We start from the raw sequence: 60,948 nt of genomic DNA, 5'->3' as shown, positions 1-60,948 counted from the left end.
AAGGGTGGCCAGTCACAGAGAGCCCACAGACCTGGCCCACATGGTTCCCACTGGTGACAGTACAGTGAGAGCGGTCGAACCCTCCTGGTGCCTACAACGCGGTTGGGGGTGAAGCAATGCCCCGCGGTGGCAGTGGCGCTGCTGATGGTCAGGCCAGCACTGTGTGAGCAGACCACCCTGCCTGCCGCCCAAGCCCCTGAACTCTCAGAGGTGGGAGCCCTTGCTCAGGCTTCAAGAGTTATATCTGGGCTGTGCTGTGTGGCCGCCAGCCGTTGAGACAGCACCTCGCCTGAGCAGATGGTGTGAAGCTAGTGGCATGATTTGATATGAAGCCCTGGTTTCAAGAACACCCGAGAGGAGGCTATAAACATCTCTATGCCAAAGAAGCCTGGTGGTGCATGGGGTCAACTTCTGTGGTTGGCTTAACCCTTCCTATGATGCCTGCCAATATTTCTGATTTGTAAAGTGCTCTCTGAGCACAACAGTTTGAAAACCGCTGGCTTGTCTTCTGGGCTAAAAGGTACCTGCTGTGGCCCAGTATGTTCACTTAATCCACCTGTGTGGGAGGCTGCTCAGCCCTGTCACACCCCGGGGGTGGTGCTGAGGGGCTCCACCAAGGGGGACAGACCGAGTAGCACCACACTATGGGAACAGTCAGACTGGGCTGGAGGCTTGGCAGTGGCCAGGATCCTTCCCAGCTGGCGTGTTGCCTCCTATAAGAGGGTGGGTCAGGGGTGGGGCGGAGATGGAGGGGGTCAGAAGACACACATGGCACATGACCAGAAGCAGTATCTCTAGTCCCTTAGAGGGGGAGTCCTGTCTGGGGCACAGGGAAGTCCTCCAGCCATGCAGTGAAGCTCCAGACAACTGCCATCTATGTGTGCTATAACTCCAGAGCTGAGAGTCCTCCACAAATTAACCTCACAGCTGGGAGACCACTGTCATCTCTTCTGGTGGGGAGGCAGAGCGGATCATAGTTTCCTCTAAGAAAACCTGCTCTTAAAAAAAAAAAAAAAGAGAGAGAGAAAAGAAAGAAAGAAAAAAAGAAAACCTGCTCCTGGAACCCAGTTTGGCTCTGTTAGGCTGAGAGCCGATTGCTCAGTTTGCTGAAGAACTCGTAGTTCCCCCAGCTTTGCCTTGGAGTCATGACTCTAAGGATCCCATGAGTTGAAGGCAATGTAAAATGAGGGGCTCATGTCCCCCGAGAAATTCCAGTCCCCACTGGCAACAGTTGTCTGTTCAGAGCACACAGGACACAGTCCTTGCAAAGGGCTCAGGCCCCAGGAAGAGATGCCCGTGTGGGTGGCACCACGAAGGAGAACATTGGGCCAGTGACAAATTCAGCTCCTGAGCCCTGGGAATCTGCCTGCCAGAGAGTTGAGGTGCGTGCTGGTGGACCCGGTTCTCGGGGATGGGCCCCAGCAGGTGCTGCTGCCGACAGAGGTGGTGTCTTCTCGCTCCTGTCGGAGTGGTGCTGGGCAGCAGAGCTCTCCTCCTCCCACATCCCTGTGAACTATCCTCCAAGGTGGGTGTTAGCTTCCTTTTTATTTTTTTTAAGATTTTATTTATTTATTCATGAGAAAGAGAGAGAGAGAGGGAGAGGCAGAGACACAGGCAGAGGGAGAAGCAGGCTCCATGCAGGGAGCCCGACATGGGACTCGATCCCGGGACTCCAGGACCACGCCCTGGGCTGAAGGCGACGCTAAACCGCTGAGCCACCGGGGTTGCCCTGGGTGTTAGCTTGTTGTGTGGCTGGCTGACAGAACCGGCAGCTGAGAGAAATGCCCTGGAAAACGCTTCCATCAGGAAACATTCAGACACTGTAAGTACACAGCTCGTATCGAGTTAAATGACTACTTTGCTGTCATTGAGAACTATGATTTTTTTTACCTTCCTGTAAACAGGGATCTGGGCTTTTAATTTTTACTTCGCAGAATAAAAGATTGCTCAGTGAACCCTTCTCCAGGGGCTGCCAGTACAACATCTCTGGCGGGCGTCAGGGGAGGGGGCAATGCCTACCCTTGCGGGAGGTCTCTGCCTTCACTCCCAGTACCTACCCCCACATCCAGCAGGGACGAGAAACCTACCTGAGGAGCCACTAGAATCAGAAGTGAGTGTGAGAGTCTGCTCCAGCATCTCCCACTCAGGCCCGAGTGTCCTGGGAATGCCACTGTCACGTAGACCTGTGAATGTGACCAGGCCCGTCTGCAGGGCCTGAGGGCTCCAAGGGCTCCGAGGGAGCAGCACCAAACCCTCCAGCAATCCTGCGTGGAAATCATGCAGTGCTGAGAACAGCTGCGACCCTTGCAGCCCTGGGCCAGCTCTTCTGTCCGTGCCGCCTAGTGGGATCTGGGGGCGCCTCGTTGGGGGAGCTCCTGGCCCATCAGAGCTCCTGGTCCCTCTGGCCACGCGCTTGGTCTGCAGTGAGACCATCTTCCAGGCTGACATTAACACACATCTGGGGGCAGAGGTCACCAACTCCAAGAGTGACACAAGCCCAGGGCTGCCTCGCTGCTGTCTGTGTGGAGCTTCCTGAGTGAGGCAGATGCACAGAGTGGGCCCAGGGTCACAGTTCGGATCTCTAGGAAGTTTTCAATGACCCAAGCCAATAAAATTATTATGCTTTAACTTCTATTTTGTCTAGTGTAGTTTGGCTTTGATCTTTGTTACTTGGAACCAGGAGAATCTTTAGTTCTAAAACATGTAAGAGAGATGTTATTCCAGTTTGCCTCAGAGAAATTTGAGGCTTAGGCAGTGCATTGGACTGAATGCTCCTGTGTGCCCCAAATTCATGTGGTAACTCTTAACACCCATGCACTGGTGTTCAGAGGGGGTTAGCGTCCTTACAGAAGGGACTCAGAGAGCTCCCCACACTTCCACGAGTGAGGAGTATGGTGAGAAGCTGGCCCTCACTCGACCATGCTGGTTCCTTGATCCTGGGCCTCCAGAACTTTGGGAAATAGATGTTGTCTATGAGCCACCCGGGCTGTGGTATTTTTATTAGAGCAGCTAGCATGGACTAGGACAAATGGGCAGGGAACTTGCCTGAGTCACCCAGCCGGAACAGGTGCAGCCTCCCTGACCTCTAGTGACCTTGGTCACTACTCAGAAGCTGTGGCTCTCAAGCTTGAATGCACTTGGGATTCACTGAAGGGGCTTGTTCGATGGGCTCTCTCTGTGGGTTCGGGCAGGTCCTAGGAGTCTACATCTCCCTTGAGCATCCCGTCTCAGCAAGGATAAAATCTTCTGTGTGACGTTGGCTGCTCTGGTCCCTGTGTGTGATCTCTATGCCTTCTCATCTGATGAAGGACGAGGGAGAAGGAGGGGAGCTTGCTGCCCCATCGGCCTCCCCACCAGCCCTGAGGCAGCTCTGTGCAGGCAGTGTGCGCACGCTGCCAGCACCTCTGGGGCCGCACTTGGGAAACCCAGGTGACGGATCTGAGGCCGAGCACCACACCAGCAGCGTCCTGGCGCCGTGACAGGACTCAACCCCCACAGGCAGGCCTGCTCTGGCAGCCGGGTGGGAATCCAGGAGAAACACGTCATTCTGTAGATATTTCCTCTTCCTTTGATCCCCTCAAGTCTGTGCTTCATCACGCACGTTGTGTGCGTTTCTGAGAGGCGCCTCCAATGGGTCCAGTTTGAGATAAGAATGGGTGTCAGAAGCAGGCCACCGCATAATGAAGGAAGTCTGTTGAGACCTGAATATTTGCTGAAAGTGAACAGCATTGATGACCAAAACTTTGTCATTAGAATTCATATTTCATAGGCCTTTCCTGAATAAAAGGGCAATAAATAGTTTAGTTTTAACTGTTCCCTAACAGCTGAGTAACACAACATAACTATGTTAGCAGGAGTGGGAGTAAGAGGGTGAGAAGCACCTTGTGTCGGGCATGCATGCCAAAAGCACAGTTGGATAAGGGATTTCAGAGTATTTCTTTAAACGTATTTTAATTTTTTAAATGTTTATTGTTTGAGAGAGAGAGAGAGAGGAAGGAAAGGCAGAGGGAGAAAAAGCATCTTAAGCAGACTGCACACCCACTGCAGAGCCCAATGTAGGGCTTGATCTCATGACCCTGAGATCACCATCTGAGCTGAAACCAAGAGTCAAACGCTCAGCGCACTGAGCCACCCAGGCGTCTCTAAACAATTTTTTAAAAAGTCATTGACCAGGCTGGTGGCTGGACTCCGAAGGAGTAAAAGGCTACTCAGGTCGAGCGCGATGCCTCATACAGACCCACGCATCAGGCTCGCCCATGACCATGAGGTCCCTCTCCGCCACCCTCCCTACCATGGATCTCATTCCTTTCTGAAACCCCCCACATTGGTTCCTCCCTTCTCCACATCCCTGGTGTGGTTTGCTCTAATCTGGCTTCACTGGCTCCCTTACCCAGAGCCCTGGGCATCAGAGCCCCGGGCCCTAGCCCTGCACCGCCTTCCCCCTGCAGCACTGCTACCTGCACTCACATGCCCCTGAGGAGCCTCCTCATGGGCTCAGATCCACACACCCCCTGCCAGTGCTGTGTCCTGTTGGTTACAGGCATGCTGACGGCCTTCTCCCACATGTTACCCCAGCCTGGCCTGCCACAGTCCTCCTCTGCAGTAAGTGGCAGCTGTTCTGAGAGGCACCATCCCCTCTTGGTCCACTCACACCTATCCTGCCAGTGGATCCTGTGCTCTGTTCACAGGATCCCTCTACTTCTGACCCCCTCTCCTTGGCCTGACCTTTCCACTGGTAAGAATTGTTGTCATCTGCACAGCATGGCTGTGGCTGCCTCCTACCTTCCTCTTTCTGCTGCTCTGACCCAGCACCTGCTAATCGGTTGCTTGCCTCCCTCAGGGGCCTTCTACTTCATCAGAGGAAAAGCCAAAAGCAAAACAAAACAGAGAGGGAGAGAGAAGAGGAAACACTGAGAGGCCTGTGACACGGGGGTGTCCACCCAGTCCATGTCCAGAAGACCCCCTCACCTGTAGCACTGACCCCACGGGCTTGCCTACACCCACCAGATCTCCAACAGCAGCTGGGCATCTAGTAACTAAGTTCAGTGCTGACACTGTCTTCCAGAGTCGATGCACACTCACAGGTGAGGGGCTTGACCCCACAGGGCTGCCCTCACTTCCGGCCTTTGTCATAAGCCATGACACCTGTGCTTCTGTCTGACCACTATACAACCCACGACCCCCTCCTTGGGTTTAGTAATTTGCTAGAGTGGCTCACAGAGCTCAGGGAAACACGTATGAGCATTTACTGGTTTATTATGTGATAAAGGGTATGAATGAACCAGATGAAGGGGCACACGGGATGAAGTCCGTTACAGTCCCGATCATAGGACCTTCTATCTTCGTGGCATTGGGGTGCTCTCCCTCCCTGCAGGTGGATATGTTCACCAACCTGGAAGTGCTCCAAACCCTGTTCTATCATGGTTCTTATGGAGGCTCATCACGCAGGAATGATCGATTATTCACTCCATTTTCAGCCCCTCTGCCCTCTCTGGAGAGTGGGGCATGGGGCTTCAAGTCCCAAGCTTCTGATTAAGGTTTGGTCTTTCTGATGACTATCCAGGACCCACCAAAAGCCACCTCATTGGAACAAAAGATGTTCCAATAACCCAGGAAATTCCAAGGAGCTCTGTGCTGGGAGCTAGGGTCAAAGTTCAAATATTAGAACAAAAGATGCTGGCACCATCACCACTTAGGAAAGTACGAAGGTTTTAGGAGCTCTGGCTAGGACCTGGGCATGAAGACCAAAACAGATATTTTTTATTATATCCCAACATCACAAGCAATATCGATACCCTCTTCTCCCACCTGAATTACTGATGCATTTCCCAGAATCCCTTGCAGTCAGTGCAGGTGGGCATCTAGGTTGTGGAGGAATGGTGTCTGAGAGTTTCTGGAGGCCTCCTTGAAGCCAAAGAGTGACCAGATATGAAGGCTGGAGCCACTATGGAAGGGAGAACAGAAGCCGCACACAGTGGGATGTAGGAATTCCTGCTCGCTAGTGACCCCACAGCAAATTTCATACAAGCAGGGAATGTTAACTTCCATGCTTCCTTCACCAGAAAGAGAATGCATTTCTGGCTTATTGCAGCCAGTGTTATTTTGGCTTCCTGTTGATGCAGCTGAACCAAATGATAGGGAATAACAAGTGCCAGTGACCACCTTCGCGATTATCCCAAGGCCCATCTCCCCTACAGTACAACATTGCTCAGCATCCTCTAACACATCTCGATTTTTGTGGTGACTGTGAGTCTCCAGGCTGCTGTCTAGGAACAACAGCTGATCGCTCTGACCATGCTGCTTTGATATTCAGGACACATCTCTCCTGTGTTCCAGGAAATCCACAGCACCTGTCTTTGGTTCTGACTCAACATCCCCTGACTTGGTCCACCCTTCATTCACGAGTCCCCCTCCCCCACCTGATTAATGTAAAGTCCCACCTCTCTGGTCTCCTCAGTTGGTTCCACATCTGGCTGCTCACCTCTTGGAGTCAGGTGAGCCCTGGGCTCACCAGGTAAGATCTCCTGGACCCAGGTTTTCTGCCATGCAGACCCTGCCCTCCTATCACAGGCCTTCTGTGCTGCTTATAATGCTGAGGTTTAAACAGAAACAGAACTAGGGGTTCCAGTAGCCAGAGGAGCCTGGAAGAGGAATGTGTGTCACTGCCACCTGCCTACTGGCTGGGTTTATGCACATTCTCACACTAGGCATCTCACTATGTTGTACTACCTGATGGCCCTCTGAAGTGGGCGTGATCACCCCTGCCTAAGGTCATGCAGCAGGTTCATGGCAGATCTGTCCTGTTCCAAGCCCGTTCTCTCAATCACTGCTCTGTGTGCCCAGGCTTCGGATCCATGGGAGAGTCTGTGCCCAAGAGGTGCTGTACACTCACAGGCACCTGTAACCTTTGTGTCCTCTGACAGAGTGTGTCACCTGCCCGTGGGGCCCTGAACTCCATGTGAACTGAGCCCTGGCCAGCCTGGTCACCTGCACTTGGCTCCAAGTGCACAACCATGCTGCTGCCCAAGAAAAACATGTCCCACATAGAAGGCAGGTTCTGGAAGTCTCTAGGGCACTGGCTGTAGGACATGAAGGAAAAAGAACCGGAAGGCTACTGAGAAAACCCATGTTCTCGGCTAACCTCTTTTGGAAAAAGGCCAGGCAATCTTTCTCGACCTTCTGTGTCACAACAATTAAGCAGCTGGTTTATGAACCATTAAGCTGACGGTGCTCATTGATGATATTTTAGGTTCTGTTGAAATTCATAAGCTAGTTCATCTTTCATAATAATCCAACAATGGGTCATCCATCACGTTTACAGCTTCAGAAAGAGGGCAGCAAGTGTCACATCCTGTAATGTCTCCAGTAATGTTTATTTTTTCCTTAATTACAGCCTGAAAGCAAGGCTGCCCATGTGGACGGCAGAGAATTGGTGGGGAAAACTCCTGCAGCTGCTGATAGGACTTGAAAGGGGTCATATGGGCTGCCTACTTACTCCAAGGAAAAGTGATCAGAAGCCCTTGTTCCTTCCTTCCCTCCAGGCTCCACGGTGCACAGCTGTGCAGTCTCCTGGGCCAGTCCCAAGAAGAGGCTGGCTGTGGCCAGGTGGCCTGTGAGGACTGTCACGAGCTGCACAGACTTCCCACGACCAGCCCCACTTGACATCTTTGGGCATCATGAGTTGCACCCATGTCACAAACACAATCCCTGTGTATTTCTTGGGGGGCTCCATTCAGAAGCAGCATGGACAAATACTCCTGTCCCACGAAGCCCTCAAATCTTTTATCTCTACTCTGGGGGTGAGAAGAGCCCAGCCTGGTCTCCACATTTGTAGAGGTAAACCTCACCACCTACACTCTGTCCTGAGCAGGGACTGGCTGCATGCCCCCAGGACCAGCCTTCTCCCACCTTAGGAATCCCAAGAACCAGTGTTTTCCCAGATGTCTCCAGAAAGACCAGACCACTGGGGTGCAAGCAGTAGGCCTGGTTGGCACTTCTCAGCTCCTGCCACAGGAACCTCCCAGCTCCCTTGTGAATGCAGATGTGGAGCATAGCAGGTCCCAGACCAGCAGAGCAGGGCTGTGGGAGGGAAGGGATGGCTCAAGGTTGGTGGCAGCCACAGTCCAGGGTCCTGAAGATTCTGAACGGTGAGGGAAAGCATGGGGTCACTGGAGAGGTCCAGTCTCCTAGAGAATGCTGAAAAGGAGACTGTGATGTGTCCGCCTTATTTAATCTCTTGTCCCAAAAAGAACAGCAATTATAATTTTGAGAGATAAAGTTATTAGTGTAAATGTAAAGAAATTTAGATGTGGTGTGATTTTAAAGAAAAAAAATGACTCCTACAGAAAAGGTATTTGGCCTTAGTGCTGGCAATGTTTCCTTCCCACTGACTCAGGCTCCTGCTCCTGGGCCTGCAGGGGGATGGGGTGGGGGCCTGCTCTCCTGGTCCCTAAACACATTGCCTCACAGACCCCCCAAGACTAAGAGAGACTTCATTATGGGTACTCAGCTTCGCAATAGAAAAATAGCCACCTGAAAGGAGCTGGAGAGGCAGAGGGCCAGGCAGGGCACCAGGCTCTTTATGTTGTCAGGGACAGACAGGACAGATGAACTGCTCCTAGATGTGTGGGGATCAGCTAGCACAGCCCATCTTCTCCTGGGAGGCACCGATGCTGTCCCGCTGCAGATATGTGTTCACTCCTGTCTTGTTTTCAGATGCTCTCTCTTGGCCCCATGGGCCACCCCTCTTGTTTGTTAGCTCCCTTATTTGCCAAGGCCCACTTGTAATGTGCACTCAATAAGCGCTTTTCTCTATTATAATCCATTGATCCCAAAGTGCTTAGGTAGTGTTATAAATATTGGTTTAAAAAATTAGCCAGAGACCTCACCTCAAAAAGTTAGCCAGAGGATTACTGATTAAACAGAAACTATTTCCCCCAAGAAATTTCATCTAAAAATATAGCAGTTTCCACTCTCACCTATTGTAGGAGAGCACATTGGAGGAAACACTGAGACCTGCATCCAGGTGACCGTCATTTCTTTTTTTTTAGATTTTATCTATTTATTCATGAGAGACAGACAGAAGGAGAGAGAGCGGAGACATAGGAAGAGGGAGAAGCAGGCTCCATGCAGGGAGCCCAATGTGGGACTCGATCCCGGGTCTCCAGGATCAGGCCCTGGGCTGAAAGCAGCGCTAAACCACTGAGCCACCCAGGCTGGCCTTCTAATGCCTCTTCTGGTTATTGCCAGGAATTACTAAAAAACAGATGATAGAAAAAAATCTGTGATAATAGAGGGATTGTCTAAAAAGAAATGTGCATATAAACAGGTCTTCCCAACTAGGCAAAACCAATTGTCTGCACAAATAATTCAGATAAACAGGATAAAACGTCTATTGATAATGAGGGAACTCAGGAACAAGCCATCTGGGCTGGACGTTGTTGCTGATGGATCTTGAAAAGATCCTGCTAAAGGATCCTGTGAGCTGTCTCATCTATGTCTGTCATTATTCCCTTGATCTTTGAAGTGCTTTCAACTCCCCAGGATTGAGTCTGGGGCTTCTGGTAGGGTTGTGGAGGCAGTTCAGTGACTAGGTCACCCACCCAGGGCTACACTATGTGACCCCATTAGAGTGGCTGATAAGGAACAGATTCTGTTGGCGCCACATGCACTTGATCTCACTCTCCACTGGCAACAGTGGAAATTGCATAATGGCATTGTTAAGTATCCCAGAATTATAATTAATTCTAATTAGCCAATAAAATATTGATGAACCGGAACTGAGATAGCTAGAATTGCCATGTTGTATTCCATTTTTAAGAAAAAGAGATCAAGCAGAAATATAATCTAAAACCAAATTATAATAGAAATTCCAGGCAAAAACTGTGGAAGGAGCCTCGGTGCCCATCGAAAGATGAATGGATAAAGAAGATGTGGTTTATGTATACAATGGAATATTACTCAGCCATTAGAAACGACAAATACCCACCATTTGCTTCAACGTGGATGGAACTGGAGGGTATTATGCTGAGTGAAGTAAGTCAATCGGAGAAGGACAAACAGTGTATGTTCTCATTCATTTGGGGAATATGAATAATAGTGAAGGGGAATATAAGGGAAGGGAGAAGAAATGTGTGGGAGATATCAGAAAGGGACACAGAACATAAAGACTTCTAACTCTGGGAAATGAACTAGGGGTGGTGGAAGGGGAGGAGGGCGGAGGGTGGGGGTGAATGGGTGACGGGCACGGAGGGGGACACTTGACGGGATGAGCACTGGGTGTTATTCTGTATGTTGGTAAATTGAACACCAATAAAAATTAATTTATAAAAAAAATAAAATAAAGGAAAAGCAATTTTCATAAAAAAAAAAAAGAAATTCCAGGCAACATTCTGGGATTGATACATATCTATCTTGGTCTAACACTGCTCTCGCCCATAATGCAGGACACATTCAAATTTGCTTATGGGGACTTTGCTTTGGTGGCCTGGCCCCCTTCAATCTGCCAGGTCCAAGTCTCCCTCACCCCTCCCCACCCTGGAGGTGCCAGGTCCCCTGCCTTCCTCCTGGAGGTCCTCCCTCCCAACCTACATTTAGCTTGAGCATAGACTTCTTGTTCTCATTCCAAACACTGGGTTGCAGGCCTGGCTGTGATTCTCTGACCTTTGTTTTCATTGTCCTGTATGAATGCATCACTCCTGCATATACAGTGATTAGGACATGACATACTCCCATCCCCTTCCCCGTCCCAACACCCAGGTATCCCATAGTCACAGGCCCCCAATCTCAAGAAACAAGTGGTGAGATGCATGGGCACCTCAGGGGGTTTGGGGGTGTGAGGGAGCTCTGGGCACCTTTGAGTGCAAACTCTGACAGAAGTCTTTGCAGTCCCACCCAGCCCATCTCCCACCCAAAGGGAAAAGAAGGCATCATTCTGACCCCTCAGGTCCTGACTGCACAGTCTGTATGGCCATGGCATGTACCTTCTCTCCCCATTATTGTACAGGTTACCTTAGCATCCCAGGGATTGACACTGGCCCCTCTGTCCCGCACACTGGGCCATGCTCTCGGGTTTTTCTGAACCAGCCTCTCCCACCCACTTCCTTGACTGTGCATGCATCCTTCGTGGCCTCAAAGAAAGGCTGCCCTTTGGAGGGCAAGGTCTCAGAGCTGGGTTTGGAGCAAAGGTGGTGCTTACTCTGGCCAAGCAAGCATCCCTGCAACACCTCTAGCTGGCGTCCCAGGGCCAGTTTCCCCATCTAAAAGTGGAAATATTCCACATAGTGCTGAGCTTGTCAGTGAACTGGCCCTAGGGAGACCCCGCACTCTCTGCAAAGTCCAGGAGGGTCTCTTGGCGGGGGAGGGGGGTCCCCTACAGAGAAGCCACCTCCCCTGCAAACAATACAAAGACAACAAGGCAACAAGGACCTCTGTTGGCCTCGGGCTTTTAGAACCAAAATGAGCCAAGATGATCAGTGGTACCCAGGCCACAGGACAACATTCGAGTGTGACGTTCCTAAGTATGTTCAAGGAAGAGCATTGGTGTGGGGCACCTGGGTGGTGCCGTTGGTGAAGCATCTTATTCAGCTCAGGTCAGGACCTCATGGGTCACGACCTCATGCGTTGTGAGATGGAATTGGGCTCTTTCCCTCTGTTCCTCCTTCAACTCATGCTCTCTAAAATAAACCTTTTTTAAAAATCATGTTTATTTAGGAAAACATAATTCTAGTGACGTCCTTGTTGGAGATACTTTACGCTAAAAATGAAAACCTTGCCAGCGCCGTGCAGGCCCACCCTCGCTTAGAGGCGCAAAACCAGGAAGGACCCTCCGGCCCGCGCACGCGCAGAGCGCTCTGCCGCAGCGCCCGGACACCACCGCGCAAACCGCCGGGATCCGGTGCGGTTCGGCGCACGCGCAGAGGGCGGTGCCGGCGCCGCACTCCGCCGGGGGGGTTGAAGGGGTGAGGGGCCCGCGCACGCGCAGGGCTGCACAACATGGCGGCTACAAGATATCAGGGAAGGGAGAGAGGAGAGGTAGGTCCTGCGCGCCCAATCGGAGACATTGGGGGCAGCGGGGCAAGATGGTCGCTAGGCGGGATGAGGAGGGCCCCTTTGCAGGCGGAAAGCACAGGTACAGCGTGTGACGCCGAACTGGACGGGCCAAGAAGGCCTCGACTTGAATTGCCTGGTCCCCGCGGCGGTTTAGCAAAGACTCCAATGTGCCCGAGGAGAAAAGGCGATGAAGACGGCGCAGGCGCGGACTGAAGGACGGAGGCTGGCCCCCTGCCCCCCAGCGCGTGTCGCCTGTCTTGTCCGCGGAGTCCCGTTCCGCAGGTGTTTTACTGGTGCGTCCTGCCGCGGCGGCCCCTGGGCAGGAGCCTGCGTGCACAGCCGGCCCCACCTTTGAGTATCAGGACCCGTGCAGGCCTGTGACGCCATCGGGAGGCGACAGGGCTGCGCCGCCGGCCCTGTCACCTCGCGAGAAGGTGACTCCCGCCCCCCCCCCCCCGTGAACGTGGCAGCTCTGCTCGCCAGCCGCGGCTTCCTCGTTGCGCGGCTGTCCCGCGGCGGCCGCCTGGAGCCTGCCCCTCCCCGGCTGCCGGCGAACTCTCTCCGGCGCGTGAGCGCCTGCTCAGGGCTCCGAGAGGAGACGGGCGTCCCACTTCTTCTCTGGGGTGTGGGCGTGGCCCCGGAAGTGCGTCATGTGCGCGTCACGGAATCCAATTGGTTGAGAAAGTCTTCGTGGAAAAGGGGAACACTGCTTTCTGTTATCTTCTGATCGCGAGTGTAGAGGAGGGTTTTATTTTTTTAAAGATTTTATTTATTTATTCATGAGACAGAGAGAGAGAGAGAGAAAGGCAGAGACACAGGCAGAGGGAGAAGCAGGCTCCACGCAGGGAGCCCCATGCGGGACTCGATCCCGGGATCACGCCCTAGGCCGAAGGCAGGCGCTAAGCCGCTGAGCCCCCCGGGGATCCCCTAGAGGAGGGTTTTAATAGCAATTTCTGCGGCTTTTTGTAATTAGCCATGCATTAAGCCACGTGACCCCGGCGAGTCTGGTCCACTCACACGCCCCCAGCGGAGTCCAGAGTCGGCCTCGCGGTCCTGGTCTGTTCCTGCCCCTGCGGAGGGGTGACTGGGGTGGTCAGGTGGTGGCCCGCTATGTGAAGTAATAAAGTTGTGCTTTTACATTCCCGGGTGACAGAAACAAGTGGTGTGGGAGGCGGCGTCCCCTCCCCGCTCCGTCTCTACCCTATTTCCAGCCCCCGGCATCTCCGGGCTCCCCTAATCCCCCCCCCCCCCCCCCCCCCGCTCTGATGTCCTTCCTGTGCTCCCTCCCTCCGCACCTGCCTCAGACAGCCTCTCTGCACCCTCTCCTCGCTCTGGAGAAGGCCTGGATCCCTTTTTCATGGTCATGCTGTGCTCCGGAACTTGGACAACCAGTTAGTGATGCCATTCTGTACTTATTTCACCTTGTATCTCCCTATCTCCTCTTCTTTTTTTTAATTTATTGATTTAACTTCACTTAGCCTACATAGAGCCCATTAGTTTCAGAAGTACAGTTCAATAATTCATCAGTTTTGTACAACACCCGGTGGTCATTACACTACTGACCTCCTGAATGCCCATCACCCAGTTACCCCACCCTCCACCACCCCCCGCCCCCCTCCCCAGCGACCCTCAGTTTGTTTTCCAGAGTTAAGGGTCTCTTATGGTTTGTCTCCCACTCTGATTTCTTCCCATTCAGTTTTCCTTTCCTTCCCCTATGGTCCTCTGCCCTGTTTCTTATATTCTTCATATCAGTGAAACTGTATAATAATTGTCTTTCTCTGATTGACTTATTTCACTCAGCATAATACCCTCCTGTTCCAGCCATGTCGATGTAAATGGTAGGTATTCATCCTTTCTGATGGCTGAGTAATATTCTATTGTATATATAGGCCACATCTTTATCTGTTCTTCGGTTGAAAGGCATCTCCGCTCCTTCCACAGTTTGGCTATTGTAGACATCGCTGCTGTGAACCTTGGGTGCAGGTGTCCTGTCGTTTCACTGCATCTGTATCTTTGGGGTAAATACCCAGCAGTGCAATTGCTGGGTCATAGGGTAGCTCTATTTTTAACTTCTTGAGAACCTCCATACTGTTTTCCAGAGTGACTGCACCAGCCTGTATTCCCACCAACAGTCCAAGAGGGTTCCCCTTTCTCCACATCCTCGCCAACATTTGTTGTTTCGTGAGTTATTTTCAGCCATTCTCACGGGTATAAAGTAGTATCTCATCCTGATTTTGATTTGTATATCCCTGATGGCAAGTGCTGTGGAAGCATTTTTTCATGTGCTTGTTGGCATATGTAGGTTGTTTTTTGGAGAAATGTCTGTTCATGTCTTCTGCCCATTTCTTGACTGGATTATTTGTTCTTTGGATCTTGCGTTTGATAAGTTCTTTATAAATCGTGGGTAGTAGCCCTTTATCTGATTTGTCATTTGCAAATATCTTCTCCCATTCTGTAGATTGTCTTTTGGTTTTGTTAACTCTTTCCTTTGCTGTGCAGAAGCTTTTTATCTTGATGAAGACCCAATAGTTCATTTTTGCTTTTGTGCCCCTTGCCTTCAGAGATGTGTCTTGCAAGAAGTTGCTGTAGCTGAAGTTGAAGAGGTTGCTGCCTGTGTGCCTCTAGGATTTTGATGGATTCGTGTCTCACATTTAGGTCTTTCATCCATTTTGAGTTTATCTTTGTGTATGGTGTATTGCCCTATATCTTCTAAGATATACGGTGGACATTGTGTCTTATTGATACTGAAAGCTTCACTTAATACAGTGCCTGGAGCTAACAGACACAATAAACACTGGTCACTGGTTGCCTGACCAGCTGAATGAATGAATGACCGAATGTATTGTTTTCTGAAGTTTCTATCTTGTCCAGTATAGGAAAGAGCAGCAAAGCAGGTAACTACAGAGAATGAAGAGGATGTTGATGTTGTCAAGACAGTGCTCTGAGACTGTAGACACAAGGCAAAGCTGTGACTCAGTTGGTGGTGCTGCCGCAGAAGAGGGGAATTACCTAAGGAAGATGTATTGAGCCAGAAACAGTATTTATGTCTTTTTAAAGATGAGCTCTATTGAGGTATAAGTTACACAAAATAAAACGCAGCCACTTTAGGTGTGCACTCTGATGAACTTGGGCAAATGTGAGCACCCATGTAACCAGGTCCCAGTGAAGATCTGGAACATCTCCCTCACCAGAAATGTTGCCCTTTGCTCCTTCCCAACCAACCCCTCATACCCCAGTCCCAGGCACTTCCCATCCTCTTTCTGTCCCTGTGGAGATTTGTCCTTTTGTTCATGCACCTGATATACAGTGAGCCAATGATTGGAACACCCAATTTTGAAGCACAACAAGCTTTATTATTGGAAGGGCAGCCCAGTGAAGAGGCCAGACATCATTGCCAAAGTTGCCTTGCCTTCTTGAATCTAGGGGCAGTTTATATATGATTGTTTAGGAATATGAGTATGTGAAAGGAAGGTTATGGGCTTCTTGAAACTTGAGGGGGTAGTCTTGAAACTACTGAAGGTTCACAGTCTTCTGGACAGTGAGGCACCATCTGGGACCTGGTACATAAGATAGTTTTAAGAAAAATATCACCTGTTTTTCATCAGATTCTTACAATCAGTGTGCAGACAAGGGGTAGGGTGACAAGGGCAAAGTTAGTGATGAGTCATGCACTGGGCTTAAGGAAACACAGGAAAAGAACAGAACATGGTGTTAGATTAATAATACAACTATAGTACAGCTTATGTTTTCAGAACAGGTCCCAAAACTAAGTGGAATCATGCAGCGTGCCCTGGTTAGTGGTGTATTCACTCAGCATGTCTTTGCTATTAACGAGTCCCCCTGTATTGCTGAGTGCCATCAGGCAAGTTTTCTAGCCATTCTTCTGCTGATGAGCATGTGGGAGTTTCAGGTTTGGGCTGTTGTGAACGCTTCTGTTCAGGCTTTTGTGTGGACATATGTGTTCTTTTCCCTTGGGTAAATCATCTGCAGGGGAAGCAGCTGCATGGAAGTCTTTGTGTAGCATCTTAAGGTTCCAACTTGTTTGTCTTATTGATAAATTGGACTTCACTACAATGTAAATGAGGTTCACTATAATAAGATGCTACCAGACACTACACACAGATAGGGGTGTGGAGTGTAAGATGGGACAGCCACTCTGGGGAAAGTTCTGGCAATTTCTTACAGAATTAAGTGCATACCTGCTTTGTGAGCCAGTAATCCTACTCTTTCATTTCATTTCAGAAATGAAAACCCATGTCTGAAAAAGGCTCGTACAAAAATGTTTACAACAACTTTGTTCATAATAACCAGACTTGAAAACAGCCCCCGTACCCGTGTAGAGAATGGCTAAACTGTGTTCTGTCCACACAACGGGCTGTTATTTGGTGGAAGGAAATGAGCTACTGATGCGCACAATGCAGTCTTAAGGGAGGATGTCCCATGTGATTCCAGTTACATAAGTCTGATCAAAAAACTCTGGTGGGGAAAATTCAGGATGACAAAAAGGTTGACAATGGGATACTTCAAGTATTTTTCCCAATATTTTTAAAAGGCTTTGGAAATTCTAGCATTTATCCATCGTTGGCCACACCTGCTGATGTGTGTATTTTGATTTTGTTTCAGCTTGTTGGAGTCACCATAATGATCTTGTGCACCAAACGTGTTCAGATTGTGTGTGGGCAGGTTACCCTTGATAATGAAAACTGGGGCGAGTCATATGTTTGGTAGACTCCACATCTTAAAATGTGTGTGGGGTTCATGGGTGAGAGATGATGAAGGGGGGTGGTCATGTGGAGGAGATGTGACAGTGATGGGGATTTGCTTACACTGGGAGTGGTGCCTGGGGCTGGGGAGACCATAAGGGCCACCTGTAGCTCATACAGACCCTTCATGCAGTTGGAAGAAGCCCTCCCCTGGGGAGATGGCTAGACGATACCTGTGCACTCCAGGCAGGTGTGCCCCAGGGTAAGACAGGCTTGGTCCTCACCCTCTAGCAGTTTGTATTTAGGGGTGGGAGCCCCTAAATACAACCAATGGGTAAGCAAAGGTTGGGAATGGTTTCAGTTAGCTCAGGGAGAGACCTGAGGAGGGGACCTGGTGACATAATGGCTGGTGTGGCATGATGGTTGTAAATGGGGAGCTTAAAAGGCACAAACCAATTTTGTGTAGTACACAGTTGTTAATGTCTTCATTTTTTTCCCATTTTGGTTTTAGTTCATCCTGAGTCTCTTGCTTTTCTGTGGTTGTTTGACAGGATCATTTTGAACTGTGTCAGCCTGGCCAATGTCTAGTCCCACTCAAGTCATGCTTGTTTGGGGGGAGGGGGTAGGAGCACAAGAGTCTGCTCTTCTGCTGCAGACTGAGGTGCTGGACCCCCTTTGACTCAGTTACAGCCTTGTGTTCTTTTTTGTTTGTTTAAGATTTTATGTATTTATTTGAGAGAGAACACAAGTTGGGGGGGCGCAGAGGGAGAAGCAGACTCCCCACAGAGCAGGGAGCCCAACTTGGGCTGAATCCCAGGATCCTGAGATCGTGACCTGAGGTAAAGGCAGACACTTAACCAACTGAGCTACCCAAGTGCCCCACAACCCTGCATTCTTGATGAAAGGGAATACCAGCTTCTGCCCTCATTGCCCTGGACCTGCAGGCTGGCTCAGGCAGTAGATACCAGTGGACTGCAGCATCTCAGGCAGCCCTAGGTCCCTCCATAAGCTTAGGAAATTTTTGTTTTTGAGACTGAGGGTGGGGGATGGCAAGGCAGAGGGAGGGGGAGAGGGGGAATCCTAAGCGGGCTCCATGCCTAACACGGAGCCCAAAGCGGGGCTTAGTCTCACAACTCTGAGATCAGGACCTGAACCGAAATCAAGAGTTGAACGCTTAACCAACTGAGCCACCCAGGTGCCCCGGGAAAAAAGTTTCTAAGAAGAGCTCACCACAAAGCAACGGAAATGGGATGTAGTAAGGATACTTTGACTTTAAAGTACATGGAGACATGCCCTTGTGTGCACTTGGGATGTTTTAGAAAGAAATCAGGTGATCTCTTGTAGCCTAGATCGGGGCATCTCAGTGAAGAATCATCACAGGACCTTTTGACACTCAGGGTTGTGTAAATTATATGTCAAACTGCATGTTGGTTCATGACACACTCTGGGGTAGACGGCAGATCCCCTCTCCCTGCTCTTCCCCTGCCGTGTTGTTTGAGGATTTCTCTTGCAGAGGCTGGGGACCCTGCAGCGTCTGGGAAAATAAACTGGACCATGAATAGGATGTAGGCCACTGGAATGCTAGCAGCCTGTGGTCGTGCCCAGTATGGATGCTCCCCTGGGCACAGGACTGCCCTCAGTGGCATGAGGCCACCAAACTGAAAATGAATTTCTGCAATTTCTTTCAGGCTAAAAGGCCTCCCACTGTGTGAGGATTCAGAAACCATGCATGGGTGTGGCCATCTGGCCTTCTCAGGGGTGGTGATGGCTGAGAGGGTCCACAGAGGCACAGGTGCATTGCCGCACAGACATCCCCAGGCCTTGCCGCCCACATTCCTGCACACGCTGTGCTCACATTGCATGCCCTTGGCTTTCCTTCCACACCCTGAGGATCAACCCAAGTTCTTTAAATTTTTTTTTTATTTATTTATGATAGTCAGAGAGAGAGAGAGAGAGAGAGAGAGAGAGAGAGAGAGAGGCAGAGACATAGGCAGAGGGAGAAGCAGACTCCATGCACCGGGAGCCCGATGTGGGATTCGATCGTGGGTCTCCAGGATCGCGCCCTGGGCCAAAGGCAGGCGCTAAACCGCTGCACCACCCAGGGATCTCCTCAACCCAAGTTCTTATCCCATGTCTAGACTCGGGAATGCTAAGACAGAACCACAGCCCTGTACACGTTCCTCCTCCCTCTGGAGGAGCCGACTTCTTTGGTACCCAGTGCTGCCCACAGCAGTTAGGCCTGTCTGGACATGGCCAGAGTCAGACCACAAGCCCCTGCACCTCAGCCACGCAGACTCACAGGGCATGTGCATATTCTAAGTCTTCATTCCAAATCGGAAGATTATCTTTAATAGGAGGTGATCACCAGTAATTTGAAAACTAGACAGAGGCCCCTCTGAAAAGGCTGTAATTCTGGCAATGCCAACACTGAGAAGGGACCTGGTCAGATGGAGTAGCTGCAGTCCTTCCGCGTCCACTGTGTGTGACCTCCTCTCTTGGAAGCAGTGTGTTCCTGCAGATGCTGTGTTGGGAGTCAGGGCAGCCCCTGCTGTGGGATGTCTGCAGACAAGAGGCCCCAGCTGCACAGTGCAAGGAGAACCCCAAGGAAGGGAGGGAGTTACCCCCAAGAAGAGATGCCTCTCACAGCTGCTCTCTCCTGGGATGGTCCTTGGGCATGGGGTCCCTGTGTGGCAGTATGTGGGGACTTGTGCTGAATCACCTCCATAAGGTATTAGCTTGAGAAAAGGCTCGGGAGGGCATCTGGGTGCCTGTGTTTTACCACCACCCCACCCTCACAAGCGGCAGGAACTTGCTGGTGCCCTCTGACGTGAATCTCCAAAGGGGGTCCCTCTTGTGGCACCATTGATTGGGCCTGTCTCCAGACATCTCCCCACACTGACCTCCTTGATCTCCCTGGTCCCTGACCCTGGGATTCTAGAAGTGCACGGATTACCACAGTGTGAGCCCAGCCCAGAGTAGCTGCAGAGGGATGGGACTGCGGGCCTCAGCCCAGCCTGGCATCAGCAGGTGGCCAAGAGCAGGCACTGCTATGCTGGGTCTATGCGGAGTCTGTGGTTGGGGAGGGGTCTACACCAGCACAGGTCTGTGGTTGGGGAGGGGTCTACACCCCACAGGGCATGGGCCTGCACCCAGCACCTTTCTCCCATCAATCAGGGAAGCATCTTTTCACTGCATTCCCTCTAGGCCACATCCTGTGTCCTGGGGTAAGGCCAGAGTCAGCCCCGCAGGCAAGGCTGGGCTGTTTCCCCTGGGCAGCCTACTTGAGGGGTCATCTTGCCTCAACTCCTGAAAAGAGTGAGCCTGTCCCATCAGACCTCACATAACTTCCAGTAGTATCTAAACTCCAGAGTGGGCAGAGTCTCAGTGGCTAGAAGCCCCCTTTCTAGGAGATGGAGGATGGTAAGTAATCCTTTGGGAGAGCATTGCCTTCAACTGCCCAGAGCACCAGCCTGGACTCCATCCTCTGCTCCCTGTAAGTGTGGTGCTCCCTGTTAGTCTGGGCCACTGAAGGCCCAAATGCAGTGCAGTGTCCCTGCCAGAGATGTGCCAGGGTCTCAGACCCAGGAGGATCACCTCAGCCTCCACAGAGTTGCAACCATCTGCCCTGTCACCCTGTGTATCACACTTGGGCTTTTGGACAAGGCACTGACTGTCTCAAGTGCACAAGACTCCCCCCCCCCCCCCAGAAGTCAACACCATGCACGTGAACTTGAAAGCATCCCAGGGAACCCCAGGGAAAGCAAAGCAGTGTCTCTGGCCAAGTTAAGCCTGCCCTAGGTCCTTCCCTTCAGTCTTCAATAAGAGAAAGCTGTAATCATTGTCAAGCCTGGTATTGGGTATCTGCAGCCCCCCAGGGGCCTGGGGCCTTATTTCTGAGGGAGAGATGAGAAGGGAAGTCTGAGGCAGATGCAGAGGGGAAGAAGGGGATCTCATGGCACACATTTGCTTCTGAGGTATCCCTGCAGACCGGCTGCAGTTAGAGGCCACATGTGTGATTGGAGCAGGTACAAGGGTGAAAATGTCTCTGCAGATAAGCAGTGTTTAATAGCATTTTCACATTTGTATTCATAACATCACCACTGCTGACAGTGGCAACTCCCTGCCCAGCAAGGAGGCCCATGTCCTGGCCCTGGGTGTCCTGCTAGAGAGCTTGGGCCAGGCAGGCTCCCCTCCTGGGCACCGATCACCATTGTGAAAGGAGGGTGATGGTAGGTTTCTTCCCTCTGCATCCTCTGCCATGTTAGAATTCTAAAAGATGGGATGTTTTCTATATTTTAGGCAGCTCTCCAGGACACATATATGCCCTCAACTTCAGATTTCTAATTGGAAAAGTTCTTATTCTAATGTGGATAGTCTTTTCCTTTCATGGAGGATCCTGCCCCCACCCCCGATGGTGATGAAAATGATTACATTTTACTTTATTTAGCATGCATTTATTTCTGGGGCACCTGGGTAGCTCAGTTGGCTCAGTGTCCAACTCGGTTTCGGCACAGGTCATGATCTCAGGGTCATGGGGTTGGGCCCCACATTGGGCTCCGTGCTCAGGGGGAGTCTGCTTGAGATTCTCTCTCCCTCTCCCTCTGCCCCTCCCCCTGCTCTTGCATGCTGTCTCTCTCTGTCTCTAAAATAAGTAAATCTTTGAAATACATTTTTCCTTTATTGTGAAAGTAACAGAAGAAACACTTTTCTGAAGCCAGCATGATCTGTCAGTTAATCTTAAAAACTGGTAAAAGCAGGTAATAAGAAAATAAGGAAGCAAACATACCTTACATATATTTTTAACTTAAAATTTGTGGCCATGCTTTAACTTTTAACAGTAAGTTTAATGAGGTAATATTTTTCATACAGTGAAACCTTCAGGTTCTAACACCATCTGTTGATAAGTTTTGACAAATGTAGAACGTCCGTTAGGGTGCATAACAGTTTCATTGATCCAGAAAGTCTTCTTGTACCTCACTGTACCCTGCCCAGAGGCCACCACACTGCTGGCTGCCATCCCCAGGTGGCCACTTCTAGCTCCAGTCACCACTCTGGATGTTTCAATATGGGGCCAAAGGCTCCCAAGTGAACACCGTCTAAGGATTGGATTTTTATTTAGTCTTCATTTTTAGTATAAACCACATCCTTAATTTGTTTTCCTAAGATGTGCAGTTTCAATATTTTTCTGATGTGAACAGAGAAATCGAGTGTTTGCAAAGCAATCTAAGACCAGAATTCTTCCAAATATCCAAGAATTATTTTCTATTTAAGAGTTATTTTGCCTGTACCTAATTCAAAAAATCAATTTTTAAGGCAAGTTCAGTTTGCCTTTATCTTGATTTTCCAAATCACTTTATCTTGGTCTTCATAGAAACAGCTTTCTTTTCATTTTACACTGACAGGTGATTGGTTTACATAATCTCAAGCTATGCAATAGAGAGAATGTCAATAAGCAGCACACATAGGTTTAGGTGCAAACTAAAGTTTCCAGCTGCACTTATGGTAGAAAGTGGTCTACTGCATTTTGCTGAGTGATAGAGCAGAAGTGGGACTTATAGACGTCCCTGTACTGTATCCCAGGGGTATCTATTTTCAGGATGTTTCCGGATGGTTCTTCAGCCTCACAGACATTGTCGTGTATGTGGGGTTAACATTATTTCAGGGTTGGAGGGAGCAGCGCATGTGCACACCTGCACGTGAAGGTTCCCTAGGAGGCCACTCAGAGCTCACGGAGAACTGATATACTCATGGCTGTGGTTTAGTACAGCAAAGGGGTACAGGTTAAAATAACCCATGGAGAAGGCACCCAGGGAAGAACCCAGACTCCAAGCTCCAAGCTCCCAGCCCTCTGCGGACGGCACTCCTCCTGGCAGCCACATGTCCTCACCGGAGCTCAGCTGCCAGTCTTTCCTGGGGCTCCGTCACCTGCTGCTCCTGTACCTGATGTTTCTCCAGCCCCTCTGGAAGGTGCACTGATGCTGAGTGACTCAAAAGCCCCACCCCAAGTCACAGACTTTCTCATGGGGCTCGGGCCTCCAACGTTTAGCCATCCCCCCTCGGAAGCTGAGGGCAAGGCCAAGCCTCTCTCTGGGCAAGGTTAAGTTGTTTACCACACAGTCCTATACAATGCTTTCTCCCCCCCTGGAATTGGAGTCACATTCTATACTTTGTTTTGCAACCTACTTTTTCTTCGTTCTAACTGGATCCCTTTCCTTGGTCCATAGGACATTTCTTGGCATCATCTTTTTATGGACTCATGGTATGACAGCTTTGTTCACTTAGATTGTCTCAAATTTTCCATCACCATTCTCTACCTTCTCTGATCACCTCACAGGCAACTTTTTGGGAAGAGAATTCAGTTACTGACAAGTGAATGTGGGTGGGTGTCTCCTGTCTTGGGTTTCAGAAGCAGACTCTGATATTTTGGAAGTGATGGCATGGCAGGGGGAAGCAGATGGGGTGGGAGGAGAGACTCTGGCTGGAGACTACAGGTCACAGCTCACAGGTGTCCTTGTCTAGAGGCAAAGGCTTTGGATTCAAACCCTTCCTGTCAATGACCAGTTAAGTGTTGTAATCCCCAGACAATTCCATTTCTCCAGGAGCTCAAGGGAAGGGGGTTCTTGTGGCCAGAGGGCAGCCCTCTGTGAAATTCTCAGAAGCTGGATGTTGGGAGCAAAAGACCTGGAGCTTAGGTGCATAGAAATAGTAGATGGACAGTAGGAAATGGAGGTAGAACAAGGACAACATCTACTGCAACCAGATCTAAAGAGAACATGGCATTCAGAGGGCCACAAGTGTTTGTCTCTTGGAGTAAGTGCAGGCCCTTAGTGGAGTCCCCTGACCTCAAGTCCTAGTGGGGTGAGCACCTAGACCAGAAGCAGAAGCTCAGCAACCATCCACTATCACCTCTACTGCCCCTGAGCCATGTTTGCTTTGGAGTTGGCCTCTAGCATCCTGGACAGGGATGGTGGGGGAGTGTCTTCTCTCCTTTAGATGCCACACAAGCTCAGACTTTCCCCAGATACTGTTAATAGACAAGTAGAACATGATGACAAAGATGAAATGACTTCTGCCTGCAGGAATGCCCCCTCCATCAGCCCCACCCAGTGCATACTCTCCGCCCTCCCCACCCACCCCCCCATCTTCCCTACCTGCCCCATTCACCCCATTCTCTCCATACCATGTACCACACCTGCTCCATCTGCCCACTTTGGCATAAGGTTATTTGAGTGAAAAACAACAGGTTCAGGAAGAGCATCCTTATCTCTCCCTTTCTTCCTGAGAACAAGAGACAGACCCCATGACAGGTACCATTCTTGCCCCAGGAGGAAGGAAATGGCCTTGCTGAGGGGATGGGAGTCCAGGCCAAGAGAGTTCTGAGACCTTTTTAAAATAACTCCCTCTCTAGGTATTTCAGATACTTTCCCACAGTTTCCCCTCTTTGTTCACACTAGCATGGAATATTTCAGTTTCGCCATTTTTCTGGGTCTTCATTTTCCTTACAAGGGCTCCCATGTTATAGAAAACTTAAGTTAAATAAACTTGTGCCCTTTTCTCTTGCTAATTCTCAGGCCTTGCCAGAGACCCCAAGAGGGTTGAAATGCGGTTCCTCCCTATACCAGACTGGATTCCACCAGAGCAGGTCCTGGCTGTCTTGCTACCTTCCTGCTGCATCTTCAGCCCCAAACAGCATTATTCTTGCCCCAGCCCCTGCCCTGGGGAGCCTGCAAGTCTTCCCTTCTGCTGTTGCTTATTTGTGTCCTTCAGGCCACAGGTCAGGTTCTCAAAATACCCATGTTCAGATGTCCCTGAACATGGCCTTCTACTTCAGAACCGGACCCCATGGGGAAAACATGAAGAGTTCGTATATCTAGCCTCCCAGTTACAAGAGCAGAGCAATGGTGTGATGGGACCATAGATTCAATATTACATAAGACATTTAGGACCTTTACTGAGTAAAGAGCTTTGAGAGAAAACTGATGGACAATGACATAGAGACTTGGATGGTGCCTCACACATGAGAGATGGTTTCCCTGCACAAGCCATTGAATCAATGCAAATTGAAACAAGATTCCTTTTCTCCTATCAGAGGGATAGAGATGAAAACATTATAATATCCCTTGTTGACAGGGAGGGATGCAAATGGGCATCCTATCTGCACCAAAGACCTCAAAATGAGATGGCCCTCATCTGTGTGGTTCTGGGACCCCTTGTCATGTAGAGAAACATCAACCCTCATCCAAAAATAAGAGAAAAGCATCTGTAGTCCTTGATATGGCCTTTCAAGAAAATACCAAAGGGGGGTTATATTCATGGAACTTCTCAAATTATAGCTTCTCTCCTTTGCCCTCTGGTGTGTGGATCCTGGGGAGGCTATCTCTTGTGCCCCTCTTCTCCTGGCTCCTCTGGGGCAGCTGGGTGGGCATGGGCACCAGGCTCAGTCTTTAATCTCTGTTCTCTAGCCCACCATGACCTCACTCCTCATGAGAAAGGGGCCAGAGCCCAGAGCCCCTCTTGGGGGCCTGGGGTCAGTGGTGGGTAAGATGCTGAGATGTGTGGCTGCAGGTGCTAGCCCGTGTTTACATGTTTCGTTCGGTCTCATTGCTTGTGGTGTGTTGTACATTAGAATCACCCTGAAGTTAGCAGGTAAACCAAACTCTCATTAAAAAAAATGAGGTGAAGGAAAAGAGTGCAACGAGAGTGCTTTTGTGAAGCTCTGATCTAAAAATATGTGCAGAGCAACCATGTCTCAAAACCCCCACCCAGAGCAATGGTCCATACCTTGGGGGAGATGCTTCCCGGTGCTGCCAATGCTGTTTCTCCTCAGATTTTTGCCTAGTGGCTAGAAACTATTGTTACGATGTTGTGTGCCTAATGGTGATATTTTACTTCCTTCATCCCTTCTACATTTATTAACAAGAGCTTTCCTGTAGGAAAACACTGTTCCTTCTCCCACATTTATATATTTATTTGGATGTTTATATCAGTATGATATAAACATCGCATGATCTTTGTGGAAGAAGGGGAAACTTTTGTGCTAGGCCTTCACTTATGTTTTTTTTTGCTCCTTTAGTGAGTGTGGGGAAGACCTCTGTTGTTTCTAGCTCCCCCATCATAGATGGCAGGCTAGGATGGTCATGGGCTGGTGGTGTCAGTGCTGTTCCCTGCTCTTCCTTCTCACTTGGTCTATGGATGATTATCTAACACTGTCATTATTAATGACATATTCAAAAACCATTAGTTTTTCCTCAAATTATTCTAGCTGTGGTCACTGGGAGCAGTTTCAGATATTTGCTTTGTGAAATCCTCAAAGCTACTCTTCTTCCCAGACCTCCTGTGGGCAAGGGGAAGGATGTGGAGTCGATTCCCTCAAGGAAGAGGGAGTTTCCAGACTGCTGGTCCCTGCAGAGCTGATTTAGTGCATAAATACCAGAATCTAAAGATAAACACTGATGGTACAATCACAAGCAGTTCCCATTACTGAGTGTATCAGATAGTGTGCCAAGCATTTTGGGTACTTTTTCTTATGAAATCTTCAGTATAAGCCTAACGTCTCAGTTTCACTATCCTGGTTTTACACATGAGGAAACCAAGTCTGGGAGCTACAGGACCTTAACTGGGTTCATCCCAGAGCAGGTGTCCTTCATTGTTACTGGTGAGTTCTGTTAAGTAGACCAGTAACTCATTGTTACTGGTGAGTTACTATTACTTAGACCAGCATTGACAGGGGTGAGAATAAGGCTTTGCTTACATGCGTCCTTTCCGAAGGCACTTGTCTTTGCATGGGTTGAGCAGCTCATAAGGACCTCTCTGTGTCTACACTGGCACTTGCTACCATCCCATTCCCAGTGGAGCTCCAGGAGCTAAAAATAACCATGTGTTTTCTGTTTTATACAGAAAAGAGGAAACATGCAGTTTATTTTGTAACATTTACTATTTCTGAAAACCTGAATTTTCTCCACATGTATTTTTAAAATGTCTTTGGATATGCCCTTGGAAAAAAGACACAATGCAGATTTCACCAAGGAACCCTCCATTCTGTAATCCAGATCTTCAGGAAACAATTGCTGGAGTTCAGATCCCCTTGATCAAGAGGTGGATTTTCAGGAAGCCACCCAGGTACAGATCTCACTGGGGGTCATCGAGGAAAGACAGCTCCCAAAGGGCCTTGGGACCTTGGCGCCAAGGCCTCTGCTCCCCCATGCAGGGAGGGGCATGTGATCCCACAGCCACAGGCTGACCATAGGAGCCCAGGCTTCGGTGGTCCTGAGGGATGAGTGAGAGATGATAGTCATTGAGTATTGCTCTGACTGCCGCTGAGCATGATCTTTGTGGAAGGAGGGGAGGCATTTGTGCTAGGCCTTCATTTATGTTTCTTTGCTCCTTTAGTGAGTGTGGGGAGGATCTCCATTGTTTCTAGCTCCCCCATCATAGATTGCAGGCTAGGATGGTCATGGGCTGGTGGTGTCAGTGCTGTTCCCTTCCCTTCCTTCTCACTGGGACACTGGAATTTTAAGAAATATATAAAGAACAAATGAAGTAAAAAGACACAAACTGTCCACAGCACAGGAAGCTGGAACGTGGGTGAGTAGTCACAGACCACAGGGGTGTTTCTGGTGAGCAAAGAGCAGAGGGACTATAGCTAGTTGTGGGGTGGGGATGGCAGAAGAGGATCCCCACCTTCTCTGGAGAGGCCACCATGGTGGGCCCTTCCCTGCCAGGTGCTCCTCAGGATTGTCCATGTGGCTGGCACCTGCAAACCTGAGCAAAGGTTTCTGGGGCATAGAGCCAGGGATGGGCAAGAGGCAGGAAGTAAGGGGGAAATATGTGATGAGAACATTGTCAACAAGATGTGTAAAATGAACTTTTTACATATCTGTAGGAACGACTTTCCTGTAGAAAGTCAGCAATAATTTGGAAAATGTAATAGGAACAAACTGAGACCTAATCTCAGTAGTAACAACTCAGCAATTGTTTGGAAAGACAGAGGGTTAATATGGAAAATGCTCACAATCTCACTGAGGTTGTTAGAAAAGTCTGAGTGAAAGAGAGACACACATTACCTGAAGGCAAAGACTAGTAGATGGATTCATTCTTCTGGGTTTTAAAAATTTCATACAAGTTGAAACAAAATTATACCTGGATCTTCTAAATCTGCAATGTACAGCATTCCTGTCAGGGATGCATCTAATCCCAAAGAGACATCAGAAAAACCCAAATGGACAGATGCTCCAGAAAATAGCTGACCTGTAATCAAATGCACCAAGATCATGAGAGTCAAGATGAGACGAAATACTCCTCCTAAGGAGAGAGAGGGTAAAGAAGCTGGCAGGGGCTCTAAACTGGACCCTTTGGTGGGGCAGAGGGTAGGTTAATGCAGTATAAGAGGATTAGCAAAGCATCAGTGTCCATTTCCTGGTTTGATTTTGATGGTTGTGCTGTCCTGATGCAGCACAGTGTCCTGGTTTGTGGGAAAATTTGGGAGTGATGGAACCTCCTAGTCAGCAATTTATTTTTAGAGCAGTCAGAAAAAAATCCTTGTACTGCCCTTGCAACTTCTTCTCAGGGTTGAGATTGTCGCACACATGCACACACGCACACACACACACACACATGCATGCCACTTTGAAGTAAACAGACATGCTCTGGCCTAGCAGTTCTGCTTCAGGAATCTACCCTAGGACAATAACTAGAGTCCCCGCCCACACTGTACAGTAAGAAGTTTAATTCATTATAGTGAAACATTGGAGACCAGGTGAGTACCTACCAGCAAGGAGATGCATCCTGACACAATCGTGGTGAATATCATTTTGTCCCTAAGAATCATGTTTGTTAAGAATATTTGACGACAGTGGAACATGTCCATGGTATGATGTTTGTGGAAACAAGTAGCAAAAATATTCTAGTTGAAACAAATGCCCAGAGAAACCTGGAAGTCAGAAAGGTTCAGGAAAGCAGGCAGACTTTGTAGGAGATAAGGCATGCAAAGAGGAAAATAGAGGAGGAAGAGGAGGGGCAGACGGAGGAGGAGGAGGAAAGGTTATGGTACATTTAGGAAGGAGACCTTACTGCCTTATGGCTGGGCCTTCCCTTAGGAGACCAGCCCCAGGATTAGCTCAAACTCAAAGCCCAGTGACTTTTGGACTGTCCTAAGCCAGCCCAAGCTGGGCAGACTCCCAGGGCCACCCAAGGGTGTAGCTCCTGTGTTGCCCTGTGGCCCTTGGGCTGCAGCTAGGGCTCTCAGGGAGGGCTCCCCACCCTCCATGCTATTCCTTTTCCATGCAGCCACCCTCTGGAGGGATGACACTCTTCCCCAGACTCCCTCTGTTGCTCTCCTATCTTCAGAGTGGAACCCTGTCCCTCTGGAAGGGACCAGCCTCAGTGTGGGCCCAGGCTCTGGGAGGATGTTCCAGGCGCAGCCAGCGGCCAACGCAGGGCCGTGCTGACAGGTGCCATGGACAGGTCGCTGTCGCTAGGTGTGTCCACCCTGGTTAGTGTCTCTGTCACCAGCCCAGCACATCTTGGGCCCTGCCTGTACCAGCCTGTCATTTCCCAGGAATTGGAGACATGGAGATTCTATAATGGGAAGGTAGTTGTCAAGCTCCATTACACTCCAACCCCTGAATCTCCTGACAAGGATTACAATCAAAAACCCGGTACCAACCCATTCTCTGGCAGCTATGCTGCATCTTCTTGGGGTCTCTGGGTTCAGTGTGTGTGTGGAGGACGGGAAGGAGGCTTCAGGTGCAAGAGAAGCAGCCTCACAGGTGTCCAGGCATCCACAGCCTTGATTGTTGGGGCCTCAGCAGGGCAGCACCCATGGCTGCAGGAGTTCAGAACCCAGTAGTCACTGACTCTCTGTGCCTCAGTGTCCCCATCTCTGCAATAGGTGTCATAACAGCACTACTACTTCATAGGCCTTTGCAGCAACAACTACAACATGTAGGTACCCCAGGGCAGAGGCTGGCGTGGAGAGAACTGACTCCAAAATGCCAGCGGACTGTAAGACCAACCTTTTGTTCTCACAGCAGAGCAGGCACCAGACATGTGGGGCCCCTTGTTGGCCTGAGGCTGCACAGTGCAGGGCAGGTGAGGGGCTTGGGCCTGGAGGTGAGGCACTGCCTTTCAGTGACATGATCACCCTTTGGTCACTTCTGAAGGAACAGTGAATGGGGTCCCCCTGACCAGTTGGTAGGACCCGCTCTGCTGCACCAGGTGCTCTTATAATTAGATCTAATCAGCTCGGACCCTGAGAGGCGAGGGCGCTGACATGTTAGCAGAGTTTCACAGGCCCTTGGCGGCTCTCCTTAGTGGTGTTTTCTGACCCATCCGGGCACAAGGGTGGACTGGACCCTAGTTCTCACAAAAGTATTGTTTCCCCTTCCTTGGACTCACAGGGCAAGCAGTGGAGTTGGGGGTCTCCAGGCTCCCAGGAGAGTCTCTTCCTGGCAGGAGTCACACTGAATGGACACCTGCATCTCTCACAGTGGAATAGGGGCCCAGGGGTGTGCACTTCCTTGTCAGATCCAAGGCCCAGGCTCGCTGACCAGGGCTCTTCCACCCGCCTTCTGCAGCTCTCCCAGGCAGAGCTCAGCCGGCAGAGATGCAGGTGAGGCTGGAACTAGAGGCAGAGTTGTAGCCCAGTGCACACATGAGAACATAGGAAAACCTAACACTGGTAAGCTCAGCATCTGTTGTGCATCAAGGAAAGGAAAATAAAATTATCTTGACCTTTGAACAACACAGGTTCAAACTGCACAGATCCACTTACACAAGGATTTTTTTTCACTAAATACAGTATAATACTTTAAATGTATTTCCTCTTCCTTATGATTTCTTAGTAATGTATTTTCCCTAGCTTTATTATAAGAATACAATATATAATACATATACAGAGTATGTGTTAATCATTTATCAGTAAGATTTCTGGTTAATTGTAAACTAGTAGTTAAGTATTTGGGGAGTCAGAGTTACACGAGGATTTCCGATTGTGTGGTGGGTTGGTTCCCCCCCACCCCCGTGTCATTCGAGGTCAACTGTATAACGTAAGGCCAATACACAATGAAGCAAATGCCTAAAATTACTGACAATACTGAAAATGAGCACCTGGGATTCTCCAGTCTTGTCAGTGAGAGTGATATTTTTAAGTTTGTGGGATCTTTTTATTTCTTGATCTGAGTGTGAAGTACACAAGTGTTTTCAGTTTATGAAGCTTTTATCTATGTAAGCTGCACTTCGGAAAAAAATGAAAAGGCACTCATAGTCCCTGCCTGTGCGAAGCACCTGTGTGACCCTGGCCAGCGCCTTCCTCGCTCTGGGACTCGGTTTTCACAATGGCAAACTGGAGAAGGCCACAGAGACCCTGCTGCTATTCTGACCAAATGAGGTGGCATCCCGCTTACCACGGTACCTCTGAAGTGGGAGCACACACTGTCCCAGGAACCTGGAGAGAGCAGGGTCACCCTAGACAACAGCCCACCCGGGTAGAGGGGCACCAGCACACAGGAGAGGTGGAGTGGCAAATGTCAAGGGGCCTTCAGGCTCTGGCGCACCTGTGTTGATACAGAAGCCAGTTCTGCATAAATGCCAAGCATCAGGCCTGGAAAATGAGACTGGTTTTCTCTTACACCGTGATTATACAAGAATGTTCCCTTCACCATTGGCTCCGCAGAAGTCTCTTCTCAGTATTATCTGCTCCTTTGGTTTTCCTCATTTTATGCCCTCTTGTCAGGGCTCCCTCAGGGTGCCTGGATCATCTCAGGCTCGTGTGCATGGACGCAGCAGCATTTCCACCCTGTATCCATTTGCATCTAGCCAGCAAGCAGCATCGAGGCCTGAGCCCCTGTTCACAGGCATCTTCACAATGACCTTGACCTCAGGGCTGCGTGGCCCTCAGCTGCCTGGCTCAGTCGCCCGTGACTCATGGAGCACACAGACTCCCACTTGCTTTGGCTTGCCTGGAGTCAGCCCATCTGTCAGGCTGATCTCATTGTCCGCTTGGGAGCGTAGAAGAGAGGGGCCTCCAAGTGAACCCTCCACTGCCGGGAGGGTGGTAGGAGGGCCAGTCTGGGGCATGGCCATAACCCTCACCCAGAGCACCAGAGACATCTGTGCCCATGGTACCCATTTCCAGTCAGACCCCTCCCTGTAGCTGAGAAGGAGCCTCTGACCTTTGCTGAAACCCCTATTGGTTCAGGAGATTTCTTCATGATAGAAAAACACTCCGCATGTGTCAGGCTGCACAACATACTCACCATCCCAGCATCCCCATGCCGGGGTGGCCAGGGCTGCAGGTGACAGTAGCACGCTCTCAGGAGAGCAGAGATGGCTCTCCAGCTGAGGTAAGCTGCTCAGCCTCTCAGCGGTGGCCCTGGTGCTGGCCACAGTCCCCAGCATCCCACACCTGGCAGTGATCACTGATACCAGAATTTCCAGGTCATTTCCTTCACTCAAACAGCTTTCTTGAGTTGTAATTCACATAGCACCTAGTGCTGGTTCCGTGGTTGTTGTGTGTTCATAGATGCGTGCAACGACCAGCGTGGTCAATTTTGGAACATCCACCGGAGAGGCAACCATATGCTTTAGCTAGCACCCCATAATGACTATAGCAGCTCAGTTGGCCGGGCTAGCTCTTGCTGGTACTCCAGCTCCGCTGGCCAGCCCTGCCTAGCTCTGGTTACAGAATGGCCACTTAGGGGCAGGAGTGTGGGACTGGGGCTCCTTGATGTGGCCACATGAATGTAAAATAGTAATCAGACAGGCCACAGCCTACCCACCGGAGTGTCACCCGCCCTGCGTTCTCCAAGGTCGTAGTCACTTTGCCTTAAAACTTCCCATGGTGGGTACAGGTGCTTGACCCAGCATGGGAACCCAGGGACCTGACTCCCAGTTAAAATAGTCCATATGGCCCAAGGTGAATCAAAACAGGCCTTCAAGGATCGAGACTTCAGGCAAGTGGAGACACAACTAGTCTATTTGATAGTGGTTGTGGCCCGTGTAGCTGCCAGAGCACCGGCACCCAGTGGTGGCTCCCTACGACCTCAGTGCCGTATCTCAGTGCCGTGGGCCCATGAGAAAGCCCCACCCCCGGTGTTACTGAAGTGACTGACTCCGTCTGACAGCAGCGGTATCGATTTTGCTGTTACCGATTTGGCTGACTGGTTCTGTGCAGTGCCCATTTCAGCCACAGTGTGTGTGTCTCCACCCTGGCAGACATCTCGGCCTGTGCTCACCCCGGGCTGCTCCTCTGTGCCTGGAAGCCAGGGCTGCAGGGCCCGTGCATGCACCCCGCTGCTCTCTCCTTCCTAGAGACATGTCCTGAACATACAGTGGGGCCTCAGAATCATCCCTGCTCTGTCATCCAGAAGCTGTGGCTCTAGAGAGTGAAGCACTCAGAGATTTCTCCTGGCCTCACCCCCAAGCAGACGGGGGCCTCATGTAGGGTGGACAGAGAAAGCACTTCCTGGGTCTTCATGAGGCACCAGCAATCTCCGCTCCCTTCTGGCTATAGAGTGGTGCCCAAGGCAGGCACGGCCCCACCGTCCCTCGCCCCCCTGTGCAGTCAGGCAAGCCTTGGTTGCTCTGGGAACGAGTCCACCTGGGGTGGAGTTCACGCTCTGTGTCACTCACCAGCCTTGGGGTCATCGGTATCCCTGGATGCTTGCCCTCATCCAACGCAGACAAAACCAGCTGGTCTTGCGTTACCGTAGAAACAGATTCAGGACAGGCTGAGCTCTTCCTCCCTGGTAACTTTGGAGATCCTGAAGACAGTGGGTGTCCCCCCAGGCCCCTGTGTGCCGATGCATCCGACGGCAAAGGGCATAGCCCATGAGGACAACACTACCTACCACTTATCACTGGGGGGCAGGATCCTGTGCTCACAGGACCATCAAACACATTCTAGACACTCTACTGCTGCTAATGAGGGGGGTGCTGAAGGGGTGCATCAGACACTGAGCCAGTAATCGTTTTGGGTATAAAATTACTGCACACAGGTAAGTTCTAGAAACAGCTGCCTAGAATATTCTTTATATTGAAAAGTATGCTTTGAGGCCATTACTCAGGATTTTATGGGCCATTTCTTGGCTGAGCCCCAGGATGACTTATGGTTCTGCAAAAAGGCGACATCACCTTTTATGAATGACAGATGGCTTTTATCACACCTCTGCATTATTGCTTATGGTAATAGGGCCGTGGCGATGCCCTGTGGCCTTGGGCACCTGAGCGGGTGCAGCAGGCACAGCCTGCAGGCCTGGCCTTGACTGGAGGTCCCTGGACCACACTGACTGAGGTTCATTTCCCACTCTGTTTTCCTGCCAGTCAAGTCACAGCAGCAAAGGCAGCTGCTGGTGCCCCTATATCTGGGCACAGCCGTAGCACAGGCCAGTCTCCACAGGGATTGGTTGCTCCCCAATCCCCCAACCTGGACCGAAGACCCTGCACCTGTCCTTTTTCTGCTGTCCTCTGTCCTGTAGCCATCTGTGTGGACCCCCCTGACCAACCCATTCTCCTTATCAATTCTTATCTTTCTCTTTTTCTCTGCCCACAGTCCAGGCCTGGCAAGTAGGGGTAGTGGGTGGCTGTGTGCACTGCCCTCTAGCCCAGCAGTGCCAGGGGACTCTGCCACAGCTGCACCCAGGGGAGTCACACTAACTGTGGCTCAGATCTACCTCAGCCTTGCTTTCATTGCAACAGAATTATTTTTAATTTTTTTGAGTTTTTTTTCAGAATTATTTTTAATAAATTTATTTCTCAGTCTGAGAGAAGTCACTGCATTTGGCCCAAACAGACATAACTTATGTTTTTAAAATAAGCTCTGCTCAAAAAAATATTTAAATAAAAGATGGGTGCACACAATCTGGGCCATTTTGATGACTTGGGAGAGCATCAGGAAGAAGCCCAGGGGCCAGGGGCTAATCCAGGGCTGGGACTGCTGTTTTTCCAGCAGGTCACAGGGCAATGAATCAAGAAACAGAGGTAGGATGAGTCAAGACCACAGCTCAGAAACTGCAGTGATCCATTAGCTGCTCTGGTGACCCCAGGGTCCTGGGGCCTGGGTGGGCAGGAGGAGGGAGGAAGGTGGCAGAGACAGAGGGCAAGGCGCAGGAGGGAAGGGCACAACAGGGTCCTGTGTCTATCTGGAGAATGTCAGGCATGCCCAGGTGCCACTCCTTCCCTGAGACTCAACAGCCACAGATGTGGGCTGGGTAAAACAAAGATGTCCATTCAAAGATGAATACATGCCGCATTCATTCTGGAAGGTGGGTGGGCCCACTCATCCTCACAAAGCCCAGCATTTCCCATGCCATTGAGCTATGGCCCATCAGCTTTGAACAAGAGCAAAGTCAAATGTTAGGAATGAGAGAGCTCTTGGGTCCCCTGGCTGCTCCTGAGAAGACAGGAGTATAGAGGTGGGAGCCGAGGCGCAGCTAACAACTTTCCAGGAGCGTCTGTGCTGCACCAGTCTGGCTGTTCCTCGCTCGAGGCATGTGACCAGCTGCACTGTTGAGCAGCCTCAGCCGGAGTGTCCCGTCTATAATGGGGTGGCAAGCACCCCCACGAAGCTCATGCCCCAGGGCTGTGGTGTGGCCACTTGGCTCTCAGTCCAGGCTTGTCCTCCCACATCCTCCCACTGTGTCACCCAGGCTGCTGAGGGGGACTGTCAGACAACCCCATGGGGTCTGTGGGGCCCAGTACTGTCAAGCCTCCATCAGAGACAAGGAAACTGACCTCAAGGTCAGGGATGGTGGAGCAGGGTCTGCTCCCAGGCCTCCTGTGGGCTCTACTCTGTTCATTTCAGGATGGACTCTGATGGCCAGGAGCGCCAGGAGCTCAGACCATCCCTTCCCCCAGAGGCTCCCTGGCCCAGCCACTGGATCCTCCTCCAGGGAAGGCTAATAAGAAAGGCTCCGAGAGGCCACACCTGCTTTCACCTCTGCAAGCCTGTAAGGCCCAGGGGGACCCTGAGCATCCAGCTCATCAACCCCAGTCTGCACTTACACCTGGCCATGTGGGCAGAGCCCGGGTAGCCCCAGGCCAAGGCCAGGCCACATTGAGGGCCATGTGGGGAGAGCCAAGCCGGGGGGGCGCCTCTCATTCTCACTGACCACTGCAGAGCTGTGGAGCCGCCCTGTGGCCCTCACTGTGCTGGCTGGAACCGGGAAGCCCGCTGCACCAGTGGCCACCTGGGTCTGAGACTTCCAGAGTCAACTGGGACAGCAGCAGTTCTAAGGAGAGCAGAAGGACCTAACTCCAACTGGGGGGTCCAGGCGGGCTTTTTGGGGCAAGGAACTCTGAAATAGTCCTGATGGATGAGGCATGCTGGGGCCCGGAGGCAGAGCAGGGAAAGCTCTGTGGGGGCACTGACTGGGAGTGGGTGGGGTGTTGTCTAGAGGAGCCTCCGGGTGTGGCGGGGAAGGGGCAGCAGGGAGCTGAGCAGGGGCCGGGCCAGGGAGCAGCCAGGAGTGGAGGGGAGAGTGAATCAGGGAGTTCCTGGTGGAGACTCTTCGGGTGGGGGTGCAGGGCAGGATGTTGAAGGGAGATGGGCCCTTGGCAAGAGCTGGCGCTGCAGTGGAGACCTGTGGTGCGAGATCGAAGGGGCCTGTGCCTGGCCTCTCTCTTCCCACTCGTGCGCGGTCGGTGGCTTTCATGGGGCTGCAGTGTCCCCGACGAGACACTGTGTGTTTCTCACCCACGCAGGGAAACCATCGTGACCTCCGGAGCAGATGACACGTACGCTTTCCCCCAGCGTGACTCAAAGGATGTGAGGTTCCTGCAGAAGGCGGCCTAAAAGTGGATGGGTAATTGCTGCCTGTGCTTCCTGTAATGATTTTGTAAGATCACGCCACACTCCGTTCTTCACAGAAAAACAACTAGGAAATCTGTAGAGAGGGCAAACAGGAGCCTTTTGAGGGCTGGGGAGAGAGCAGCAGCAGCAGTTCCGGGGGGAGTTGTTCAAGGATTCTCCTTTCGTCCTGGAGTCAGATCCGGGAGGCAAATGGGTCTACCTTTTGCCAACCTTAGGGTGGCAGGAGCTTGGCCACTGCAGGTCGTGGGGATTGTAGGAGAGCAGGAAATGTTCAGGGAACCTGCATGCCAGCCTGCCCACCTTTCTACTGACTAACCACATGCACAGAGCATTCTGGAAAGCAACCAGCCAAGGACAAGACCTGAGCTGAGGCTGGAGCTGCCGCCCGGGGGCAGCTGAATTAGGTCAGCTCTTACCACCAGCTGAACCAAACAAGACACGTCACTGGTGAAAAATAACAGAATCCAGAATCTCCTCCAGACCACATTCATAAGGTGGACACAGCCCAAAAGTACTACCCAACATGCAAAAGACCTACTAAATGGGACACATTCCTCGGAGAAAGGAACGTGAATGGAGAGAGAACCCAGGATGCCCCAGGTGCTGAGACAGCAGATGGGGCTTGTGCTTTGTGTACCTTGGAGCCTGGTGACTAGGTGCAGAGGCATGTAGCATTATGTCCTCTGGATAACCGACCCCTTAGGAGCTGCACATTGACCTTCTTTATCCCAGGCTGGACTCATTGCTCTGAAATCTACTTTATCTCATAAGAATACAATGACGCCGGCTCTTTTGGCTGGTGTTACTGGTAGATTTTTTTTGATCTCTTTATTTTTATATGTATCTTTATTTTTAAAGTGGATATGGGACACCTGGGTGGCTCAGTGGTTGAGCATCTGCCTTCAGCTCAGGGAGTGGTCCCGGAGTTCCAGGATCGAGTTCCACATCTGGCTCCCCTCAAGGAGCCTGCTTCTTCCTCTGTCTATGTCTCTGCCTTTCTCTCTCTGTCTCTCATGAATAAATAAATAAAATCCTAAAAAAAAAAAAAGTCAAGTGGATGTGGGGCAGGTAGCACACAGTTGAGTTTTGCTTTCTTATCGAATCTGAAAAGTGATGACTCTTGGTTGGGGTTTGGACAGTATTTTCATCAAATGCTACTGTTAATGAGCATCAGCCTTAACTGTGATCTTGCTATTTGTTTTTTATTGTCCATCTGGTTTTCATTTCCCTTTTCCTCTGAATTTGCCTTCTTTTGGATAATTTGAGTATTTTTATGATACCATTTAATCCCGTTTTTGTTGGTTCCCTATAACTGTGTGCATGTGTGTACTCACATGCATGCTTTAGGGTTTGTAGTACACAGCTTTACCTTCATCCTTCTTCAAATAACAACACACTCCTTCATGGCAACTTAGTAACCTCACAGTGGGTGGAAGGGCTCCATTACCCATTGGGGTCTTCCTGGTGGTGTCGTTGGGCACTTTGTCCACCCCCTTCTTCATATCAGGTCTCCGTGTGGTGTCATCTTTCTGCCTGAAGGACATTCTGAACATTTTTTAGTGCTGATCTGCTGGCGATGATGAATTATTGCAGCTTCTGTAGGTCTGAGAAAGTTGATGTTTTACCTTCTTTACGCCATTTGTTGCTGACTGTAGAGCCCTGAATTGGCAGCTTTTTCTCCTGGGCTTGAAGGGCCTTATTCCACTCTCCCCATTTCCACTTTGCCAATAAGGAACCTGCTCTCGTCCTTCCCTCTGTTCCTCTGTATGTAGCATGTCTCCTTATCTGAATTTAAGATTCTCTTGTTATCACTCTCTTTAGGCAATTTAATTAAGATATGCCTTCTTCAGGCTTCTTGGGCTTGGGAGTTTTTAAGTAACTTGGATATGCTGGTCACAGTTTTTTAAAAAAAATTCAAATATGGAATATATTCAGTTATTTTTTCTTCAAATATTTAGTCTTGTTTCCTTCTTTTCCTTCTCTTTCTGGGTTGCTGATGACATGTATTTTAGGCCATTTGAAGTCATCCCCCAGTTAACTTTCTGCTCATTTTCTGTTTTCTCTCCCTATTTCATTTTAGATGGTTTCTATTAAGTGTCTTCAAGTTCATTAATATTTTCTTTCTCAGTGCCTGATCTGATCTTAATCTCATTGGTGAATCTTCATCACAGACATTGTAGGATTCATCCCCAAAAATCTGATTGGGGTCTTTTTTATTTCTTCTCTCTGTACTCAACATCACCAGCATCCTCACTAGCTTCTTGAGCACACAGAATACAGTGACAGTAACAACATTCCATCTTTGTTTGTGAATTACTTCATCTGTGCCATTTGTCAGTTTCAACCAACTGATATTTCTCCTCTTCATATGATGTGTTTTCTTGCCTTTTTATATACCAGGTGATTTCCCTTTGGCTGCTAGACACTGCATATTTTTCCTTGTTGGCTCCTGGATAGTTTTGTATTCCTAAAACTATTCTTGAGCTTTATTTCTGGGATAGAGTTGTGTGACTTTGAAACAACTTGACATATTTATGTTTGATTTTAAACATTCTGAGTTGGGATCTGCGTCACCTCGCAGGCCGCTCATGCTCTTTTCCTGAGGTAAAGCATTCTGAATACTCCATACAGTCTCCTCTGTGTTATGAGGCTTTCCTGAGCCACATATGACCTGGTTGGAACACAAACCATTCCTGGTTCTTCATGAGCCCCAAGGTTTATTCCCTCTAATTCTTGTTTGGTGTTTTATTCTGTGCCCTTGGATAGTTCCTTTATATCTGCACATGGGTCAGTGTTCAGCTGAAGACTCGATGGGACCCATCAAGCATTGAAGTTCTTTCCCTCTGGTCACAGTTCTCTCTTTGCTGGTGGTCTTCCAGGTATACATGAGTCTCCTCAGCCTTCCAGCACTCCCAGGACCATCTCTTTGCCCAGGGAAACCACCAGCTTCTCCCCTCTGTGATGAAGCCCAAAACCTCTCTCTGCAGGCATCAGGGCCAACAGAAGTCTCACCTTGTCAGGTCCTTGCATGCCCTAAGGACCACTGTCCTATGCAGCCTGAGAGCCACTGTCTGAAAACTAGTGCTCTATGTATCACTACCACCACCCTGAGTTTTAGTTTTGTAGGCAGAAGGCTGAATTTGTTCCCTTTTAACTTCATTTTAGCAGAAAGCAGAAGTATTAAAGATTTTAAAGCAGTTGTCATAAATATCCTCAATGGAGACAAATAACCACGCTTGCAAAAAATGAAAAAGTAGGAAATCTTGGCAGAAAAATCTGAACAATTGAAAAAAATTTAGGATTCAACGATACAATATCAGAAATAACAAAGTCAATACATGATCTTGACAGCTACACAGAGATGACAAAGGAGATAATGAACTTGAACAGAGCAGCAGAAATGGTTTAATGTGAAAACAGAAGGGGAAAAGTTGGGTACATAACAGTCTCAGGCACTCTTAAGAAGATCAAACTCTAATATATATGCAGTTGGCTTCAAAAGAGGAAAGGACAGGGAAGATGGTAAACAAGAATATTTGAATAAATAGTGGCTGGAATCACCCAGGTGATGGAAGACAGATATTTGCAAATATAAGGTAACTAGTATCAAGCAGAATAAAGACAGTCCTACATAGAGGTGCATCAGAATCAAACAGATGCTTACCAATGCAAAAAAGCAAATATCGAAAGGAACAAGAGGAAATGTGGCACTGTACATAGAGGGGCTAATGATTCGATCAACAGCCAACTTCTTATCAGACTCTATGGAGATCAGAGGACAATGAGATACTAGAGTTAAAGTGTAGAAAATAAAAAACAACAATAACAAAAACCTTTAAATGTAGAACCCTGTATCTCCTATGTCCTTATGTCCCCCACATCTCCTTATATCCCCTATGTCCCCCTATATCCCCTATGTCCCATATCTTCTGTCTCCTATATCTTCTATGTCCCTTATACCCCCTATATCACCTATGTCCCCTATATCTCCTATGTACTCCTATGTTCCCTATATCCCCCTATATCCCTTATAGCTCCTATGTCCTTTATGTCCTCCTATGCCCCCTATGTCCCCTGTATCCGCCATGTTCCTCTATGACCGCCATATCCTTTATGTCCCTTATGTTTCCCTATATCCCTTATATTCCCATATATCTCCTTTATATCCAGCAAACTTACCATTTAAGAATGTTGAAATACAGCTGTTCTAGATTTTAGAAAGCTTAGAGAAATGATTACAGAAAAACTCTATAACAGACAATGCTAAAGGAAGCTCTTTGAGATAAAGGACGTTATACCAGAAAAAGGAAATGTAGATCCTCAGAATGGAATAAGTAGCCTCAAAAATGGTAAGTATATAGGTATATATAAAAGGCTACTCGTTCTATTTTTCTTGCTCCTCCTAACTTCTGTGTAATACGCATGACTTAAAGTCAAAGCTATAATACCATTGGGGGTGCGGAGGGATGAACAGGTGAAGAACAGGATCTTTAGGGCACTAGAACTACTCTGTGTGGCACTACAATCATGGGTACATGTTGTACATGTGTCCAAATTCACAGAATGCAACACCAAGAGTGAAACCATTGTAAACTATGAACTTTGGGTGATAATGATGGACCAGTGTAGGTTCCTCAATTTTAACAAGTGCACCTCTCCAGTGGGGGGTGCTAATAAGAGAGGAGGCTGTGCATGTGGGAGGGTAGGGGGCATATGAGAAATTTCAGTACCTTACTCTCCATTTTGCTGTGATCCCAAAACTGCTCTAGAAAAATTAAATCTTTAAATAAAAGTGTACTGTTTTTTTCTGAGCTTTATAAGATGTGTAGATGTAGCACATGCATACACCTACTATACTACAGCATGAAGGATGGCAGGTGCAGTCCAATACAGCTGTATTATTTCAACATTGTACTTGAAGTAGTGAAATGTTAAATGTAAGTGGAATATGAAAAGTTAAAGATGGATAAGAAAATGGTATGACATATAGAAAACACATCTGAAGAAATTCTACATCCATTCATAATTTTTAAAAAGTCCAGCAAAGTAGAACTTCTTTAAAATGATATAGGCATCTACAAAAACCTAGTTTTAACATCAATAGCAAAAGGCTGGGCAGCCCGTCTGGCTCAGCAGTTTAGCGCCGCCTTCAGCCCAGGGCATGATCCTGGAGACCTGGGATCGAGTCCCACGTCGGGTTCCCTGCATGGAGCCTGCTTCTCCCTCTGCCTGTGTCTCTGCCTCTCTCTCTCTCTCATAAATAAATAAAATCTTTAAAAAAAATAGCAAAAGGCTGAATGCCTTCCTTGTGAATCAGGACCAAGGCAAAGATGTACATTCTTTGGTTTCCTATTCAATATCATGCTAGAATTCTTAGCTAGTGTGAAATAGCAAAAGAAATAAATAAAAGGCATACAGATTGGAAAGGAAGGAAGAAACAAAACTGTCTTCTTTCACAGATGGCATGATGTCTATGTAGAAAATACTGGAAAAAAATCTCAAAAGGCTAGTAGAATTAATAAATGAGTGTAACAAGGTCATAGGATATAAAATCAACATACAGAAATCATTTGTATTTCTATATACTAGCAATTAATGATTGAAATTTCTAAACTGCCACAAAAGAGCAGCAAAGATCATAACATGTTAGGAATAAATTTTATATGTACAGAATATGTATGCTGAAAACTACAAAAACTAATGGAAGAAATGAAAGAAAAATCAAGGAATTTGTCAGTCCATTTGGGCTGCTGTAACAAAAGGACTGGATGACTTCTAAAGAAAAATTTATTTCCCACAGTTACTGGAGGCTGGACATCCAAGATCAAGGCACCAGCATGGTTGTGTTCTGGTAAAGGACTCTTCCTGGTTCATGGCCAGCACCTTCTCTGTGTCCTCCCATGGTGGAGGGGACCAGGGATCTCTCTGGAGCCTCTTCTATAAAGACACTGGTTGCATTCATGAGGACTCCACCCTCATGACCTCACCACCTCCCAAAAGTGTTTGTTTGATTCCATTGTTGACTTCTTGAGGAGCTTCCATACTGTTCTTCACAATGATTGCACCCATTTGCATTCCCACCAACAGTGGACCAGAGTTCCCCTTTCTCCACATGCTCGCCAACACTTGTAATCTTTAGTTTTTTTTTAAATTTAAATTCAGTTTGCCAACATATTTAGTATAACACCAAGTGCTCATCTCATCATGTGCTCTCCTTAATGCCCTTCACCCAGTTACCCCATCCCCCCCACCCACCTCCTCTTCTGCAACCCTTTGTTTACCTCCCAGACTTGGGAGTCTTTCATGGTTTGTCTTCCTCTCTAATTTTTCCCCACTCAGTTTCATCCCCTTTTCCCTTATGGTCAATCAGAGAAAGACGATTACCATATTGTTTCACTCATATGTGGAATATAAGAAATAGTTTTTTGAACAATAACCATTCTAATGTATATGAGGTAATATATTATTGTTGTTTTGATTTGTATTTCTCTGATGATTAGTTATTGAGGATCCTTTCATCTGTCTGTTGACCATTTGTATGTCTCCTTTTGAGAATGTCTCTGAATCCTTTGCTTATTTTTAGTTGAGTTGTTTCTTGCTATTGAGTTGTATACAAGTTCCTTATATTTTCAGTATTAATCTCTTATCAGATGTACGGTCTGCAGATATTCCCTTCCAGTCTGTAGGCTTTCTCTGTACTTGTTGATGTTTTCCTGTGCTATGCAGAAGGCTTTCATTTTGAATGAATTCCACTTGTCTACGTTTTTGCCTGTGCTTTTGGAGTCTTATCTAAGAGAAGCATTATTTAGACTAATCTCAAGAAGCTTTTCCTCTGTATTTTCTCCTAATAATTTTATGGTTTCAGGTCTTGCATTTAAGTTTTTAATCCATTTTGAGTTTATTTTTACATAGGGAGTGAGTTAACGGTCCAATTTCATTCTTTTGTGTGTGGAGAACCAGTTTTCCCAACACTACTTGTTGAAGAGATTTTTCTTTCCCTATTCTGTGTTCTTGGCACCTTTGTCAAAGGACAATTTACCATAAGTGTGAGGAGGTATTTCTGAGCTCTCTACTCTGCCCATTAGTCTATATGTCTGTTTTTATGCCAGTGCCATGCTGTTTTGATTACTGTAGCTTTATAGTACATTTAAAATTGGGTAGTATGAACCTCCCATGTTAATTCTTTTTGCTCAAGATTGCTAAACAACCTGTGCTGGTAGCTCCTATCCTGCCATCTTGATTATTATTTATTTTAAGTATTAGTGGACCAAGGTGCTCGATTAAAAGGCAGAGATTGTTAGGATGGATACAAAAAACAGGATGTAGGATGAAAACATGACAGAGAGTGGTTTTCCTCATTAGAATGTTAAAACTCTCTCAGTAATAGACCATTTTGTAGCAGCCTGTGTTTTCCCACTCTCCTAATAATATTACTGAATCTGAATAATTGTAAGGGGGAAATTCTTTGTCTCATAAAAATGCCGAGCAGAGGACCCATTTTAAAAGATATTATCAAGGTAACTCCAGGGCTTATTGTGAATGAGGACCCAGTGTCCATGCCCCAGATACTAGCTGAGGTTTTCCTGCCAGGAACATGGCCCTTGAGGGAGGGGCGGCAGCCACCACACAGAATCTGAGGTCGGCCAATTGCAGGCAGCTGCCTGGAGATACAGGGACAAGCAAAAACTGTTCACCTAGACTGGGCCAAACCTGGGGCAAGGCCTGGGAGCTGGGGTATGCCAGCGGTACACTGTAGACCAACACACCTCACTATGAGTTCTGGTGGGAAATCACGAGGGTAAAAGGAGGTACTGAGCAGGGGAAAGCATAACCCACAGAGCTGCTGCTCCTGCCCTGGCCACAGGTTTGGGAATAAGTTTCCAACAAGCCATTCTGTTCTTGGCTGGGTTTCCTCACCTCTAGAGAAATGAGCTGGATGCATGCACATCAATGTAGGAACTGCCTACGTGAGAGAGGTACACATTTTTCTTTCTCTTCCGCAGAACATCTGCAAGACCCCAGTGCCACAGGTCACCTCTGCCCAACTTCCCTTTAGGAAGAGCTTCAGGTGCACACCCAGTATCTTAGGGTCCTTCACTGATACAATTTTAATGGGCTCCTAGCATTTGCTGAGGGAAAATGGGAGAGAGGGTAGTTGGTTACAGTGGCAGATGGCGCCATACCAGGGAAGGCTGGGCACATTCGCTTTCATTTAGCTCCTCCACATTCATTAGTGGGGCAGTGAATGTGATTTGTTCTTCCCAACCATGGTGCAAAATGTATAATTTCTCCCAAAGAAATCTGATTTTAATGAGAGGCTAGATCACAGGAGAGAGTCATTATTTAGATAGTATGCACGTGTCAGGTTAATTTTAAACCAAGTTTTAGGTCAATCTGTCTTAATTATTTCATTAACTGCTTTTGACTGGTAATTTCAATAATTGTATTAGCATAATACTTGGCAGTGTAATTACTTTTTGGATTCTGTTCCTTGTGATGCTGGAGTCAGCTCCTGGGCGCTCTCTCTGTGCTGTATTAAGTGTATATATGTTAAGTGTGTGTGTGTGTCTGTGTGCATGCAGGCACATTGAGGATGAGTTTTCCTGATTATTAATGAATTCATTTTCATGAGGCTTATTGATATCAGAGAGCCCTGCATTTATTTTAAAAATGTTTTAAAGAGAATTCTAATTTTTTAGTATCTTTAGATTTAGAGAAAATGATGACAATCACTTCTCATGTACTTCACATCCAGGCTCCTCTATTATTAATATCTTACTTTAGAATGGCCCGTTTTTCATAATTAGTTAACCAGTATTGATATACTATTATTAACTGAAGTCCACACTTCATTCAGATTTCCTTGCTTTTTCCTTAATGTCCTTTTTCTATCCCAAGATCTATCCAAACTACGACCTTCCAGTTAGTCATCATATCTCCTTAGAGGTCTCTTGGCTGTGACAGATTCTCAGACTTCCCACTTTTTGGTGATCTTCACAGTTTAAAGGAAGATGGTGAGGTATTTTGACTGTACCTCAGTCAGAATTTGTCTGATGTTCTTCTTAGGATTATGCTGGGTGTGGATTTTTGGGAGGCAGACCACAGAAGTGAAGCAGCATTCTCACTGCGCCCTATCAGGCAGGGTCTTTGCTATCAACATGACTCATCACTCTGGACATGACCTTGGCCACTTGACTGAGGTCATGTCTGTCTGAGTTCTCCACTGTGAAGCTATTCATTCCCCCCTTTTATACTGTACTTTTTGGGAGGCAGTCATGTGCCTTTATTTTTACACAGCTTTATTGAGACAGACCACGCAATTCATCCATTTCCCATTTAAAGTGCACAATTTAGTGCACTCACAGATATGTGCAACAATCACCACAGTTTTATTTTTTTTTCAGTTTTTAAAATTTAGTAGCTTTTCTTTTCTTTTCTTTTTTTAATAATTTTTTTATTGGTGTTCAATTTACCAACATACAGAATAACACCCAGTGCGCATCCCGTCAAGTGTCCCCCTCAGTGCCCGTCACCCACTCATCCCCACCCCCCACCCTCCTCCCCTTCCACCACCCCTAGTTCGTTTCCCAAGTTAGGAGTCTTTATGTTCTGTGTCCCTTTCTGATATTTCCCACACATTTCTTCTCCCTTCCCTTATATTCCCTTTCACTATTATTCATATTCCCCAAATGAATGAGAACATACACTGTTTGTCCTTCTCCGATTGACTTACTTCACTCAGCATAATACCCTCCAGTTCCATCCACGTTGAAGCAAATTCACCACAGTTTTAGAACATTTCTTCACCTCAATTTCTTCACCTTCAAACCTTTTAGCTACTCCCTGCCCCCAGCAAGCCCCTCCTCCAAACCCTAGGCAACCACTAATCTACATTTTGTGTCTATGGATTTGCCTGTTCTGGATATTTCATCTACATGTAAACATGTCATACATGGTCTTCTACGATTGGCCTCTTCCACTGAGCACGGTGTTTTAGGGTCTGTCCATGCTGTAGCAGATCCCAGCCCTTCACATCTCTTGCCTTTCCTTCTTTCTTTCTGTAAGTACTGAATTCCTTTTAATGGCCAAGGAATATTCTATTATGTGGCTGTACCATATTTTGCTTATCCATTCATCAGTTGATAGATACTGAGTTGCCTTTATTTATCTGCTTCATGGACAGTGCTACTATAAACATCTGTATGCAGGTTGTTATTGGAATATGTGCTTTCACTGTTCTTGGGCATGTACTGAGGAGCAGAAGAGCTGGGTCATATGGTGGCACTGTGTGAACACTGAGCAGCCACAGCGGCCACACTGTTCTACTCTCCCACCAGCCACATAGGAGGCCTCCAACATCACCACCCTTGCCAACATCAACTATGACCTGTTCTGAGAGTAGCCATCTCATTTCAGAGTGAGTGAAGACGTATCTCAGCCTAGTTTTGATTTGCATTTCCCTAATAACTAAAAAGGTCCAGGATCTTTTCATGTGCTTATTGGCCAGTTGTGCCTCTTCTTTCCAGAAATGCCTATTCAAATCCTTTGCTTTTTTTGTTACTGAGGTATAAGTGTCTCTTATGCAGTCTAGATACAAGTTCCTTACCAGGTATTTGATTTGCTAATATTTTCTCCTTTTCTGTGGGTTGTCTTTCTGTTTTATTGATGGTATGGCTTGCATCATGAAAGATTTTAATTCTGATGTGGTGTGATTTTTTTTCTATTTTTTTTCTTTTGTGATTGTGCTTTTGGTGTCAAATCTAAGAACTCAGTGCCTGACTTAAGACTGTGAAGATTTTCTTTACATTTTCTTCTGAGTGGTTTCTGTCCTTGGCTACCAAGACAGTGTGCTGCTTTGATTGCATTTTGGGTGTAGATTCAACTGTGCATTCCTAGGGTAATCTTGCTGGGTCCTTGTATTCAGCCCTTCTTGTCTGTTGCTAGATTTGGCTTGCTAGTATTTGGGGGAGGGTTTCTGCATCTATGTGCTTACGGGATTTGGTTTGTAGTTTTCTTGTAAAGTCTATCATTTCAAAGTATCATCTAATTTCCTTCATGATTTCTTCTTTGATCCATTTGGCTAAATAGGAGTATGTTATTTGATTTTCACATTTTTGTGAATTTTCAGATTTCCTTCAGTTACTGATTTCTAATTTAATTCTCTTGTGGGTGTACAATCTACTTTGTATGATTGTGATCCCTTTTGATGTACTGAGACTTGTTTTGTTGCCTAACATATGGTCTGTCTTACAGAATGCTCCATGTGTGCTTGAAAAGACTGCGTTCTGCTGTTGGCCAAGGGCTCTGCAGATGCACACAGCTCAAGGCGACTTACTGTGTTGTTCCAAATCCTGCATTTCCTTGTTGACCTTTGGCCCAGTTCCTCTGTCTTGCAGTGAAAGTGTGTCATTGAAGTCCACAGTGTTTGTGCCATTTTCATCAGACTTAGAGTCCATGTCTGAGCTCCTTGATGGAAAAATACTTACTTGGCTCTCAAGCTAATGGCCTCTCTTCTCCCATCTGATACCTGACATCCACTGAGTGGAAGCTTATAATGCGTTGGGCTTCATGTTTTAGATATGCTCCTAGTATTTGTACTCTGTAAGTGAGGAAATAGACCTACAGAGGACCTGGGAAGATCGCCCCAAGACACCTGGCTGGTTCAGAACTGGATTTTCCGGCACTAGAGTCTAGAATTTGTGCTCAGCACCACATTTCTAGATGTCCTCTTGCGGTACCTAGATGCTGTCATGAACATCCCCACACCAGAATAAGGCACTCAGTCGGAATGTTGGCCTGTTCCTAAGCTGCTGTGTAAGGAATTTCAATTTCGGTGGAAAAATAAAAGGGATTTTTATTGTTTTGGATCCCGGCCTCTGCCACCTTCCCAGGTTTGGGTCTGCACATGGCCAAGATGCAGGCCACATGTCTCCACTCAGCTCACCTTCTAGACCACAGGTCCTTGGATTTCCAGGTACCTTTCCAGTGTTGTACTGGCATCACCTATCTGGTCTTTCCACCATTCATGCAGATCTCTCTCTCTGAAACTCCATGACTCTGTTTCTCTACTATCTGACCCCCAAACCTCAGTGAGTAATTCAAAAACCTTTGTAATCTAGATCCAGTTGTCCCCACAAACCCACTAAACTGTGTCAATGATGTCTGTGGCCCACAAGACCCACTCTATGACTTTAGAAGTGACAGCTGGCTGTTGAGTGCTTAAATGTTGGCACAATTGAAATTCTAGAGAATTAAATCCCATCTAGAGCATTAGAGATCCTCTATGCTCCTGGTTCCCTTTTGCCTTGAAGTCCACAAAGCCCCCAGGCTCTCTTTGCCACACTCTGTTTTCACAGGGCACTGGAAGGGCCACGTGAGTGTCTGGCTCCCTAGGCCCCTGCTGGCATTCTTTAGCCACCTCCTACCCCTGCACATTAATGGACCTGCTTATAACTGACATCCAATATAAGGCTGACGACAAGACTATGATACACTTTGCCTATCAAAAGCATCCCACTAAATGTTTACTCACAGAAACACTAAATAATGTGCCTAATTGGGCAAAAAACTCTCCCCTAATTTGTGATGCAGAGGATGGAGGGAAGTTGGAGGGGTGTTCAACCTGTTGGGCCCTGTGCTGAACAGAGGACTTCTGGGCCGAAGGGCCCCGTGAATGGCTGGGGTGATGCAGAATTCTTCAGCATGCTTTTGGAATACTTCAGAGTCTTGGGCAGGAGCAGTGAAGGGACATACTTCAGCCTTTTAATGGGAGCACTGTGCAGGTGGGGCTCAGGTACCTTGACTGGTCATTCTTCCTGTGCAGAAAGGAAGTGGGATCACTTCCTGGGAGTGGGATCAGACTTGCCTGAGACCATACAGCAATGGAAAGGCTCTAATTTTCCTACAGCCTAGACTCAAATCTGGGTCCTCTTGCAACCTCAGTGGATCTGGAGAAGGTTAGTATACAAGCAGGACAAAATGATGCAGAGTGATAATTGTTTGCCCCCAAATTCAGCTCCAAGTACTAAATGTCAGGCTGGGGAGGTTGATATATCCAGGCAGGTTACCTGAGCTTGAATTTAGGAGATCTCAGGAAGCAGCTTCCCACGGAGGCCTGGCTCCTTGGAAAGCAGGGAGCACCAAAGCAGCCTGGAGGACAGAGATGGGGCCATGTGTGGGAGATGGGGGCCCAGGAAGGAAGGGGCAAGGTTCGTAAGAAGCAGCTCCGACTCACTCATGCCAAGATCCTGCCCTGAGCCAGAGCCACCACCCTAACCTCCTTAGAGTGGTAAGGGCCCAGGCAAGGAGTCCCTGTGCCCCCTGCCCCAGAGAAGAGCAATCTTCCTAGAAAGGGAGGTGATGGATGTGTAGAGTGTCATCACACTGGAACCTCGGACACAGCATTTATCATCCTCGCTTCATGTCAGAACTAGGAGAGCAGGCACATGGCACTTACTGAGTCTGGCCTGGCCCACAGCAATCCACCTCGTGAATAGAGACCCCAGCTGGTGTATTTAATGAGAGAAGAGAGATCTGCCACAGACCGAATGATTGTGTCTCCCTAAATTCACGTTGCTGAGACCTAACCCTTGGTGTGATAGTGTTAGGAGGTGAGGCCTTTGGGGCGATTAGGTCATGAGGTAGAGCTTAGCGCTCTTAGAAGCGCCAGAAAGCGCCCTCACCCCTGCCACCACACAGGGACACATTAGGCGTCGCGCTCTGCGAGCCCCATCAGACCCCATGTCTGCGGGCTCCTTGATTTTGAATGTCCAGCCTCTGGGCTGTGGTAAATAAATATCCATTGTTTGTAAACCCCCCAGGCTGTGTGGACCCAGATGAGTTACCCATTAAGTTCGGGGATAACTTATTACATAGACACATGGGGGTGGCCAGAGCCATCTGTTACTTGGAGGGTTTGGAATTCTAGTAAGAAAAAGCACCCATCACGATGTGTCCGTTCTCCTGCCCAGGAGCACCGAGCCCACGGTCTGCCCATTGCTCAGTGAACAACAGCTCTGAGTGCATGTTGAGGGGTGCTCAGCACTCGGTCCTGAGGCAGATAGCAGTACCTCGTTTTACAGACAATTGAGGCTCAGTTGAGCTCACATCACTCAGCTGAGTAGTCACGATGAGGGCAGGCCAGCTTCCTGGTCCGGGTCATGATCATGTGTGTGTCTGTGTCACCAGCTCTCTCTATCCGGGACAGTCCTATCCTCCCTCCCACCCTAACTGACCCTGCTCAAGCCTCTCTCTCCGTGCAGCCCTCCTAATGCCTCCTGACTTTCCATCTCCCCTCCTGGTCCCTGGAGCCTGGCCCCTGATCCAAGCAGTTGCTCCTGATTCCTGCCCCTAGCCGCCCTGCAGCATGCACCAGAGTCTGGTTTCCCTGTGGTTCCAGCAATGGTGCAGGGCTTGGAGGACGGGAGTAGAGGCAGCAGGCATCAGCCCCAGGCCAAGGTGACCCATCAGCTTCTCTGGGCTGGGAAAAGGGAAGGTGTGATGGATCACACCATTTGGGGCCCTCCGGCCTGGTGGACAGAGAGAAGCAGGATCCCATGGAGCTGATGAAGGCGTGCCCTCTGAGGCTGGCTAGTGGCAGCCTCCTGACTCCACCTCCCTGAAGTCAGTGGGGGTGACTTGTTTGGATGCAGATGGTAGAGTGTACACCAAGCATGACACTGACCCCAATAAATGTCTACGTCTGCCCTTTTGCTGAGCTTTATGCAGTGGCTACATTGAAAACTGTGGGTACCCTTATGCCCACCTTTCTGGGGCCTCTGTAGAAAAGCCCAAGGGACTGAATGCTAAAGGACCCTTTCTCACTGGAAAGATTCCCATAGAGAAAATGAGTGGGAAAAACTAGAGAGGGTGTCAAAACATGAGAGACTCCTAACTCTGGGAAATGAACAAGGGGTAGTGGAAGGGGAGGTGGGCGGGGGGTTGGGTGACTGGATGACAGGCGCTGAGGAGGGCACTTAACGGGATGAGCACTGAGTGTTTTTTGTTTTGTTTTGTTTTGTTGTTTTTAAATCTTTTTTTAAATTTTTTTTAATTTATTTATGATAGTCACACACACACACAGAGAGAGAGAGAGAGAGAGAGAGAGGCAGAGACACAGGCAAAGGGAGAAGCAGGCTCCATACAGGGAGCCTGACATGGGACTCGATCCCGGGTTTCCAGGATCACGCCTGGGCTGAAGGCGGTGCTAAACCGCTGAGCCACCCGGGCTGCCCAGCACTGAGTGTTATACTATATGTTGGCAAATCGAACTCCAATATATATATATATATAAAATCTTCAGGATATAAGACTAAAATAAATAAATAAAAAGGCAATCAGATGCTATTGATAAGAAAAAAGAAAAAGGAGAGATTCCTGGTGTACTTACCGCCTGTGAGGGTTACCCAGGAGCTTTGGTCCCCAAACAGGAGCCCTCAGCGCATCCTGCACAAGGCAAATGTCTGCAGCCCACGGGGTCAGGTGGCCTGCACAGCCTCGCCGTGGCAGGCACGTCCCGAGAGCTGCCCGGCCCCAGCCAGCTGGCTTTGTCCTCCTGGAGCCTGGGAAGCGGCTCATCGGGATCACTGCCACCCAAGCTCTGCGGGTCTTGCTGACCAGGGGCAGTTTCAGCACCGGGCGTTCATTTCTCTACAGGCGAAGAGAATGGGAAGCCGGCGGGGAAACCGAGCTTGAGCTCCAGAACCAGGGAGAGGGGATGGGAGACCCCGACAGCAAGCCTGTCCATTCAGTCCAGATCAACCTGGAGCCCCACACGGAAGAATGGTTGCTGACCTCATCTCAGAACATGTCCAAGCCTCCCCTCTCACGTGGGTGCTGCGCAAGCCTTCCAGGTTCGTTTGAAAATCACCTCTCAAGTCTCTGCCCACATCATTTGTGGGGTCTCCACCCCAGACTGGCATAGGAACATGGCTAGGGTGATGTCGCTCCCTCCTGTGTATGCCCCACACCCCTGGCCTGAAGGGCAGGGCACTTCTGAGCTATGTGCCCCAGGACAGGACAGGGACCCGGGGCGGCTGGCCATCGCAGGTACAGCTGACATGCCTGGGCCCCTGGAGCCTTCCTACTGAGCTCACCTTCACCTCCACCCCTCCGCAAGGGCAACTGCCATCCTTTAAAGATGTCTTTAAAGAGGAAGCATATTTGATACCATTAAAATATGTACATAGTATAAAGATTGGTTTTCAAATCTTGTCATTCTGCAGTAGCCTTTTTTTTAATTACTACATTTTTTAGTTTTAAGTTTGTGTTAAAAAAAAAAGCACATAACAGAAAGTTTTCTCTTAGCCTTTTTAAAGTGAACAGTTCAGGGGCACAGAGCACATTCCCACTGCTGGACCACTATCCGGCTCCAGAATGTTCCATCCCCGTGACATCTTGACCCCACCTGCTCCCCCAGCCCCAGCCCCACCATCTACTCTCTGTGTTTGAGTCTGATGATGCTGGGATCTCATATGTGTGGGGTCCCCACGTGTGTCCTGCTTCTGGCTTATGTCACTCAGCCTCATATCCTCAGGGCTCATCTCTGTGGTGGCACATGACAAGATGTCCTTTTTAAAGGATGAATGATGTTCTGTCATATGCTTATATTGCTTATCCATTCATCCATCACCAGACACTATGACACCATTGTGACATTTTACACTACCACCAACAGTGCACAGGGATCGAAATTTCTTCATGTGCCTGCCCGTTTTTCTGATAATGGTCGGTCATCCTAGTGGGCACAAGGTGGTGAGGTCCTTCATTCCCTTCTTTCTTTCCTTCCTTCTTTCCTTCCTTCCTTCCTTCCTTCCTTCCCTTTTTCTTTCTTTTCCATATTTGTGTGATAATCTTTCAACTTCAAGCACAGTCTGTGCTCAGTGCAGAGACCCTAGGATATAGTTATGAACATCAATACTAAATTACTTAGAAGAGCTGATACTGTTGTGGCATCCATCTTCCTGGTTCTAAGAGAACTGGTCTGAAACACTGGTGTGGTGTACTCATTGGGTTTTGAAACAGACATCACTATTGCAGTTCACCATAGCAGACCACACAGCACATTTCCACCAGCATTTCTACACTCAACTGAAACACGATTATGGATGGACGTAAACAAATGTCCACAGCATCAAAGAAAACAGAGCTCCAGTAGAGGCAGAAGTTATGAGCAAACTAGAGATTTCAACAGATTTCAAAAAAGAAAGATGTGTTCAGGATATGTTCATGCAGAAAACAGATGGAGAGACCCCACACAAAATATGCTCCTTTCAAGAAGAGATGCCAGGCTGGGCTGTAAAGCACACTGTCTGGTCCATTGTGAAGAGATGAGAGCACAGCCTGTTTCACATGCTGGTTGAGCCCAAAGAACCACAAAGCTATGGCATAGTTTTTTTTCAGATTTCCTGGATTATCCGTGAATCTGCTGACACTTGTGCCCGGGTCCACACAAGCAAACACCCAGCTGCTCTCTCTCTCTCTCTATATTTTTTTTTAAGATTTATTTATTTATTCACGAGAGACACACACAGAGAGGCAGAGACACAGGCAGAGGGAGAAGCAGGTTCCTGGTAGGGAACCCAATGCGGGACTCGATCCCTGGACTCGGCATCAGGCCCTGAGCCAAAGGCAGATGCTCAACTGCTGAGCTACCCAGGTGTCCCCCAACTAGTCTCTTGACTTGAGGCTTTGTTGCTTTCAGATTCTAAAGACAAACTAATTAGGGGTGTCCAGCTGGTTTCCTTCTCTTGGGACCACATGTGGGACAGCCCTGCTCGGCGGCCAAAAGTGTCCCCTGCCCTGGGATCTATCAGTGAGAACCTCCTAGATGAAGTTAATTCCCCTTTTGTACAGACGAACCTCTTCAGCCTTCACCTTCTGTCCATACTGGCCAAAGATGGGTGTTCAAGATCCTCATCTGTAACGACTTGCTTGGCGCACCCATTATGGTCACAGTTCTGTGGAGCTTTATCAATAAAATTAGACTGTGCAGACAAACTACAGAAAGCTCCGTCCCCCTCCCTCCAGCAGCGAGCCAGGCAGGCGAGAGAGCCCACAGGCATGACTTAATCTGATTTTCTTAGCGTCCTGCTGGCTACCAGAGCTCCCCTCTCTGCATGGCTGCTTCAAATACCAGCTTGAATTCCAAGGCTGAGGTTGGAAGTGAAAGGCGTTTGCAGTTAGTGGTTCGTTAAGAAGCACTTCCAGCCTGCGTGTGCAGAGGGGCCTTCAGGGTGAGGGGTTTCAGCTGCTCTGGGGACCAGGATTCTGCTGTGGGTGCCCACACCTGTTAACTCAAACATTCCTTCTCTCCTTCTCATTCACTCTGAGGTATCGCCCAGACGTGGACACCCCCTCCCTGAGGGACCTGCTCCCAAGGCTGCTTATGTGGCCGGTGCTATGTGTCCCCTCTAAGAGAGGAGGATGGCCGGCTGGAAAAGGCAGAGGACCCCTTCTGAGCCATAGAAGGTGGAGTCCAGGAAAGGAAGGAAAAGAAGGGATAGTGCCCTGGGCTTTCCTGCCTGAAGCAACAGTGGAGGAGGCCAAGTGGGTGGACTGGGCTGTGATGCTGTCCTGGAGGGGAGAGGGTGCCTGGAAGAGAGGCGAGCAGGAGGGGGAGCCGCAGTTCCGATGGACACCTGAGCTTGCTGAGGAGCTGGGGAGAAGACAGGAAGGGCAGACACTACACCTCGCAGCAAACAGGCTGCTCATTGCCCAGGCCTGGAACCTGCTCTTGCCTCCAAAACAGAGAAGGTTCTGGACTCAGTGTGAAGCCCCCCAGAGCTTGGGAGATGGGATCTGCCTCCAAAGGGAAAAATAGCATGTCTCTGGGAGCAGATGCTCCCTGTGAGGCCCCCCGGGTCTGCCCTCTGGCTCCCCACCCTCACCCACTCCCCGGGGCACACAGGTGTGGGGCCTGGCGTCTCCACACTCATGGAGAAGGAGCCTAGCTGGGTCTGGAGTGGAAAATCTACCAGCAGCTCTGTCAGACAGAGACATGTATGCACACACTCGGAGGCGAGCACATACAGACACCGGGCGCACACACACACACACACACACACACGCACATCTGTGCCCACGCCAGACACCCAGGCACACATGCACAGAAACACACAGCTTTCTTCAGCTCCTACCCTGACCTTGTCAATGGAAGGAAACAGAAAAACCACCAAAATCTGGCATCCATGGCATGCAGCTGATTGTGAAAACTGCACACTCCCCCTTCCCTCCCTTCCCCCCCCCCCCCCCCCCCGTCCCTGGAAGAAAGGGCTTCTCGTGTTTATTCTTCAGATTACAGTGTATTGAAATCAACCCAATCCCACTCCGGTTTTGTTTGGGAGAATTTCACATCGCCCAGGGTGTACGTATGGGCTGGGAGCCCTTTGTCCATCTCCAAGGGTGTTTTGGGATCTGATTGCTCTTTTTTTCCTGTGTGGTTTTCCTTCCTGCAAAAACAGAGCAATCACAGGGTGTGGGAAAGGAAGCGGGGTGCTCTCTTCGCAACACACACAGAATCTGCTCCACATGGATCCAGGACTAAAATTCAGGGTGTTCTTAAGAACTTTGCCTAGAAAGTGTCAGTGAATTATTTGGGACCTTGGAGTAAGCACTTCTTAAGTAAGCTCTAAAGAGCTCTACCTATAAAATAAGAGACCAATACTTTTGAACGCATTAAAAACCTGTCAATGAAAATCACCATAAAGAAACTGGGGAAGAAATTAAAGGTGAGATGCTCATACCAGGAGCCTCGGATGTAAAGCCGTGGCTCTGTGCGCATCAGGTCCAGGAGCCACCAGTCACCCCTCTCCGCCTGGGCCTTGGGCAGAAAGAGAGGACATTGCTAAAGCCCTGAGAGACCTTGGGACCCGCCTCCTCGCGGCTCCTCCCCATGTCCTCCACTGCCCTTCCCAGGACCTGATCCAGCTCGAGACTAGCAGGTGGGTGAGTCAGGCTGTGGCTCGAGTTGTGGGTGCCTGTGTTCCATCTACGGGGGCGGGCGGGGGCAGGAGGAAGTGGCTCTGAGTCACAGGTCCTGTGGGGCTCGTTTTCCAGGACACTGACCTCCCTGTGGCCCTGACAGCAGGCCAGACGGAGGAGGACGTGGGCTGTGGCTTCTGACTGTCCCGTGAGCAAGTAGACACACACACAGATGGACACACACGGATACATACACAGAGACACAGACCGACACACAGAGATATAGACAGAGACACATGGATACATACACAGAGATACACAGAGATACAGAGACACGGACGCTTACAGGCAGACACACGCAGAGACACATACATGCCATTCCATCGGACAGAGGCAGCAGCAGTCACTGCTCACTAGTGGCCGACGGCACCGTCCCCTGGGTGGGACCCACCCAGAACGAGGCCAGAGCTTGGCTCTGTAAGCTCAGGGGCAGCAGAAGGGAGTGGTTCTCAGTGCAGCTCCAGAGCTGGTATGCCCGGCTGCCCCCTCACCAGCTCCCACGCAAACTTCTGCTCCCAAAAAGCCAGTCTGGGCTCCTGCTGGACTTGTCAGTGGCCAGTTTCCATCAGCAATGGAAGTGCTAGTCTCCAAGAAGGTGACCTCAGGGGCCTCGGCGCAGTGGACAGGGCCTCTGGGAGGCAGCACGGGCTGCCGTGGGCCTGGCTACAAGGGCCTGGGTCAGAACCCCAAGGGATGTGGGATTCTGCATCAGACACATGTAAAGTTCTCGAGTGGACAGAGGGCTCAGAAGGAGGAAACACCAGTGAGCAGACCCCTGGCCCCTGCCCACTGCTCCCACAGGCTGTTGTGGGGTTGGTGGGGTCTGACCCTGGTCCTGAGAGCCCTCCAGGGTTTAGATCAGCAGAGCCAGAGCTTGGCCACCCTCTGATGAGCCCAACCTGCTCCCCACACCAAAACAGAAGCACCTACTTGGTGGGGGGGACATAAGCTCTGCAGCCCACTCTGTGTGTGGGTAGGTCTCATTCTCTGTATTTGAGGAAAACAAATAATTGGCAGCATTTGCCCCTTTTATCTCCCAAGACATCAAGTGCCAGCCAATCCCCCAAGGCTTTTGTAGGAAGAATCTGATTCCTCGGTCCAGGCTGATGTGGAGAGCCCAGCGGAGCCAGCGGCGCCCAGGGACTGGCCCCTCCTCAGGTCACCTCTCTGCTGCCCTGTAGCTCCGAGGGTCCATGGACAGGGTGGTGGCTTTGGCGGGGCCCAGATGGCCTTCTCGGTGGCGTCCAGCCTTGCTTGCCCGAGGGAAGTGGCGGAGAGGGCCCTAGCTCAGGGCCTGGATGATCACACTTGACCCAGCCATGCCAAGGGCCCCGATGCTTCCCCTGGTGTCCACAGCTCGTGGGGAGGAGAAGCAGCTGCTGCACTGACTCACCAGGTCTCCAGTCTGAGGGCTCGGGCAGCCCAGAGGAGCCAGACCAGCCTTCTCTGCGTGGGAGGAGTCTGGAGTCTGGGGCTGCAGGCTGAGGGCACAGCCTCCAGGCCGGGCAGCAGAGAAGCTAGAGCGGCTATCTGAGCTCGGGGCAGCAGGGGCACATGCCAGCCCCCTCCTGCCCCATCCTGCTGTGCATCCAGCACCAGGCAAGGGAGGGCTTCCGCTGAGACCCACAGCTGACCGCAGCCTGGCCTTCACGTGCTGAGAGCTACCGGCCACTCTCCTCAGGGACGAGGTGGGGACAAAGCAAATGAGAGAGCAGAATGAGCCAATCAGAAGGGCAGGGAGCATCAGATACGGTGTCATCTCTAGGCAAAGGGAGCAAGACACTTAGCTTGAGATTTATTTATTTATTTTGAAAGATTTTATTTATTTATTCATGAGAGAAACACATAGAGAGAGAGAGAGAGAGACAGAGACACAGGCAGAGGGAGAAGCAGGCTCCATGCCGGGAGCCCGACGTGGGACTCGATCCCCGGTCTCCAGGATCACGCCCTGGGCTGAAGGCAGCGCTAAACCGCTGTGCCACCGGGGCTGCCCTAGCTTGAGATTTCATCCGAGTTTCCCCTTCCTTATCCGCCAGCCACTGCTCACCGCTTTGCTCATCCTTCTATCCAAGCAGGTGGGCTGAGTACCTTGGGAAACAAGGATGCCAGCAGGAAGCGAGGACAGAGGAATAGCTTCTTGGATTTTGATGTAAAAGCTCAAGCCCTCAATAGGATAAAATCAGAGAGAAGGATCTGGGAGGGAAACATGCCTAGTGAGAGCCAGGCCTCCTCTGCAGGCCCCTCTGCGGTCCGCCCCGGGCTCTCCTGGCTGGGCTGCCCTTCCTGCAGGTGGGGGTGCTGCTACCCCCCACACACACACACTGACACATACACCGCATGCTCAGACTGGGCAGAGGGAGGACAGACCCTTCTGCCTCTGTACCTTGATGGTACTGACTGCAGCCAGCTCAGACGCATGCATGGGCCTCTCCAGCAGGCTGCTCCAGCTCCGGAGCTGGGAGACGGGCTACCCAGCAGGAGACTGCACAGTCAGGTGTGTTCAGAATGCTGGCTTGCTCTCTTCACTGTGCAGGCCTTTGCTATGTGGGCTGATCCAGACAACTGTAGTTCCACCCTCTGGCTGGGAAGACCACCAAGGCTCCTAGGGGCCCCTTTCCTTCTAATGGTCACTCACAGGGGTCTATTTAGAGGGAGCCACTGCTTCCCACACAACCTGACAGTAGTCTTGGGTGTGGGATGGTGGGCAGGTGACCCTGTCATGTGTGGGGCCAGGTACCCCTGAGCAGGTACCCCTGAGGACAGCTGAGCCCATACTTGACCTGGGTCCCCATGAGGCCTTTTTACCAGTAACAAGGGGCATCCATAGCCTGGGGCAGGAGCAGGATTATGAGAGAGTTTGGGGGCTTTACCACAATCCCTATGTGACCATAGAGTCTGGTGTAGATGAACACATGAAGTGAACAAATGAGAAAGTGAGGAACACGAGTCAGTCTACTTCTCCTGGAAACGAAACTTGGAATGGTCCCTCACAAACCCAATCCTCTGGTTCCCCATCTGCAAGTATCTGGGGAGACCCTCCCTGCTGCTCCCATCCCTACAGATCCAGCTCACCTGGCTTAACCTGACTGTGGGTAGAGATGGGAAAGGCTCGGGAGGAATGGTCCCAACCCCCCGCCACTCTTGCTTCCCCCACAGTGTTGGCCCGTTTAGCTGGCACAGCTGGTGGCTGACAGGTCACTGCGGTGCAGGAGCTGGCACTCACACTCAGACACCCCTCATGCAGAGGTCCCATGGGTCAGAGGACAGAGCACAGGGCTATTCTAATGGCATTGGAAGAAGATAGGAGGCCCCACTGTCCAGCTCAGCCACCTCCCTCATTGTGTGGATGTGAATGCTGGTGTCCCAATTGCTCTTTCCCTCTGTGGATGTCACTTTTTAAAATTTTTTAAATTTATTTATGCATGAGAGACACACAGAGAGAGACAGAGAAACAGGCAGAAGGAGAAGCAGGCTCTCTGCAGGGAGCCTGATGTGGGACTAGATCCCAGGACCTGGGATCACAACCTGAGCCAAAGGCAGACGCTAAACCACTGAGCCACCCAGGTGTCCCACCCAAGTGCCCAGGTGACACTTCTGACCTGTTTCCCCAGCATGTGTGTTGGGAAGAGACAGCCACAGTCTCCTGCAGCCTTCGCATGTGGGAGGAGCCTGGAGGCGAGGGTGCTCCTTGGAGAGCCAGGGCAACACAGACAGGAACCCCCTTCATGCCTCAGCTGAGTCTTGAGGGCACCCTCCCCACTGCTCCTCTTCCAGGGCCTCTGGGCCAGTGACATGCCACTCGCTGCATGTTAGACTCCGACAAGTGGCCTGTCCCGCAGTTTTCCCTAGGGAGCTGGCATGAGCCCTGCTGCCTGGACAGGCTGGTTCAGTTTGGGAGCCTGCAGATGGTGACGAGCAGAGCGGGGACCCCCAGCCTCTGGTCTTGAACGCTCTGCAGGCTCCGGGGCCTCCCAGGAACACATGGTGACTGGTGACAGCAAATGCCTCTAAGCTGGGTCACACCCTGGCACAGGGAGCAGTGCGCCTGAGCGTGCGGGCACTGTGTTTACCACGAGTCCTCAGGGCCACCTAGGCCCTGAGAGAGTGTCACAGCAAGCTATGTGAGCGCCTGGCTGAGTGCAAGTGTACATGTAGGTGAAGGGAAGGAGGGAGACAATTCTCCCCAAAACTGAACCCAACAGATGACAGGTATGGAACTGAGCCTTTCCACCGCTTTCTGACTCAGGGAGAACGGATCCTGATGTCAGCTGGCGGCGCCGGGAGCAGCCTGCACGTGCTCGCCTGGCGGTCTGGGGACAGCCTGCAGCCGTGCTGGGCAGTGAGGCTCCAGTGCCATCCAGCATGATCCCCGTCAGAAGAAACAGTGACAGGTGCAGGGGGACAGGG

The 60,948-nt window shown here is 49.4% G+C and overlaps 1 long non-coding RNA gene across 1 annotated transcript; it reads left to right on the top strand.

The window, feature by feature from the left end:
- Positions 1–11,717: 11,717 nt before the first annotated feature.
- On the top strand, positions 11,718–52,711 carry LOC129520215 (uncharacterized). The gene is made up of 3 exons (XR_008666517.1): positions 11,718–12,033; positions 36,453–36,553; positions 52,216–52,711. It is a non-coding gene; the product is annotated as an uncharacterized LOC129520215 (long non-coding RNA).
- Positions 52,712–60,948: the final 8,237 nt, after the last annotated feature.

Source organism: Nyctereutes procyonoides, unplaced genomic scaffold (genome assembly GCF_905146905.1).
Source record: "Nyctereutes procyonoides isolate TBG_1078 unplaced genomic scaffold, NYPRO_anot_genome, whole genome shotgun sequence".
Taxonomy (NCBI): domain Eukaryota; kingdom Metazoa; phylum Chordata; class Mammalia; order Carnivora; family Canidae; genus Nyctereutes; species Nyctereutes procyonoides.
The sequence above is the reverse complement of the archived record's forward strand: the minus strand, read 5'-3'. Positions and strand labels throughout refer to the sequence as shown.